The sequence below is a fragment of the Callionymus lyra genome, chromosome 5, assembly GCF_982586985.1.
Source record: "Callionymus lyra chromosome 5, fCalLyr1.hap1.1, whole genome shotgun sequence".
Taxonomy (NCBI): Eukaryota; Metazoa; Chordata; class Actinopteri; order Syngnathiformes; family Callionymidae; genus Callionymus; species Callionymus lyra.
Window position 1 is genome coordinate 3,430,583 of NC_141822.1, and position 52,380 is coordinate 3,482,962.

At 44.7% G+C, this 52,380-nt stretch overlaps 4 protein-coding genes across 15 annotated transcripts; all 4 read left to right on the forward strand.

Annotated features, from left to right (window-relative positions):
* The first annotated feature begins 5,759 nt into the window (after window positions 1-5,759).
* On the forward strand, window positions 5,760-8,046 carry LOC148079051 (tripartite motif-containing protein 16-like). Its single transcript, XM_087792339.1, has one exon. The coding sequence runs from the start codon at window positions 5,760-5,762 to the stop codon at window positions 7,398-7,400; it is 1,641 nt and encodes a 546-aa protein (XP_087648465.1). The 3' UTR covers window positions 7,401-8,046.
* An 8,282-nt stretch (window positions 8,047-16,328) lies between these two features.
* Window positions 16,329-24,969, forward strand: LOC148079052 (tripartite motif-containing protein 16-like). Of its 7 annotated transcripts, none has more exons than XM_087790492.1 (4): window positions 16,329-16,751; window positions 17,841-17,970; window positions 21,680-21,834; window positions 22,338-24,969. In XM_087790492.1, exon 4 carries the CDS (start codon window positions 22,591-22,593, stop codon window positions 24,184-24,186), a length of 1,596 nt encoding a protein of 531 aa, XP_087646618.1. In that variant the 5' UTR covers window positions 16,329-16,751; window positions 17,841-17,970; window positions 21,680-21,834; window positions 22,338-22,590; the 3' UTR covers window positions 24,187-24,969. The 7 variants fall into 7 exon arrangements, with proteins under 7 accessions (XP_087646618.1, XP_087646617.1, XP_087646622.1 ...); XM_087790491.1 differs by having other exon boundaries at window positions 21,680-21,771; XM_087790496.1 differs by lacking the exon at window positions 17,841-17,970 and having other exon boundaries at window positions 22,338-22,441; window positions 22,510-24,969.
* A 2,338-nt stretch (window positions 24,970-27,307) lies between these two features.
* Window positions 27,308-36,541, forward strand: LOC148079053 (tripartite motif-containing protein 16-like). Of its 6 annotated transcripts, XM_087790500.1 has the most exons (4): window positions 27,308-28,344; window positions 32,511-32,618; window positions 33,867-33,958; window positions 34,039-36,541. In XM_087790500.1, exon 4 carries the CDS (start codon window positions 34,120-34,122, stop codon window positions 35,743-35,745), a length of 1,626 nt encoding a protein of 541 aa, XP_087646626.1. In that variant the 5' UTR covers window positions 27,308-28,344; window positions 32,511-32,618; window positions 33,867-33,958; window positions 34,039-34,119; the 3' UTR covers window positions 35,746-36,541. The 6 variants fall into 6 exon arrangements, with proteins under 6 accessions (XP_087646626.1, XP_087646629.1, XP_087646624.1 ...); XM_087790503.1 differs by lacking the exon at window positions 32,511-32,618 and having other exon boundaries at window positions 33,867-34,207; window positions 34,269-36,541; XM_087790498.1 differs by lacking the exon at window positions 32,511-32,618.
* Window positions 36,542-48,489: 11,948 nt separating this feature from the next.
* LOC148079054 (tripartite motif-containing protein 16-like) lies at window positions 48,490-50,799 on the forward strand. Its single transcript, XM_087792341.1, has one exon. It carries the CDS (start codon window positions 48,490-48,492, stop codon window positions 50,089-50,091), a length of 1,602 nt encoding a protein of 533 aa, XP_087648467.1. The 3' UTR covers window positions 50,092-50,799.
* The last annotated feature ends 1,581 nt before the right edge of the window (window positions 50,800-52,380 follow it).

The following is a 52,380-nucleotide window of genomic DNA, read 5'->3' on the forward strand; positions in this document are numbered from 1 at the left end:
CACCAAATGACAGCGAGCAACTGACACCTGATGACAGCGAGCAACTGACACCTGATGACAGCAAGCTACTGACACCTGATGACAGCGAGCTACTGACACCTGATGACAGCGAGCAACTGACACCAAATGACAGCGAGCAACTGACACCTGATGACAGCGAGCAACTGACACCTGATGACAGCAAGCAACTGACACCTGATGACAGCAAGCAACTGACACCTGATGACAGCGAGCTACTGACACCTGATGACAGCAAGAAACTGACACCTGATGACAGCGAGCTACTGACACCTGATGACAGCAAGCAACTGACACCTGATGACAGCAAGCAACTGATACCTGATGACAGCGAGCTACTGACACCTGATGACAGCGAGCTACTGACACCTGATGACAGCAAGCAACTGACACCTGATGACAGCAAGCAACTGACACCTGATGACAGCAAGCAACTGACACCTGATGACAGCGAGCTACTGACACCTGATGACAGCAAGCAACTGACACCTGATGAAAGCGAGCAACTGACACCTGATGACAGCTAGCAACTGACACCTGATGACAGCGAGCTACTGACACCTGATGACAGCGAGCAACTGACACCAAATGACAGCGAGCGACTGACACCTGATGACAACAAGCAACTGACACCTGATGACAGCGAGCTACTGACACCTGATGACAGCAAGCAACTGACACCTGATGACAGCAAGGAACTGACACCTGATGACAGCGAGCTACTGACACCTGATGACAGCAAGCAACTGACACCTGATGACAGCGAGCAACTGACACCTGATGACAGCGAGCAACTGACACCTAATGACAGCAAGCAACTGACACCTGATGACAGCAAGCAACTGACACCTGATGACAGCGAGCTACTGACACCTGATGACAGCAAGAAACTGACACCTGATGACAGCGAGCTACTGACACCTGATGACAGCAAGCAACTGACACCTGATGACAGCAAGCAACTGACACCTGATGACAGCGAGCTACTGACACCTGATGACAGCGAGCTACTGACACCTGATGACAGCAAGCAACTGACACCTGATGACAGCAAGCAACTGACACCTGATGACAGCAAGCAACTGACACCTGATGACAGCGAGCTACTGACACCTGATGACAGCAAGCAACTGAAACCTGATGACAGCAAGCAACTGACACCTGATGACAGCGAGCAACTGACACCTGATGACAGCGAGCTACTGACACCTGATGACAGCGAGCAACTGACACCTGATGACAGCGAGCAATGGACACCTGATGACAGCGAGCAACTGACACCTGATGACAGCAAGCAACTGACACCTGATGACAGCAAGCAACTGACACCTGATGAAAGCGAGCTACTGACACCTGATGACAGCAAGGAACTGACACCTGATGACAGCGAGCAACTGACACCTGATGACAGCAAGCAACTGACACCTGATGAAAGCGAGCTACTGACACCTGATGACAGCAAGCAACTGACACCTGATGACAGCGAGCTACTGACACCTGATGACAGCGAGCAACTGACACCTGATGACAGCGAGCTACTGACACCTGATGACAGCGAGCAACTGACCCCTGATGACAGTGAGCTACTGACCACTGATGACAGCGAGCAACTGACCCCTGATGACAGCGAGCGACTGACACCTGATGACAGCAAGCAACTGACACCTGATGAAAGCGAGCTACTGAAACCTGATGACAGCAAGCAACTGACACCTGATGACAGCGAGCAACTGACACCTGATGACAGCGAGCTACTGACACCTGATGACAGCGAGCAACTGACACCTGATGACAGCGAGCTACTGACACCTGATGACAGCGAGCAACTGACACCTGATGACAGCAAGCAACTGACCCCTGATGACAGCAAGCAACTGACCCCTAATGACAGCGAGCAACTGACACCTGATGACAGCGAGCAACTGACACCTGATGACAGCGAGCAACTGACACCTGATGACAGTGAGCAACTGACACCTGATGACAGTGAGCAACTGACCCCTGATGACAGCGAGCAACTGACCCCTGATGACAGTGAGCAACTGACCCCTGATGACAGCGAGCAACTGACCCCTGATGACAGCGAGCAACTGACACCTGATGACAGCGAGCTACTGACACCTGATGACAGCGAGCAACTGACACCTGATGACAGCGAGCTACTGACACCTGATGACAGCGAGCTACTGACACCTGATGACAGCAAGCAACTGACACCTGATGACAGCGAGCTACTGACACCTGATGACAGCAAGCAACTGACACCTGATGACAGCGAGCTACTGACACCTGATGACAGCAAGCAACTGACACCTGCTGACAGCGAGCTACTGACACCTGATGACAGCGAGCAACTGACACCTGATGACAGCGAGCAACTGACCCCTGATTACAGTGAGCAACTGACACCTGATGACAGTGAGCAACTGACCCCTGATGACAGCGAGCAACTGACCCCTGATGACAGCAAGCAACTGATACCTGATGACAGCAAGCAACTGACACCTGATGAAAGCGAGCTACTGACACCTGATGACAGCAAGCAACTGACACCTGATGACAGCGAGCAACTGACACCTGATGACAGCAAGCAACTGACACCTGATGAAAGCGAGCTACTGACACCTGATGACAGCGAGCAACTGACACCTGATGAAAGCGAGCTACTGACACCTGATGACAGCAAGCAACTGACACCTGATGACAGCGAGCTACTGACACCTGATGACAGCGAGCAACTGACACCTGATGACAGCGAGCTACTGACACCTGATGACAGCGAGCAACTGACACCTGATGACAGCAAGCAACTGACACCTGATGAAAGCGAGCTACTGACACCTGATGACAGCGAGCAACTGACACCTGATGAAAGCGAGCTACTGACACCTGATGACAGCAAGCAACTGACACCTGATGACAGCGAGCTACTGACACCTGATGACAGCGAGCAACTGACACCTGATGACAGCGAGCTACTGACACCTGATGACAGGGAGCAACTGACACCTGATGACAGTGAGCAACTGACCCCTGATGACAGCGAGCAACTGACCCCTGATGACAGCGAGCAACTGATACCTGATGTCAGCGAGCAACTGACACCTGATGACAGCGAGTGACTGACACCTGATGTCAGCGAGCAACTGACATCTGACGACAGCGAGCAACTGACACTGTGTGTGCATGTGTGTGTGTCTGCATGTGTGTGTGTGTATGTGTGTGTTTGTGTGTGTGTTTGTCTGTGCGTGTGTGTGTGCATGTGTGTGTGTCTGCATGTGTGTGTGTATGTGTGTGTTTGTGTGTGTGTTTGTCTGTGCGTGTGTGTGTGCATGTGTGTGTGTCTGCATGTGTGTGTGTGTGCGTGTGTGTCTGTGTGTGTTTGTCTGTGCGTGTGTGTGCGTGTGTGTGCTTGTGTGTGTGTGTGTGTGTGTGTATGTGTGTGTGTGTCTGTGTGTGTGGGGGGGTGTGTGTGTGCGTGTGTCTGTGCATGTGTGTGTGTGTGTGTCTGTGTGTGTGTGTGTGTGTGTGTGTGCGTGTGTGTGTGTGTGACACCTGAGTGCAACAGGTGTGTGCTACTGACACCTGATGACAGCAAGCAACTGACACCTGATGAAAGCTAGCTACTGAAACCTGATGACAGCAAGCAACTGACACCTGATGACAGCGAGCAACTGACACCTGATGACAGCGAGCTACTGACACCTGATGACAGCGAGCAAGTGACACCTGATGAAAGCGAGCTACTGACACCTGATGACAGCGAGCAACTGACCCCTGATGACAGCGAGCAACTGACCCCTAATGACAGCGAGCAACTGACACCTGATGACAGCAAGCAACTGACACCTGATGACAGCGAGCTACTGACACCTGATGACAGCGAGCAACTGACACCTGATGACAGCGAGCTACTGACACCTGATGACAGCGAGCAACTGACACCTGATGACAGCGAGCAACTGACCCCTGATGACAGCGAGCAACTGACCCCTAATGACAGCGAGCAACTGACACCTGATGACAGCAAGCAACTGACACCTGATGAAAGCGAGCTACTGACACCTGATGACAGCAAGCAACTGACACCTGATGACAGCGAGCTACTGACACCTGATGACAGCGAGCAACTGACACCTGATGACAGCGGGCAACTGACACCTGATGACAGCGAGCAACTGACACCTGATGACAGTGAGCAACTGACATCTGATGACAGTGAGCAACTGACCCCTGATGACAGCGAGCAACTGACACCTGATGACAGCAAGCAACTGACACCTGATGAAAGCGAGCTACTGACACCTGATGACAGCGAGCAACTGACACCTGATGAAAGCGAGCTACTGACACCTGATGACAGCAAGCAACTGACACCTGATGACAGCGAGCAACTGACACCTGATGACAGCGAGCTACTGACACCTGATGACAGCGAGCAACTGACACCTGATGACAGCGAGCTACTGACACCTGATGACAGCGAGAAACTGACACCTGATGACAGTGAGCAACTGACCCCTGATGACAGCAAGCAACTGACACCTGATGACAGCGAGCAACTGACACCTGATGACAGCAAGCAACTGACACCTGATGACAGCGAGCAACTGACCCCTGATGACAGCAAGCAACTGACACCTGATGACAGCGAGCAACTGACACCTGATGACAGCAAGCAACTGACATCCTGATGACAGCGAGCAACTGACACCTGATGAAAGCGAGCTACTGACACCTGATGACAGCAAGCAACTGACACCTGATGACAGCGAGCAACTGACACCTGATGACAGCGAGCTACTGACACCTGATGACAGCGAGCAACTGACACCTGATGAAAGCGAGCTACTGACACCTGATGACAGCGAGAAACTGACACCTGATGACAGTGAGCAACTGACCCCTGATGACAGCAAGCAACTGACACCTGATGACAGCGAGCAACTGACACCTGATGACAGCAAGCAACTGACACCTGATGACAGCGAGCAACTGACACCTGATGACAGCGAGCTACTGACACCTGATGACAGCGAGTGACTGACACCTGATGACAGCGAGCAACTGACACCTGATGACAGCGAGCTACTGACACCTGATGACAGCGAGAAACTGACACCTGATGACAGTGAGCAACTGACCCCTGATGACAGCGAGCAACTGACCCCTGATGACAGCGAGCAACTGACACCTGATGTCAGCGAGCAACTGACACCTGATGACAGCGAGTGACTGACACCTGATGTCAGCGAGCAACTGACATCTGATGACAGCGAGCAACTGACACTGTGTGTGCATGTGTGTGTGTCTGCATGTGTGTGTGTATGTGTGTGTTTGTGTGTGTGTTTGTCTGTGCGTGTGTGTGTGCATATGTGTGTGTCTGCATGTGTGTGTGTATGTGTGTGTTTGTGTGTGTGTTTGTCTGTGCGTGTGTGTGTGCGTGTGTGTCTGTGTGTGTTTGTCTGTGCGTGTGTGTGCGTGTGTTTGTGTGTGCGTGTTTGTGCTTGTGTGTTTGTGTGTGTGTGTGTGTGTCTGTGTGTGTGGGGGGGTGTGTGTGTGCGTGTGTCTGTGCGTGTGTGTTTGTGCGTGTGTGTGTGTTAGAATCGAGGTGTGTCTTTGTCCTGAACAACAGGAAGTTTAATAATGTGGATCAACAGGTTGGAGCAGATCGTGGCAGAGACTTGTGACTGAGACTATAAAAGAGTTCACCTGTGAAGGAGTGTTTCAGTCGCAGAGACATGGAGACTAGAGTTGATCTGAGATCTTGTTGCATCTGTCTGGATCTACTGAAGGATCCTGTCACTCTTCCATGTGGACACAACTACTGTAAGACCTGTGTTGAAGGTCACTGGCAGGAGAAGAACATCTACGAGTGTCCTCAGTGCAGACGGAGCTTCAGCGAGAGACCTGTCCTCCAGAAGAACACTGTGTTGGCAGAGTTAGTGGAGGAGCTGAAGAAGACTGGAGCAGCTGAGGACCTCTGCTCTGCTGGACCTGAAGATGTGACCTGTGACGTCTGCACTGGGAGGAAGATGAAAGCCCTCAAGTCCTGTCTGGTGTGTCTGGTCTCCTACTGTCAGGAACATCTTCAGCCTCATCTAGAAGCTCCGGCCTTCAGGAGACACAAGCTGGTCCAGCCGTCCAAGCAGCTCCAGGAGATGATCTGCTCTGAACACGAGGAGGAGAAGAAGATGTTCTGTCGTTCTGATCAGCAGATCATCTGTCATCTCTGTGCTGTGGACCAACACAAAGATCATGACATCGTCTCGACCACAGCAGAGAGGAGGGAGAGAGACAAAGACCTGGATCAGAGTCAAGGAAGGATCCAGCAGAAGATCCAGAAGAGAGAGAAGGAAGTGAAGCTGCTCCAGCAGGAGCAGAAGAACATCAGAGTCTCTGCTGAGGAAGCAGTGAAGGACAGTCAGGAGACCCTTGTCCAGATGATCCAGATGATCCAGAGAAGAATGCCTGACGTGGAGCAGCAGATCAGATCTCTGCAGGAGACTGAAGACGCTCGAGTCCAAGGACTTCAGGAGCAGCTGGAGCAGGAGATCTCTGAGCTGAAGAAGAAAGAGGCTGAGCTGCAGCAGCTGTCACTCACCGACAGTCCCACCATCTTCCTGCAGAACTGGACCTCACTCTCAGAGGTCAGTGAAGACACGACCTCACTCTCAGAGGTCAGTGAAGACACGACCTCCTCCACGACCCTTGAGCAAACTCACCGTCGCTTCCAGGAAGTAACAGCAGCCGTGTCAGCCTGCAGAGACCAAGTCCAGGACCTTCTGAGAGACATGTGGACCGACATCTGTTGTCCTTCCAACAGAATGTTCCTTCCAGAGACCAGAGAGCAGTTCCTCACACACTCACAGGACATCACTCTGGATCCAAACACTCCAGACTCATATTTGATGTTGTCTGAAGGAAACAAGAAAGTGACAAACATGAGAAAAAATCAGCCTCGTCCTCATCATCCAGACAGATTCGATTCTCTTCAGGTCTTGAGTCAAGAGTCTCTGACTGGACGTTGTTACTGGGAGGTGAAGAGAACAGAAGGATATGTTAACGTATCAGTTTCATACAAGAACATCAGCAGATCAGGAAAAGAAAGTTATTTTGGATATAATGACAAATCTTGGAGTTTATGTTGTCACGACTCTGGTTGTTCATTTAAACACAACAACATCACAACTGAAGTCTCCAGTGTCGGACCCTCCACAGTGGGGGTGTACCTGGATCACTCTGCAGGTCTTCTGTCCTTCTACAGCGTCTCTGAGACCATGACTCTCCTCCACAGAGTCCAGACCAGCTTCACTCAACCTCTTCATGCTGGAGTCAGTGTTTTTTTTTATTCCTCGTGTGAGTTTGTGAAGCTGAAGTAGACGACAGTGAGATTGTGAGTCTCCAGGAGTGACATCATCACATGAAGCTTCAATGTTTGGATGAACGTCTCTGAGAACGTTTGTCGTTTGTGCCGCAGTGAAGACACAGTGACGTCATGTGACTGGATTAGAACCTCTGTGATTGGATTGTTCCTGATGATGACGAGTCTTCTTTAAATCTTCTTTAATAAACACCTTCATGATCCGGTGATGATGGCAGCAGTCGTTACTCAAGTACTCCACAGTACTACAAATATATCCTGGTTACTACAGTATCTCATTGGATGTTATGGTTGCCTCTGTATCGTGATACGTATCATCAGATTCTTGACAATACACACACTTACACAGCCAGTCGTCCACGAGGAGTCAGAAAGAAGAAGAATTGATGTACATTTGGTTTGGATTCAATATTACAGTCTGAAAGGAATTTGATTTTGTGAAAAAAAGATTTTCTCCAAAGAAGTAAAGATGAAAATGAGTTCAACACAAACTATATCTTGTATCAGAGAAACCAGATCCTTGGATTCAGTGTTATGTTGAGTTATGCTGTATTTTAAAAATGTACATATAGAAACATTGATTTTTATTCACTCAAATCTCGTCTTAAAACACACTTTTATTCTCTTTTAACACAGCATGAGACTCTGAGCTGTTTTTAGTGCTTTTGACTTGTTTTATTTTTGTGTTTTAACTGCTTTCTTAGTACTTTCATGTCATTGTACAACACTTTGTATCGACTGTTGTTTTTAAAGTGTTTTATCAATAAACTTGATTGATTGATTATTTGTTCTTATTGAAATGTTGATCTAAATCAATGAATTATCTTTTTGAATCATTTATTCTAAATATATAAATATATAGATTATATATATATTTGACACATTGAGTTCAATATTTTAATTCCAATAATTCAAAAACACATTTTCTAAATGCAATATTCTTTGGTTTATTCAATATAACATCGACATCTTTATATTTACTTTCTTAAACCTTCGTTCTAAGATCACAATCAAAACTACTTTTATTGTTGTAAACACAACCGTGGATATTATGTGGTGACAACACAAAATTACATGTTAATAATGCATAAATTAATACAAATAACACAAAAGTACATGTTAATAATGAATAAATTAATACAAATAACACAAAATTACATGTTAATAATGAATAAATTAATACAAATAACACAAAAGTACATGTTAATAATGAATAAATTAATACAAATAACACAAAAGTACATGTTAATAATGAATAAATTAATACAAATAACACAAAATTACATGTTAATAATGAATAAATTAATACAAATAACACAAAATGAGTGCAACAGTCCATACTTTCCATTTTGCACATTTTCTGCACTTTATACATAATTACATTTTATTTATGTTTAACGTTGTTTTTTTTACTGTTGGTGGAACAATTCACTAGCAATTGAAATAATAATAATTCTGGTTCTGATGTATAAACATGTTTTTGTATAGAATATAAGTCTTAATTAAGAAGATAAAATATTAGATTATTTTGTCCTTTATATATACTGTGTTTATACAAAATGTACCTTTCAATGTAAAACATATTTAATTCAAATCTTAAAAAAGCTTCATTTCAAGAATAAAATTCAAAGTGTCAACATTTGAAACATGAAAGCGTTCAATATTCTGACACTGATTGACTTCCGTCCTCAAGTTTGAACTAATGTTTCTTATTCTCTCTGTGAACGATCAACACACTGTGGTGTGTTCAGAGGATGATGTTGTGAACTTAACAATATGTTCCGTTACTATGAATCACAAACAGAAAACTATGAATAACAAATATAAAAAATAATAATAATTGGAATGAATTAAAAACAGATTATTTTTTTTTTAAATGAGACATTGCCATAAAATGTAATATAAATAAATAATGAATGATTGATATTAGTTCCATTAAAATGTGTATTATTCATATAGAATATTAAAATTTTTTTTTTGTTTTTTTCAATAATTCAAAAATGTATTTTTGAGTTCTGAGGTACTTGATCAACTTCGAAATACACCACTACTATACTATTGTACACTATTATACCTACATTTTTATATTTAATTGAAAAAAACTTTCTGAGTATATTGTGTTCATCAAAATATTGTATTCATTTTTGGAATAAAAATATCAAACTTTACACGTAAAATTTGAAAATGATTTGCTTTAAAAAAAACACACGTACTACCAAGACCTCTCACACTTACCATCAAACTTGCTCACATCTACTTTCAAACTCTTCATTAGCACTTAATAGTACGTGTATATGTACTTGATTGTACGTATACCAGTATTTTATAGTGAGTGTAAGAGATCTTGTAAATAAGTGCATGAGGACTTGATAGTAAGTGTGAGAGATCTTAGTAGTGAGTGTAAGAGAACTTGATCACACAGGATGCAATCTTGATCACACAGGATGCCGCCCCTTTTTTAAGCAACTTCAAAATAAAGTTGTTAAATCAATACTTAATCCCCGGGAGTTTAATACAAATGTTTGGATTGTCATGTTATTTTTGACATGATCACTTTATTTAATGATATAGCAGCATTAATAACACAATTATTAAACGTTTCTGCTGATGTTCATCATATCCTCCTGAAGTCCGTCTAAGCTGTCATGTTTATGTTCTTCCTGTTTTATTTTGAAGGTGGCTTTCCGTTTGTGTGTGTCCTGTGTTTTCCTTTGACAGACGCTGGCAGGTGCGCGGCTGGTGATGATTGAGTGGCAGGTTCTTCCTATTGATAAGGAGCATCTCTACCCGGAAGAACTCGCGTATTGTGTTTCCAGACCAGGTTGGTTATCCCTTCGATCTCGCTCCTCGCCTTTAAATCAGAACTTTGATGATCCTTTGGAGACTCCTGACGTTGTCAGCACTTTTATTTACTCACGTGAGTCTTTTTGTTTTAGTTGCTGTTGGGACCCCGATCTCCAGGCACGGCCCTGCCTTCGTCCTGAGTGCCTGTTTGTTTTTGTTCCTATTCATTCCTATTACGGATCGTTTTGGATTTATTAAAGACTTTCTTCTGAACTTTTCCTCCGTGGATATATTGACTCTTCTGCATCTGGGTCTCCTGCCCTGATCGGAACGTGACAGAATACTCTGGCCACCATGGACCCAGCGGAGGTTTCAGAGCTTCAGGATGCGTTGAAGATTCAAGCCGAGAGACTATGCTGTGGAGGAGGCGTCACTGGAAGAAAGCGCGACTCTCTTCCGACTCACAGCCGAGTTGGAGAGACTCACTCTTCACTCAGCCCCTCCCGCACCTGATTCTGCCCCAGGCGCTGCTGCGCACACGTCATCTGAGCCTGTTGCTGCGCTGTCTGCTCGTGAGCCTGCTATACCTTCTCCTGAGAAGTATGACGGGAGTGTGGGGACTTGTGGGCGGTTTCTCTTACAGTGTCAGTTAGTTTTTGATCAACAACCATTTTCCTACTCTACGGATCTTGCCAAGATTGCATTTTTAATTAATCTCCTCCAGGGTAGAGCAGTAGAATGGTTCACTTCTTTATGGGAGTCTAACTCGCCTATCTTGTCTTTTTATGAGAGTTTCACCACTGAGTTGCGTCGTGTTTTTGATTTGCCTTATCGTTCTTCTGTTGTGGTCACAGCAGCCTGCTGTGTTCCCCTCCCCCTGGTCTGCCACTCCTCCTGTCGCCTCACCTGACACCTGGTCCTCATCACCAATCACACTCACCTGTTCCTGATCCCCAATCAACCCCCTTCATCTACCCTTGGATTCCCCGCGGTCGGCGCCAGATCATACTCTACTCTACCGTGGTAACTATACGTGATTGGCTCAGTTTATGTGTTACCTCGTTCTCGTATTGAAGTCTCTCGTTGTTTTTTCGGACCTCAGCTAACTTTTGTTTCTCTGCCTGCAGTAACTCGGATCCCTCACTCCAGCTCGCCGATCTCGCTCTCCCTCCGGCTTCCCCTTCAACTACCTGCTTCCCCTTCGTTCAATAAACCCCTTTTGTACTCTCTGGAACTTCGCCTCTGTCTGCTCTTGGGTTCAGCATCGCAGAACATAACAGAACGATCTGGCCAAGATGGACCCAGCGGACATGGCAAAAGTCCACGGAGCTCTCGCCACTCAAGGCACTCAGATTGCTGAGCACAGCCAAGCCCTCCGGGACGCTATGGAAGCCTTCAAAAACATCGCCACCCGAGTCACTCTGATGGCCGCACAACTGGATGCATTGGTTCCCCACACACCGGAAGCCCCACTGCTTACGACTCCTCCGCCTGCCCCCACTTCCCCAGCACACCTGCCACGAGCCCGAGAACCTCTCATTCCTGCGCCCGAACGCTACGCCGGGGACATGGGTACGTGCAGGGCCTTTTTGATTCAGTGTTCCCTAGTCTTCAGTCAACAACCCCTCACCTACCCCACTGAGAAGGCTAAGATAGCTTACATTATGGGGTCACTTAAGGGGAATGCCTTAGCGTGGGCCTCAGCAGTATGGGACAGTGATTCTCCAGTCAGGGATAATTTTGATCTTTTTGTTGCGGAAATGAGGAAGGTTTTTGATCACCCCGTGGAGGGAGGGGACACCGCCAAACGCCTTATTTCCTTACGCCAGGGCTCCCGCAGTGTAGCTGAGTTCTCCGTAGAGTTTAGGACTTATGCAGCAAGATCGGGCTGGAATGATAAGTCTCTACGTGGGATTTTTCTTTCTGGTCTCAGTGAGTCCATCAAGGATGAGCTGGCTACAAGGGAGGAGGCTGAGACTCTGGACGAAATTATCTCCGTTTCTATCCGGCTGGATAACCGCCTACGTGAGCGGCGTAGGGAGAGGACAGGGAGTTCCATATCCCCAGCACTCTCTACTATCCATTCCTCACACTTCCCGAGAGCTACCCCCTCTGCCCCCGTGAGATGTGCTGTGCCCGAAGAGGAACCCATGCAGCTGGGGCGCACTCGTCTCACCGAAGCTGAGCGGTCCCGTCGTTTAAAGAATGGGGTGTGTTTGTACTGTGCACAACCCGGACATCTCATTCCACCTGTTCGTCACTGCCAAAAGACAAGGCCCAGCAGTGAGACTCGGGGCCCTGCTGAGCCACCCTCCTTCCGTCCCCGTTCCTCTCGGTTCACGCTCTCTCCTGGATGCCACTCTTCTGTTCCTCGGACGTCCCTTGCCAGTACCCGCCCTGGTGGACTCAGGAGCGGACGAAAACTTCATTGATGCCAAGTTCGCTTCTCAGGTTGGCATCACTTTCGAAAAATTACCCTCGCCCCTTAACGCTAACGCCTTAGATGGCCGCCACCTGGCCCTTATTACTCATCGTACCAAGCCCCTGGAATTAATTGTTTCTGGTAATCACCATGAGAAACTTCAGTTTCACGTTATCCAGTCTCCTCGTACCCCTCTGGTCCTGGGTTACCCCTGGCTCAAGCTGCACAACCCCCATTTCGACTGGTCGCCTGGCAAGGTGGTGAGTTGGAGCACCTTCTGTCATTCCACATGCCTTCAATCTGCACTACCTCCAGCAGAGGGAGTTGTTCCCTCGCCCCAAGTACCCCCCGACCTCTCCTTGGTTCCCCCAGCCTATCATGACCTAGGAGAGGTGTTTAGCAAGTGTCGTGCGCTCACCCTGCCCCCTCATCGCCCCTATGACTGTCCCATTGATCTCCTCCCCGGCGCCCCCTTGCCCAGTAGTCGCCTGTATAACTTGTCCCGGCCAGAGAGGGAGGCAATGGAGAAGTACATCAAAGATTCTCTTTCGGCTGGCCTCATAAGACCCTCCTCCTCCCCTGTTGGTGCTGGCTTCTTTTTCGTCTCCAAAAAGGACAAGTCTCTTCGTCCTTGTATCGACTTCAGGGGACTCAACAACATTACGATCAAGAACAAGTATGCCCTGCCCCTCATCAGTTCCGCATTCGAGCCACTGCAGGGCGCTACAGTCTTCTCAAAATTGGACCTACGCAATGCCTACCACCTGGTGCGCATCCGTGAAGGGGATGAGTGGAAGACTGCTTTTAACACCCCCCTTGGCCATTTCGAATACCTGGTCATGCCCTTCGGTCTCTCTAATGCCCCTGCAGTGTTCCAGAACCTCGTAAATGACGTCCTCCGGGACTTTCTCAACCGCTCGGTTTTTGTCTATCTGGACGACATACTTATTTTTTCACGGAACGAGGAGGAGCACTGCCAGCACGTCCGACAAGTTCTTCAGCGGCTGTTGGAGAACAAACTCTATGTTAAGGCCGAGAAGTGTGAGTTCAGTGTCACCTCGGTATCCTTCCTTGGGTTCATCGTAGCGAGCGGACAAGTGAGGACCTGCCCCGAGAAGGTCAGTGCGGTGACAGACTGGCCCATCCCCAATGCAGCCCCTCTCACTCGTCTCACCTCTCCTGCCCTCCCATTTGCCTGGTCACCCGAGGCGGAGACTGCCTTCTCTGATCTAAAGAGACTTTTCTCGTCTGCCCCCATTCTCATCCAACCTGACCCCTCCAGGCAATTCATCGTGGAGGTCGATGCGTCTGACACAGGGGTGGGGGCAGTCCTGTCCCAGCGCTCTGCCTCTGACGAGAAGATTCACCCCTGCGCGTTTTTCTCTCGGCGGCTGGCACCTGCTGAGCGCAACTATGATGTTGGTAACAGAGAGTTGTTGGCTGTGAAATTGGCGTTGGAGGAATGGCGCCACTGGCTTGAGGGGGCTGAACAACCGTTCGTGGTTTAGACGGACCACAAGAACTTGTCCTACATCCAGGCAGCGAAGCGTCTTAATTCCCGCCAAGCCCTATGGGCCCTCTTTTTTGGGCGATTTAATTTCACCCTCACTTACCGTCCGGGTTCCCGTAACGTCAAGCCTGATGCCCTCTCTCGTCAGTTCAACCCTGAGGACGCACCGGCCTCCCCTGACACGATCCTCTCCCCTTCTTGCCTCCGGATCGCTGCCGTCACCTGGGAAATTGAGTCCCTCATCCGGGAAGCCCAAGTCACAGAACCAGATCCGGGTAACGGTCCTCCTAACCGTCTCTTCGTGCCCAGTGCGGTTCGCTCCCAAGTTCTGGTGTGGGTCCACACATCACGCTTCGCCTGTCACCCTGGCGTGGTCCGCACCCTGTCCCTCCTGAAGAGGTACTTTTGGTGGCCAGCGATGGACGCCGACACTCGGGCATTCGTTCTCGCCTGCACGGTTTGTGCTCGGGCCAAGTCCTCCCATCAAGCTCCTGCTGGTCTGCTACGTCCCCTTCCCGTTCCTGGTCGGCCCTGGTCTCACATCGGCCTGGACTTTGTGACCGGTCTTCCTCACTCTAGGGGCCACACTGTGATCCTAACGGTGGTGGACAGATTTTCTAAGGCAGTTCACTTCATTGCCCTCCCCAAGCTCCCCAGTGCCACAGAGACTGCCCAGCTGCTTGTGCAGCATGTCGTCCGCCTCCACGGGATTCCCACTGACCTCGTCTCCGACCGTGGCCCTCAATTCATCTCCCAAGTTTGGAAGGCCTTCTGCCAAGCACTTGGAGCCTCTGTCAGCCTGTCTTCAGGATTCCAACCACAAACGAATGGGCAGGCTGAGAGAGCTAACCAGGACCTGGGGACTGCACTTCGTTGTGTGGCTGCGCGCAACCCCTCTGCATGGAGCGACCATCTCTCTTGGATTGAGTATGCCCACAATTCCATGTCCTGCGCTGCCACCGGCATGTCTCCATTTGAGTGTTCCCTGGGGTACCAGCCACCCTTGTTTCCCGCCGAGGAGGAGGATATCTCTGTCCCCTCGGTTCAACACCATCTCCGCCGTTGCCGCAAGATGTGGAGGGTCGCACTCTCCGCTCTGCTGCGCTCCGTCGAGCAGAACCGGCGCATTGCCGACCGCCACCGGGCTCCCGCTCCTGCCTATCGGGTGGGCCAACAGGTGTGGCTGTCCTCAAAGGATCTCCCCCTAAAGACTGGCTCCAAGAAGCTAACCCCTCGTTTTGTTGGTCCCTTCCCTATTGTGTCCATCGTCAACCCCTCAGCTGTCACACTCAAGCTGCCTCCAGCCATGCGCGTTCACCCCACCTTCCATGTCTCTCGCCTTAAGCCAGTCTCCATCAGCTCTCTCTCTCCCCCTCCCCCCCTCCCCCCTCCTCCCCGTTTGATTGACAGTCACCCAGCTTTCACAGTTCGGCGGTTGTTGGACGTTTGTCGTCGGGGCAGGGGGCATCATTACCTCGTGGATTGGGAGGGTTATGGGCCAGAGGAAAAGAGCTGGGTTTCGCGGGGTCTCATCCTCGACCCTTCCATCATCCGTGACTTCCATCAGGCTCACCCAGAGAGGCCTAGGCCGCCTAGAGTCGTCCCTTGAGGGGGGGGTACTGTTGTGGTCACAGCAGCCTGCTGTGTTCCCCTCCCCCTGGTCTGCCACTCCACCTGTCGCCTCACCTCACACCTGGTCCTCATCACCAATCACACTCACCTGTTCCTGATCCCCAATCAACCCCCTTCATCTACCCTTGGATTCCCCGCGGTCGGCGCCAGATCGTACTCTACTCTACCGTGGTAACTATACGTGACTGGCTCAGTTTATGCGTTACCTCGTTCTCGTATTGAAGTCTCTCGTTGTTTTTTCGGACCTCAGCTAACTTTTGTTTCTCTCCCTCCGGCTTCCCCTTCAACTACCTGCTTCCCTTTCGTTCAATAAACCCCTTTTGTACTCTCTGGAACTTCGCCTCTGTCTGCTCTTGGGATCAGCATCGCAGAACATAACATCTTCCTCATTATCTGGTCGTAAACTGCTTAATTTAAGACAGGGTGCCGAATCTGTGGGACAGTACTCTATAAGTTTCCGCATTTTAGCAGCTGAGAGTTGTTGGAATGAGCCTGCTCTTGTCACTGTTTTTGTTCAGGGCTTAGATGATGCTGTCAGGGATCAGTTGGCCACCAGGGAGGAACCAGAGAGTTTAGAGGCTCTTATCAGCCTTGCCATAAGGTTTAACAACAGATGGAGGGAGTGATATGGTCAGACTGGTTGCAATTTACGGGAGCGTGGAAGCCCCGCCTGTTGGTCTGTTCAAGATAGCCATGCAGGAGAATGGTTACATGTTAATAAAGAATCAAGTTTATATTAACAAACCAGATATCACGCCTCGTCTGCTTATTGAAGCTTGACCGAAGACAACACACCGAGTGCCTGTTTGTTTTTGTTCCTATTCATTCCTATTACGGATCGTTTTGGATTTATTAAAGACTTTCTTCTGAACTTTTCCTCCGTGGATATATTGACTTCCGCATCTGGGTCTCCTGCCCTGATCGGATCGTGACATAAGCGCCTGACTTTTTATAAACCAGTGGAGCCTGAAGAGTGAATTCAACGCTCGGAAGATGAGCATGTAAGTTGTTTTATTATTATCAGCTATCGTTGTGCACATCGACGTTATATTGTCTCTTTTTAATATACTATTGCAGCGATATTATTGCTTTCGCTAGGAACCTTTTTGCATGTTTCCGTAGGACCGTTACTTGTGTGACACCAGTGAAAACAGTTTAACACACTTTAAAAGTTTGTTTCTCTAGTTAATGTTACACGTTTGGATCTGAATGTGTTCGTGAAGAAGTAAGTGTCATACAGTAGCAGTTTGTGTTTGTAGAATGTTATCGAGGTTTTAATAATTAGACGAGTGTTTGTTTACGTTTGTTTCATATTTAGACGAGTGTTTGTTTACGTTTGTTTCATATTTAGACGAGTGTTTGTTTACGTTTGTTTAATATTGTAGCGAGCTTCAGTGAGCGTCAGGCAAAGAGAACAAGGGTGTCTTTTCCACACTGCCACAGACTGGGGCCTTTTATTTAACAGTGCCCGTACAGGCTTGTGTAACATGTAAAACATGGTGATAGAGACTAATTCTCCCACACCTCTCACTCATGGTGCCGAACTTGAGGACCCATAATGCATCGCTACATAGCCCCCACCTGAGGGGTCAGTCGTCCCCGACAACCCCAACATCTAGCACAAAGTCTCTAAACCTCCCAGGTCGCCGATGCTGTCGGGTAGGCCGTCTAGGTGCGACAGGTGTAGATGGAGAGTAAGGGTCCATGGGGCTCAAGGTGCCGTCTTCAGGAACATCACAACCGGCTGGGGAAGGACTCAGGGGACGGTATGGAGATAGTCTGTCCTGGTGCAGTACCACCATGCGTCTTCTGTTTAGCAGCCGCACCCGATTACACCACTTCAGACAAGCGGTCAATTACTTCACCGGGTCCTTGCCAGTGACTGCGGAGCTTAGGGGAAACTCCCTTTGTGCGGACCGGACAGTAAACCCACACCTTGTCTCCCGGCTCAAAGGCACGCCCTGGACAGCGTGTATCATAGGTCCTCTTTTGCCGGGCGCCAGCACTGTCTTGAGACTGCCGACTGTAGTCGTGTACCACCTGTAGTCGGTCCTTCAGTCTGCGTAGGTAATCCATCTCCTTTCCCCCAGGAATCTCAGGTTCTGGCGGGGCACCAAATACCAAATCCACTGGTGTCCGCAGCTCTCTCCCGAACATCAGAGCAGCAGGAGTGCATTGGCTGGATTCCTGCAGCAGATCGGTATGACCACAGAACCAGGGGTAGGTGACGATCCCAGTCCTTTTGATGTTCACTCGTCAAGATAGCAAGCTGAGTGGCAAGAGTGCGATTAAATCGCTCCACCAAACCGTCGCTCTGTGGGTGGAGCGGTGTGGTCCTTGTCTTCCTAACCCCCAGCCGTCTGCAGACCTCCTGGAACACCCGAGACTCAAAGTTTCCCCCTTGGTCACTGTGGAGCTCGTCAGGAACTCCAAACCGAGAGAACATCTCGTCCACCAACTTCTCTGCTGTTGTGATGGCACTTTGATCTGGTACTGCGTATGCCTCTGGCCACTTGGTGAAATAATCCATGGCCACCAAGACATAGCGATTGCCAGAGTCCGACACCGGAAAGGGACCAAGAATGTCCACTCCAACTCTCTCCATCGGAGCCCCCACCAAGTACTGTTGGAGTGGGACATGGGACCGCTGTGTTGGCCCCTTCTGGGCAGTGCAGGCATCACAGCAGTGGACATACAGCTCCACATCTCATCTGCATCCTGGCTCCGAAGGCGATGTAGGGTCTTTGTATTTCCATAGTGTCCTGCCCCCACCGAGCCGTGGACATGCTGAAGAACTTTGGGCCGGAGAGCCTTGGGCACCATGAGCTGCAGGAGGTCTCTTCCTCCCCCTGGTGCTTGCCACCGCTGGTACATCACACCAGCGAAGTTGCCCCATTGGGAGTGGTATGCCTTCACCTCGGGTCCTAAAGCCGACACCTCCGACCAGCTTGGACGTTGTCCGGCCTCCAACTAACCCTTCACCGACGCCAAGGTTGCGTCAGCGGCCTGTTGTTGCTTCAGCTCTGGAGGCGTAAGTTCCAACCCATCCTCTTCCCCGCTGCTGGCGCACACCGATATCACCCTTTGTGCCACATGGTCCTGTTCTTCCTGTCGGCAACAGTACCGACACTCAGCTTCAGCACAGGGGCATCAGCATTTCCATGGAGCTTTCCTGCCCGGTGCTTGATCTCAAAGTCAAAACCTTGGAGCGTTTCCAGCCATCGAGCCACTTGACCTTCAGAGTTCTTGAAACTCAAGAGCCAGGTGAGCGAAGCATGGTCAGTTCGAAGAAGGAAGTGATTACCTTGCAAGTATGGCCGGAATTGACGCAGGGCCAGGACCACGGCCAGCAGCTCACGACGGGTGACGCAGTAATTCTTCTCCACCTTGCTAAGTGCCCGGCTGAAATAGGCCACAGCTTGTTCTCCATCTTCCCCTTGCTGTGAAAGGACAGCCCCAATGCCAACATTACTGGCATCTGTGTCCACAATGAAGGGCCGCTGCCCATCAGGATATGCCAAGACGGGAGCTTCAGTGAGGGAAGTCTTGAGCAAAGGCAGCGGAACAGTCAGCATCCCAGTTGAATGTTTTGCCCTTATCTGTGAGACGATGGAGTGGGCTGGCAATGGTGGCAAAACCCTGGATGAACCGTCGGTAGTACGAAGCCAGACCCAAGAAGCTTCGCAACTGGCTGACATTTGCAGGGGTAGGCCAATCACGAACTGCAGCTATCTTTTCTGGGTTGGTGGCGACCCCACGAGTACTGACAATGTGGCCAAGGAACTCAGTCTCTCTGGTCAGCAGATGACACTTTGCAGGGTTCAACCGTAACCCAGCCTGACGTATAGCCGTGAAAACCTCACCTAGGTTAGCCAGGGCTCCGTCGAAGTCAGCGGCATGCACCAGCAGATCATCCAGGTACACCACACAGCGGTCACAGGGCACGTTAGCCAGAACTCTCTCCATCAGTCGCTCGAACGTAGCAGGTGCATTGCAGAGTCCAAAAGGCATAACCCGGAATTGCCACAGTCCTTGTCCAATGGTGAAGGCTGTCTTTGGTCTTGCCTCCGGGGCCAATTCCACCTGCCAGTATCCACTGCGGAGGTCAAGGGAGCTGAACCAACTGGACCCAGCAATGTTGTCAAGCGAATCATCAATGCGAGGAAGAGGATACGAGTCTTTCTTGGTGACTGCATTCAGGCGCCGATAGTCCACGCAGAACCTCCAAGTACCGTTCTTCTTCTTGACCAAGACAACGGGGGCTGCCCAGGGGCTATCTGATGGTTCAATTACTCCAGCATTGCACATCTCCTGGATCTTTTCAACTGCGACCTTCCGCTTGGAGAGGGCTAACCGATGGGGGCGTAGACGTATGGGTTGAGCGTTACCAGTCTCAATAGCGTGCTGGACAAGTCCAGTCTGCCTACAGTCCTCATCCCTGGCAGCAGAAATGTCTTTATACTCGTCAAGCAGACATTTCAACTGCTGGCCTTGCTGAGGTTCCATGCCGTCACTACTGCGCTGCCAAAGTTGGTGGATGGCTTCCGCAGTCTCTGCAGAGGAAGAAGCTGGTAGGGTTGGTGCTAATGCCGGTTGTGGAGCACAAGATCTTGGCATCTCTTGAACTGCTGCTGTCATCCTCCGATGATCAGGCTGTGCCTTAACTGCTGCTATCATCCTCCGATGATCAGGCTGTGCCTTCTCCTCCCTACTAGACTTGAGCTCCACTTTTTCCTTGCCCAGGATTATGGTCTTTCCTACTACGTCGACTTGAGCTTCCCAACGACTCAACAGGTCCAGCCCAATGATACACGGATCATGGATGTTGGCAAGCCAAAACTCATGCTCCAACACTTGGTCTCCCGCTCGAACTGTCACCATCTTTTTCCCTAAAATTTTAAACTTTTCTCCAGTTACTGACATCAATTGGGTGTTGGTTGGGGCCCACATTTCGGAAACTAGGCTATTGGTCTCAAGGAGGGTGCCTGGACGGACCAAGGAGATGGTGGACCCAGTGTCCACCAAGGCTTGACATGGCTGACCATCCAGTTGGCAGTACAGGTACAATCCTTGTGTATGTCCTAAACGTCCAACCAATGTCCATCTGCCTTGGAGGGAAAGTGGATTTTGGAGTGGGCGGTCCCTCATTGCGCCACTCCACTGCAGTTTCCCACCACCCTGGTAATAGGGGTCGGAGCAGGGCAATCTCTTGCGAAGTGGCCGAGCTGGTCACAACGAAGGCATCGATCTGTCGGACGGGGTCGTCATCTGGGTCGTGGCGGACAGGCGGACCTCCTCAACATCTTCATCATAGTCCAACATCCTGACCTGCGCCCATGGACCAGGAGCCCTTGGTGGTGTATGTTGAGCGGCGAAGATCCCTTGTGCTCGTTCAGCTTCCCTCAGCGCCTCGGGACACCTTAGGGACACCGGCATGGAGAGACGAACATGCTGTCGTAGTTTTTCTGGTGCCAGCCCTCGTAGAAAAGCGTGGAGTGCTAGTTCTTCTTGGGATGTAGCATTGAAATGCGGATAGCCTTGCCGGGCATACTGCTGCACGTCAGCGGCGAAGGTGCCCAAATTCTCTCCTTCTTGTAGATGGCGACTAGTCAGCTGCTCTCTGCTCTGGTCGGCATGACACGGCTGGCCAAACCGTCTCTGAAGTGCGGTGGTCAGGTTATGGAAGTCAAGGGTTTAGAAGCACTTGTGTCGCCTATCCTTCCAAAGCCAGAGCCAAATGGGTCACAGCTTCAGCATTGCTCCACCCATTATGCCGCACTGTTAGTTGCACCTGTGCCAGGTATGGCGCAAGTGGTACCAGTCCATTGTATTTGGGCAGCTTAACCGTTGGCTTGTGTGGAGGCGTACTCATCTGTATCATTGTGTCCGGGCCATCATCTGCATGTAGTCTTGTTCTTTCCGCCAACAGGTGGCCAGGTCCTCCCTACCCCCAGGGGGCAGTGCGCAGGCAGCTCCTCTTCTCCGGTCTTCTCTTCCAGTAGAGGGCGGTGTTTCCGCCAGGTCTGTCTTTCATCAGAAGCCGGGCTCCTCCAGCCACCAGGGGGCAATCAGAAGTCATCTTTGGTGTTGCTCTACAATATTTAGACGAGTGTTTGTTTAGTTTGTTTCATATTTAGACGAGTGTTTGTTTACGTTTGTTTAATATTTAGACGAGTGTTTGTTTACGTTTGTTTAATATTTAGACGAGTGTTTGTTTACGTTTGTTTCATATTTAGACGAGTGTTTGTTTATGTTTGTTTCATATTTAGACGAGTGTTTGTTTACGTTTGTTTCATATTTAGACGAGTGTTTGTTTACGTTTGTTTAATATTTAGACGAGTGTTTGTTTACGTTCGCTTCGGTGCATTAAGTCGAAGATATTTCCAAATGTATCTTTATTTCAACATCCATGTTTGTCTCTGACGTGTTTCTGATGTTTAACGTCGTCTCTCGTCCCTCGCAGTCTCATCATTTATCATGAATCTAAAATAGCATCAATAATTTTAAGTCCTAGTTTGCAAATACAGTATTAAAACGTGACTTTAACACGGAAAACTAACTTCTCATCCTTTTTTCTTTTTTTTCAGATTGATGTCATTCAAAAAGAAAGAAACCAAATCATTCATTAACTAAAGGTTGACAAATGTAGAAAGTTTCGATCAGTCCTATTTCTCCTCAGGTGAGACACATGGTAAATATTAATACTTCAGTTACTCCTCACAGTAGATGATATTAGGATCTGTTCATGTGGATCAACAGGTTGGAGCAGATCGTGGCAGAGACTTGTGACTGAGACTATAAAAGAGTTCACCTGTGAAGGAGTGTTTCAGTCGCAGAGACATGGAGACTAGAGTTGATCTGAGATCTTGTTGCATCTGTCTGGATCTACTGAAGGATCCAGTCTCTCTTCACTGTGGACACAACTACTGTAAGACCTGTGTTGAAGGTCACTGGCAGGAGAAGAACATCTACGAGTGTCCTCAGTGCAGACGGAGCTTCAGCGAGAGATCTGTCCTCCAGAAGAACACTGTGTTAGCAGAGTTAGTGGAGGAGCTGAAGAAGACTGGAGCAGCTGAGGACCTCTGCTCTGCTGGACCTGAAGATGTGACCTGTGACGTCTGCACTGGGAGGAAGATGAAAGCCCTCAAGTCCTGTCTGATGTGCCTGGTCTCCTACTGTGACCTTCACCTCCAGACTCATCTACAAGCTCCGGCCTTCAGGAGACACAAGCTGGTCCAGCCGTCCAAGCAGCTCCAGGAGATGATCTGCTCTGAGCACGAGGAGGAGAAGAAGATGTTCTGTCGTTCTGATCAGCAGCTCATCTGTCATCTCTGTGCTGTGGACCAACACAAAGATCACAACATCGTCTCGACCACAGCAGAGAGGAGGGAGAGAGAGAAAGACCTGGATCAGAGTCAAGGAAGGATCCAGCAGAAGAGAGAGAAGAGAGAGAAGGAAGTGAAGCTGCTCCAGCAGGAGCAGAAGAACATCAGAGTCTCTGCTGAGGAAGCAGTGAAGGACAGTCAGGAGACCCTCGTCCAGATGATCCAGATGATCCAAGGAAGAATGTCTGACGTGGAGCAGAAGATCAGATCTCTGCAGGAGACTGAAGACGCTCGAGTCCGAGGACTTCAGGAGCAGCTGGAGCAGGAGATCTCTGAGCTGAAGAAGAAAGAGGCTGAGCTGCAGCAGCTGTCACTCACCGACAGTCACACCATCTTCCTGCAGAACTGGACCTCACTCTCAGAGGTCAGTGAAGACACGACCTCCTCCACGACCCTTGAGCAAACTCACCGTCGCTTCCAGGAAGTAACAGCAGCCGTGTCAGCCTGCAGAGACCAAGTCCAGGACCTTCTGAGAGACATGTGCACCGACATCTCAATGATGTTCCATCAAGAGACCAGAGAGCAGTTCCTCACACACTCACAGGACATCACTCTGGATCCAAACACTGCACAGTCATGGTTGATGTTGTCTGAAGGAAACAAGAAAGTGACAAACATGAGAAAACCTCAGCCTCGTCCTGATCATCCAGACAGATTCAATAAATATTTTCAGGTCTTGAGTCAAGAGTCTCTGACTGGACGTTGTTACTGGGAGGTGAAGAGAACAGAAGGATCTGTTGATGTATCAGTTTCATACAAGAACATCAGCAGATCAGGAAATAAAAGTTTATTTGGACGTAATGACAAATCTTGGAGTTTATGGTGTCACAACTCGGGTTGTTTATTTACACACAACAACATCCCAACTGAAGTCTCCAGTGTAAGACCCTCCACAGTGGGGGTGTACCTGGATCACTCTGCAGGTCTTCTGTCCTTCTACAGCGTCTCTGAGACCATGACTCTCCTCCACAGAGTCCAGACCAGCTTCACTCAACCTCTTCATGCTGGAGTCGAGGTTCTGTCCTCGTGTGAGTTTGTGAAGCTGAAGTAGACGACAGTGAGATTGTGAGTCTCCAGGAGTGACATCATCACATGAAGCTTCAATGTTTGGATGAACGTCTCTGAGAACGTTTGTCGTTTGTGCCGCAGTGAAGACACAGTGACGTCATGTGACTGGATTAGAACCTCTGTGATTGGATTGTTCCTGATGATGACGAGTCTTCTTTAAATCTTCTTTAATAAACACCTTCATGATCCGGTGATGATGGCAGCAGTCGTTACTCAAGTACTCCACAGTACTACAAATATATCCTGGTTACTACAGTATCTCATTGGATGTTATGGTTGCCTCTGTATCGTGATACGTATCATCAGATTCTTGACAATACACACACTTACACAGCCAGTCGTCCACGAGGAGTCAGAAAGAAGAAGAATTGATGTACATTTGGTTTGGATTCAATATTACAGTCTGAAAGGAATTTGATTTTGTGAAAAAAAGATTTTCTCCAAAGAAGTAAAGATGAAAATGAGTTCAACACAAACTATATCTTGTATCAGAGAAACCAGATCCTTGGATTCAGTGTTATGTTGAGTTATGCTGTATTTTAAAAATGTACATATAGAAACATTGATTTTTATTCACTCAAATCTCCTCTTAAAACACACTTTTATTCTCTTTTAACACAGCATGAGACTCTGAGCTGTTTTTAGTGCTTTTGACTTGTTTTATTTTTGTGTTTTAACTGCTTTCTTAGTACTTTCATGTCATTGTTCAACACTTTGTATCGACTGTTGTTTTTAAAGTGTTTTATCAATAAACTTGATTGATTGATTATTTGTTCTTATTGAAATGTTGATCTAAATCAATTAATTATCTTTTTGAATCATTTATTTTAAATATATAAATATATAGATTATATATATATTTGACACATTGAGTTCAATATTTTAATTCCAATAATTCAAAAACACATTTTCTAAATGCAATATTCTTTGGTTTATTCAATATAACATCGACATCTTTATATTTACTTTCTTACACCTTCGTTCTAAGATCACAATCAAAACTACTTTTATTGTTGTAAACACAACCGTGGATATTATGTGGTGACAACACAAAATTACATGTTAATAATGAATAAATTAATACAAATAACACAAAAGTACATGTTAATAATGAATAAATTAATACAAATAACACAAAAGTACATGTTAATAATGAATAAATTAATACAAATAACACAAAATTACATGTTAATAATGAATAAATTAATACAAATAACACAAAATTAGTGCAACAGTCCATACTTTCCATTTTGAACATTTTCTGCACTTTATACATAATTACATTTTTATTTATGTTTAATGTTGTTTTTTTTACTGTTGGTGGAACAATTCACTAGCAATTGAAATAATAATAATTCTGGTTCTGATGTATAAACATGTTTTTGTATAGAATATAAGTCTTAATTAAGAAGATAAATGTATTACATTATTTTGTCCATTATATATACTGTGTTTATACAAAATGTACCTTTCAATGTAAAACATATTTAATTCAAATCTTAAAAAAGCTTCATTTCAAGAATAAAATTCAAAGTGTCAACATTTGAAACATGAAAGCGTTCAATATTCTGACACTGATTGACTTCCGTCCTCAAGTTTGAACTAATGTTTCTTATTCTCTCTGTGAACGATCAACACACTGTGGTGTGTTCAGAGGATGATGTTGTGAACTTAACAATATGTTCCGTTACTATGAATCACAAACAGAAAACTATAAACAACAAATATAAAAAATAATAATAATTGGAATGAATTAAAAACAGATTAATTTTTTTGAAAAATTAGACATTGCCATAAAATGTCATATAAATAAATAATGAATGATTGATATTAGTTCCATTAAAATGTGTATTATTCATATAGAATATTAAAAATATTTTTTTGTTTTTTTCAATAATTCAAAATTGTATTTTTGAGTTCTGAGGTACTTGATCAACTTCGAAATACACCACTATTATACTATTGTACACTATTATACCTACATTTTTATATTTAATTGAAAAAAACTTTCTGAGTATATTGTGTTCATCAAAATATTGTATTAATTTTTGGAATAAAAATATCAAACTTTACACGTAAAATTTGAAAATGATTTGCTTTAAAAAAAACACACTACCAAGACCTCTCACACTTACTATCAAACTTGCTCAAATCTACTTTCAAACTCTTCATTAGCACTTAATAGTACGTGTATATGTACTTGATTGTACGTATACGAGTATTTGATAGTGAGTGTAAGAGATCTTGTACATAAGTGCATGAGGACTTGATAGTAAGTGTGAGAGATCTTAGTAGTGAGTGTAAGAGAACTTGATCACACAGGATGCAATCTTGATCACACAGGATGCCGCCCCTTTTTTAAGCAACTTCAAAATAAAGTTGTTAAATCAATACTTAATCTCCGGGAGTTTAATACAAATGTTTGGATTGTCATGTTATTTTTGACATGATCACTTTATTTAATGATATCCCAGCATTAATAACACAATTATTAAACGTTTCTGCTGATGTTCATCATATCCTCCTGAAGTCCGTCTAAGCTGTCATGTTTATGTTCTTCCTGTTTTATTTTGAAGGTGGTTTTCCGTTTGTGTGTGTCCTGTGTTTTCCTTTGACAGACGCTGGCAGGTGCGCGGCTGGTGATGATTGAGTGGCGGGTTCTTCCTATTGATAAGGAGCATCTCTACCCGGAAGAACTCGCGTATTGTGTTTCCAGACCAGGTTGGTTATCCCTTCGATCTCGCTCCTCGCCTTTAAATCAGAACTTTGATGATCCTTTGGAGACTCCTGACGTTGTCAGCACTTTTATTTACTCATGTGAGTCTTTTTGTTTTAGTTGCTGTTGGGACCCCGATCTCCAGCCGTGCCCTGCCTTCGTCCCGAGTGCCTGTTTGTTTTTGTTCCTATTCATTCCTATTACGGATCGTTTTGGATTTATTAAAGACTTTCTTCTGAACTTTTCCTCCGTGGATATATTGACTCTTCTGCATCTGGGTCTCCTGCCCTGATCGGAACGTGACAGAATACTCTGGCCACCATGGACCCAGTGGAGGTTTCAGAGCTTCAGGATGCGCTGAAGATTCAAGCCGAGAGACTATGCTGTGGAGGAGGCGTCACTGGAAGAAAGCGCGACTCTCTTCCGACTCACAGCCGAGTTGGAGAGACTCACTCTTCACTCAGCCCCTCCCGCACCTGATTCTGCCCCAGGCGCTGCTGCGCACACGTCATCTGAGCCTGTTGCTGCGCTGTCTGCTCGTGAGCCTGCTATACCTTCTCCTGAGAAGTATGACGGGAGTGTGGGGACTTGTGGGCGGTTTCTCTTACAGTGTCAGTTCGTTTTTGATCAACAACCATTTTCCTACTCTACGGATCTTGCCAAGATTGCATTTTTAATTAATCTCCTCCAGGGTAGAGCAGTAGAATGGTTCACTTCTTTATGGGAGTCTAACTCGCCTATCTTGTCTTCTGATGAGAGTTTCACCACTGAGTTGCGTCGTGTTTTTGATTTGCCTTATCGTTCTTCCTCATTATCTGTTCGTAAACTGCTTAATTTAAGACAGGGTGCCGAATCTGTGGGACAGTACTCTATAAGTTTCCGCATTTTAGCAGCTGAGAGTTGTTGGAATGAGCCTGCTCTTGTCACTGTTTTTGTTCAGGGCTTAGATGATGCTGTCAGGGATCAGTTGGCCACCAGGGAGGAACCAGAGAGTTTAGAGGCTCTTATCAGCCTTGCCATAAGGTTTAACAACAGATGGAGGGAGTGATATGGTCAGACTGGTTGCAATCTACGGGAGCGTGGAAGCCCCGCCTGTTGGTCTGTTCAAGGTAGCCATGCAGGAGAATGGTTACATGTTAATAAAGAGTCAAGTTTATATTAACACACCAGATATCACACCTCGTCTGCTTATTGAAGCTTGACTGAAGACAACACACCGAGTGCCTGTTTGTTTTTGTTCCTATTCATTCCTATTACGGATCGTTTTGGATTTATTAAAGACTTTCTTCTGAAATTTTCCTCCATGGATATATTGACTCTTCCGCATCTGGGTCTCCTGCCCTGATCGGATCGTGACATAAGCGCCTGACTTTTTATAAACCAGTGGAGCCTGAAGAGTGAATTCAACGCTCGGAAGATGAGCATGTAAGTTGTTTTATTATTATCAGCTCTCGTTGTGCACATCGACGTTATATTGTCTCTTTTTAATATACTATTGCAGCGATATTATTGCTTTCGCTAGGAACCTTTTTGCATGTTTCCGTAGGATCGTTACTTGTGTGACACCAGTGAAAACAGTTTAACACGCTTTAAAAGTTTGTTTCTCCAGTTAATGTTACACGTTTGGATCTGAATGTGTTCGTGAAGAAGTAAGTGTCATACAGTAGCAGTGTGTGTTTGTAGAATGTTATCGAGGTTTTAATAATTAGACGAGTGTTTGTTTACGTTTGTTTCATATTTAGACGAGTGTTTGTTTACATTTGTTTAATATTTAGACGAGTGTTTGTTTCATATTTAGACGAGTGTTTGTTTACGTTTGTTTAATATTGTAGCGAGCTTCAGGCAAAGAGAACAAGGGTGTCTTTTCCACATTATTATTTAACAGTGCCTGTACAGGCTTGTGTAACATGTAAAACATGGTGATAGAGACTAATTCTCCCACACCTCTCTCTCATGGTGCCGAACTTGAGGACCCATAATGCACCAGTCGCTACATAGCCCCCACCTGAGGGGTCAGTCGTCCCCGACAACCCCAACATCTAGCACAAAGTCTCTAAACCTCCCAGGTCGCCGATGCTGTCGGGTAGGCCGTCTAGGTGCGACAGGTGTAGATGGAGAGTAAGGGTCCATGGGGCTCAAGGTGCAGTCTTCAGGAACATCACAACCGGCTGGGGAAGGACTCAGGGGACGGTATGGAGATAGTCTGTCCTGGTGCAGTACCACCATGCGTCTTCTGTTTAGCAGCCGCACCCGATTACACCACTTCAGACAAGCGGTCAATTACTTCACCAGGTCCTTGCCAGTGACTGCGGAGCTTAGGGGAAACTCCCTTTTTGCGGACCGGACAGTAAACCCACACCTTGTCTCCCGGCTCAAAGGCACGCCCTGGACAGCGTGTATTTCCATAGTGTCCTGCCCCCACCGAGCCGTGGACATGCTGAAGAACTTTGGGCCGGAGAGCTTTGGGCACCATGAGCTGCAGGAGGTCTCTTCCTCCCCCTGGTGCTTCACATCACACCAGCGAAGTTGCCCCATTGGGAGTGGTATGCCTTCACCTCGGGTCCTAAAGCCGACACCTCCGACCAGCTTGGACGTTGTCCGGCCTCCAACCAACCCTTCACCGACGCCAAGGTTGCGTCAGCGGCCTGTTGTTGCTTCAGCTCTGGAGGCGTAAGTTCCAACCCATCCTCTTCCCCGCTGCTGGCGCACACCGATATCACCCTTTGTGCCACATGGTCCCATTCTTCCTGTCGGCAACAGTACCGACACTCAGCTTCAGCACAGGTGCGACGTGAGAGGGCATCAGCATTTCCATGGAGCTTTCCTGCCCGGTGCTTGATCTCAAAGTCAAAACCTTGGAGCGTTTCCAGCCATCGAGCCACTTGACCTTCAGAGTTCTTGAAACTCAAGAGTCAGGTGAGCGAAGCATGGTCAGTTCGAAGAAGGAAGTGATTACCTTGCAAGTATGGCCGGAATTGACGCAGGGCCAGGACCACGGCCAGCAGCTCACGACGGGTGACGCAGTAATTCTTCTCCACCTTGCTAAGTGCCCGGCTGAAATAGGCCACAGCTTGTTCTCCATCTTCCCCTTGCTGTGAAAGGACAGCCCCAACGCCAACATTACTGGCATCCGTGTCCACAATGAAGGGCCGCTGCCCATCAGGATATGCCAAGACGGGAGCTTCAGTGAGGGAAGTCTTGAGCTGAGTAAAGGCAGCGGAACAGTCAGCATCCCAGTTGAATGTTTTGCCCTTATCTGTGAGACGATGGAGTGGGCTGGCAATGGTGGCAAAACCCTGGATGAACCGTCGGTAGTACGAAGCCAGACCCAAGAAGCTTCGCAACTGGCTGACATTTGCAGGGGTAGGCCAATCACGAACTGCAGCTATCTTTTCTGGGTTGGTGGCGACCCCACGAGTACTGACAATGTGGCCAAGGAACTCAGTCTCTCTGGTCAGCAGATGACACTTTGCAGGGTTCAACCGTAACCCAGCCTGACGTATAGCCGTGAAAACCTCACCTAGGTTAGCCAGGGCTCCGTCGAAGTCAGCGGCATGCACCAGCAGATCATCCAGGTACACCACACAGCGGTCACAGGGCACGTTAGCCAGAACTCTCTCCATCAGTCGCTCGAACGTAGCAGGTGCATTGCAGAGTCCAAAAGGCATAACCCGGAATTGCCACAGTCCTTGTCCAATGGTGAAGGCTGTCTTTGGTCTTGCCTCCAGGGCCAATTCCACCTGCCAGTATCCACTGCGGAGGTCAAGGGAGCTGAACCAACTGGACCCAGCAATGTTGTCAAGCGCATCATCAATGCGAGGAAGAGGATACGAGTCTTTCTTGGTGACTGCATTCAGGCGCCGATAGTCCACGCAGAACCTCCACGTACCGTTCTTCTTCTTGACCAAGACAACGGGGGCTGCCCAGGGGCTATCTGATGGTTCAATTACTCCAGCATTGCACATCTCCTGGATCTTTTCAACTGCGACCTTCCGCTTGGAGAGGGCTAACCGATGGGGGCGTAGACGTATGGGTTGAGCGTTACCAGTCTCAATAGCGTGCTGGACAAGTCCAGTCTGCCTACAGTCCTCATCCCTGGCAGCAAAAATGTCTTTATACTCGTCAAGCAGACATTTCAACTGCTGGCCTTGCTGAGGTTCCATGCCGTCACTACTGCGCTGCCAAAGTTGGTGGATGGCTTCGGCAGTCTCTGCAGAGGAAGAAGCTGATAGGGTTGGTGCTAATGCCGGTTGTGGAGCACAAGATCTTGGCATCTCTTGAACTGCTGCTGTCATCCTCCGATGATCAGGCTGTGCCTTAACTGCTGCTATCATCCTCCGATGATCAGGCTGTGCCTTCTCCTCCCTACTAGACTTGAGCTCCACTTTTTCCTTGCCCAGGATTATGGTCATTCCTACTACGTCGACTTGAGCTTCCCAACGACTCAATAGGTCCAGCCCAATGATACACGGATCATGGATGTTGGCAAGCCAAAACTCATGCTCCAACACTTGGTCTCCCGCTCGAACTGTCACCATCTTTTTCCCTAAAATTTTAAACTTTTCTCCAGTTACTGACATCAATTGGGTGTTGGTTGGGGCCCACATTTCGGAAACTAGGCTATTGGTCTCAAGGAGGGTGCCTGGACGGACCAAGGAGATGGTGGACCCAGTGTCCACCAAGGCTTGACATGGCTGACCATCCAGTTGGCAGTACAGGTACAATCCTTGTGTATGTCCTAAACGTCCAACCAATGTCCATCTGCCTTGGAGGGAAAGTGGATTTTGGAGTGGGCGGTCCCTCATTGCGCCACTCCACTGCAGTTTCCCACCACCCTGGTAATAGGGGTCGGAGCAGGGCAATCTCTTGCGAAGTGGCCGAGCTGGTCACACCGAAGGCATCGATCTGTCGGACGGGGTCGTCGTCTGGGTCGTGGTGGCACTGAGGACAGGCAGACCTCCTCAACATCTTCATCATAGTCCAACATCCTGACCTGCGCCCATGGACCAGGAGCCCTTGGTGGTGTATGTTGAGCGGCAAAGATCCCTTGTGCTCGTTCAGCTTCCCTCAGCGCCTCGGGACACCTTAGGGACACCGGCATGGAGAGACGAACATGCTGTCGTAGTTTTTCTGGTGCCAGCCCTCGTAGAAAAGCGTGGAGTGCTAGTTCTTCTTGGGATGTAGCATTGAAATGCGGATAGCCTTGCCGGGCATACTGCTGCACGTCAGCGGCGAAGGTGCCCAAATTCTCTCCTTCTTGTAGATGGCGACTAGTCAGCTGCTCTCTGCTCTGGTCGGCATGACACGGCTGGCCAAACCGTCTCTGAAGTGCAGTGGTCAGGTTATGGAAGTCAAGGGTTTAGAAGCACTGTCGCCTATCCTTCCAAAGCCAGAGCCAAATGGGTCACAGCTTCAGCATTGCTCCACCCATTATGCCGCACTGTTAGTTGCACCTGTGCCAGGTATGGCGCAAGTGGTACCAGTCCATTGTATTTGGGCAGCTTAACCGTTGGCTTGTGTGGAGGCGTACTCATCTGTATCATTGTGTCCGGGCCATCATCTGCATGTAGTCTTGTTCTTTCCGCCAACAGGTGGCCAGGTCCTCCCTACCCCCAGGGGGCAGTGCGCAGGCAGCTCCTCTTCTGTGGTCTTCTCTTCCAGTAGAGGGCGGTGTTTCCATATGGCACTTGCTCCATCAGGTCTGTCTTTCATCAGAAGCCGGGCTCCTCCAGCCACCAGGGGGCGATCAGAAGTCATCTTTGGCGTTGCTCTCTTCTCCACCAGTGGAGGGCGGTGTTGGCGCTTGAGCCCAAGATTTAGCTCAATTGCTCGCTCAAGTTCATAGACTTCTCTGTCCATTGTTCAAGAGAAATCCCACTTTTGACACCAATGTAGCGCCAGTGACCTTGTGTAACATGGAAAACATGGTGAGAGAAGCTAATTCTCCCACACCTCTCACTCATGGTGCCGAACTTGAGGACCCATAATGCACCAGTCGCTACAATATTTAGAGGAGTGTTTGTTTACGTTTGTTTCATATTTAGACGAGTGTTTGTTTACGTTTGTTTCATATTTAGACGAGTGTTTGTTTACGTTTGTTTCATATTTAGACGAGTGTTTGTTTACGTTTGTTTAATATTTAGACGAGTGTTTGTTTACGTTTGTTTAATATTTAGACGAGTGTTTGTTTACGTTTGTTTAATATTTAGACGAGTGTTTGTTTACGTTTGTTTCATATTTAGACGAGTGTTTGTTTACGTTTGTTTAATATTTAGACGAGTGTTTGTTTATGTTTGTTTCATATTTAGACGAGTGTTTGTTTACGTTTGTTTCATATTTAGACGAGTGTTTGTTTACGTTTGTTTCATATTTAGACGAGTGTTTGTTTACGTTTGTTTCATATTTAGACGAGTGTTTGTTTACGTTTGTTTCATATTTAGACGAGTGTTTGTTTACGTTTGTTTCATATTTAGACGAGTGTTTGTTTACGTTTGTTTCATATTTAGACGAGTGTTTGTTTATGTTTGTTTCATATTTAGACGAGTGTTTGTTTACGTTTGTTTCATATTTAGACGAGTGTTTGTTTACGTTTGTTTCATATTTAGACGAGTGTTTGTTTACGTTTGTTTAATATTTAGACGAGTGTTTGTTTACGTTTGTTTCATATTTAGACGAGTGTTTGTTTACGTTTGTTTCATATTTAGACGAGTGTTTGTTTACGTTTGTTTAATATTTAGACGAGTGTTTGTTTACGTTTGTTTAATATTTAGACGAGTGTTTGTTTACGTTTGTTTCATATTTAGACGAGTGTTTGTTTACGTTTGTTTCATATTTAGACGAGTGTTTGTTTACGTTTGTTTAATATTTAGACGAGTGTTTGTTTACGTTTGTTTAATATTTAGACGAGTGTTAGACTAACTTCTCATCCTTTTTTCTTTTTTTTTCAGATTGATGTCATTCGAAAAGAAAGAAACCAAATCATTCATTAACTAAAGGTTGACAAATGTAGAAAGTTTGGATCAGTCCTATTTCTCCTCAGGTGAGACACATGGTAAATATTAATACTTCAGTTACTCCTCACAGTAGATGATATTAGGATCTGTTCATGTGGATCAACAGGTTGGAGCAGATCGTGGCAGAGACTTGTGACTGAGACTATAAAAGAGTTCACCTGTGAAGGAGTGTTTCAGTCGCAGAGACATGGAGACTAGAGTTGATCTGAGATCTTGTTGCATCTGTATGGATCTACTGAAGGATCCAGTCACTCTTCCATGTGGACACAACTACTGTAAGACCTGTGTTGAAGGTCACTGGCAGGACAAGAACATCTACGAGTGTCCTCTGTGCAGACGGAGCTTCAGCGAGAGACCTGTCCTCCAGAAGAACACTGTGTTAGCAGAGTTAGTGGAGGAGCTGAAGAAGACTGGAGCAGCTGAGGACCTCTGCTCTGCTGGACCTGAAGATGTGACCTGTGACGTCTGCACTGGGAGGAAGATGAAAGCCCTCAAGTCCTGTCTGGTGTGTCTGGTCTCCTACTGTCAGGAACATCTTCAGCCTCATCGAGAAGCTCCGGCCTTCAGGAGACACAAGCTGGTCCAGCCGTCCAAGCAGCTCCAGCAGATGATCTGCTCTGAACACGAGGAGGAGAGGAAGATGTTCTGTCGTTCTGATCAGCAGCTCATCTGTCATCTCTGTGCTGTGGACCAACACAAAGATCATGACATCGTCTCGACCACAGCAGAGAGGAGGGAGAGAGAGAAAGACCTGGATCAGAGTCAAGGAAGGATCCAGCAGAAGATCCAGAAGAGAGAGAAGGAAGTGAAGCTGCTCCAGCAGGAGCAGAAGAACATCAGAGTCTCTGCTGAGGAAGCAGTGAAGGACAGTCAGGAGACCCTCGTCCAGATGATCCAGATGATCCAGAGAAGAATGCCTGACGTGGAGCAGAAGATCAGATCTCTGCAGGAGACTGAAGACGCTCGAGTCCGAGGACTTCAGGAGCAGCTGGAGCAGGAGATCTCTGAGCTGAAGAAGAAAGAGGCTGAGCTGCAGCAGCTGTCACTCACCGACAGTCACACCATCTTCCTGCAGAACTGGACCTCACTCTCAGAGGTCAGTGAAGACACGACCTCACTCTCAGAGGTCAGTGAAGACACAACCTCCTCCACGACCCTTGAGCAAACTCACCGTCGCTTCCAGGAAGTAACAGCAGCCGTGTCAGCCTGCAGAGACCAAGTCCAGGACCTTCTGAGAGACATGTGGACCGACATCTCAATGATGTTCCATCAAGAGACCAGAGAGCAGTTCCTCACACACTCACAGGACATCACTCTGGATCCAAACACTGCACACTCATGGTTGATGTTGTCCGAAGGAAACAAGAAAGTGACAAACATGTGGAAACATCATCCTCGTCCTGATCATCCAGACAGATTCAATAAATATTTTCAGGTCTTGAGTCAAGAGTCTCTGACTGGACGTTGTTACTGGGAGGTGAAGAGAAGAGAAGGATCTGTTGATGTATCAGTTTCATACAAGAACATCAGCAGATCAGGAGATGAAAGTTATTTTGGATATAATGACAAATCTTGGAGTTTATGGTGTCACGACTCTGGTTGTTTATTTACACACAACAACATCCAAACTAAAGTCTCCAGTGTCGGACCCTCCACAGTGGGGGTGAACCTGGATCACTCTGCAGGTCTTCTGTCCTTCTACAGCGTCTCTGAGACCATGACTCTCCTCCACAGAGTCCAGACCAGCTTCACTCAACCTCTTCATGCTGGAGTCAGTGTTCCATCCTCGTGTGAGTTTGTGAAGCTGAAGTAGACGACAGTGAGATTGTGAGTCTCCAGGAGTGACATCATCACATGAAGCTTCAATGTTTGGATGAACGTCTCTGAGAACGTTTGTCGTTTGTGCCGCAGTGAAGACACAGTGACGTCATGTGACTGGATTAGAACCTCTGTGATTGGATTGTTCCTGATGATGACGAGTCTTCTTTAAATCTTCTTTAATAAACACCTTCATGATCCGGTGATGATGGCAGCAGTCGTTACTCAAGTACTCCACAGTACTACAAATATATCCTGGTTACTACAGTATCTCATTGGATGTTATGGTTGCCTCTGTATCGTGATACGTATCATCAGATTCTTGACAATACACACACTTACACAGCCAGTCGTCCACGAGGAGTCAGAAAGAAGAAGAATTGATGTACATTTGGTTTGGATTCAATATTACAGTCTGAAAGGAATTTGATTTTGTGAAAAAAAGATTTTCTCCAAAGAAGTAAAGATGAAAATGAGTTCAACACAAACTATATCTTGTATCAGAGAAACCAGATCCTTGGATTCAGTGTTATGTTGAGTTATGCTGTATTTTAAAAATGTACATATAGAAACATTGATTTTTATTCACTCAAATCTCCTCTTAAAACACACTTTTATTCTCTTTTAACACAGCATGAGACTCTGAGCTGTTTTTAGTGCTTTTGACTTGTTTTATTTGACATTGTTTTATTTTTGTGTTTTAACTGCTTTCTTAGTACTTTCATGTCATTGTTCAACACTTTGTATCGACTGTTGTTTTTAAAGTGTTTTATCAATAAACTTGATTGATTATTTGTTCTTATTGAAATGTTAATCTAAATCAATGAATTATCTTTTTGAATCATTTATTTTAAATATATAAATATATAGATTATACAGTGGGGCAAAAAAAGTATTTAGTCAGCCACCAACTGTAATTTTCATCATAGGTTCACTTCAACTGTGAGACAGAATGTGAAAAAAAAAATCCAGGAATTCACATTGTAGGATTTTTAAAGAATTTATTTGTAAATTATGGTGGAAAATAAGTATTTGGTCAATAACAAAAATTCAACTCAATACTTGTAATATAACCTTTGTTGGCAATAACAGGTCAAACGATTACTATTGGTCTTTACCAGGTTTGCACACACAGTAGCTGGTATTTTGGTCCATTCCTCCATGCAGATCTTCTCGAGAGCAGTGATGTTTTGTCGCCGAGCAACACAGACTTTCAACTCCCTCCACAGATTTTCTATGGGGTTGAGGTCTGGAGACTGGCTAGGCCACTCCAGGACTTTCAAATGCTTCTTACAGAGCCACTCCTTCGCTGCCCGGGCGTTGTGTTTGGGATCATTGTCATGCTGGAAGACCCACGTTTCATCTTCAAAGCTCTCACTGATGGAAGGAGGTTTTGGCTCAAAATCTCACGATACATGACCCATTCATTCTTTCCTGAACACGGATCAGTCGTCTTGTCCCCTTAGCAGAAAAACAGCCCCAAAGCATGATGTTTCCACCCCATGCTTCACAGTAGGTCTGGTGTTCTTGGGATGCAACTCAGTATTCTTCATCCTCCAAACACGACGAGTTGAGTTTATACCAAAAAGTTCTACTTTGGTTTCATCTGACCACATGACCTTCTCCCAATCCTCTGCTGTATCATCCATGTGTCCTCTGGCAGACTTCAGACCTGGACATGCACTGGCTTCAGCAGGGGGACACGTCTGCAGGATTTGATTCCCTGTCGTTGTAGTTACTGATGGTAACCTTTGTTACTTTGGTCCCAGCTCTCTGCAGGTCATTCACCAGGTCCCCCCGTGGGGTTCTGGGATTTTTGCTCACTGTTCTCATGATCATTTTGACCCCACGGGATGAGATCTTGCGTGGAGCCCCAGATCGAGGGAGATGATCAGTTGTCTTGTATGTCTTCCATTTTCTGATAATTGCTCCCACGGTTGATTTTTTCACACAAAGCTGCTGGCCTATTGTAGACTCACTCTTCCCAGTCTGGTGCAGGTCTACAAAAAACAGCTCTTTGGTCTTGGCCATAGTGGAGTTTGGAGTGTGACTGTTTGAGGCTGTGGACAGGTGTCTTTTATACAGATAACCACTTCAAACAGGTGCCATTAATACAGGTAAGGAGTGGAGGACAGAAGAGCTTCTTAAAGAAGAAGTTACAGGTCTGTGAGAGCCAGAGATCTTCCTTGTTTGAAGCGACCAAATACTTATTTTCCACCATAATTTACAAATCAATTCTTTAAAAATCCTACAATGTGGATTCCTGGATTTTTTTCACATTCTGTCTCTCACAGTTACAGTGAACCTATGATGAAAATTACAGACCTCTGTCATCATTTTAAGTGGGAGAACTTGCACAATCGGTGGCTGAATAAATACCTTTTTGCCCCACTGTATATATATATATATTTGACACATTGAGTTCAATATTCTAATTCCAATAATTAAAAAACACATCAAAACTACTACTAAGATCACAATCAAAACTACTTTTATTGTTGTAAACACAACCATGGATATTATGTGGTGACAACACAAAATTACATGTTAATAATGAATAAATGAATACAAATAACACAAAATTACATGTTAATAATGAATAAATTAATACAAATAACACAAAATTAGTGCAACAGTCCATACTTTCCATTTTGAACATTTTCTGCACTTTATACATAATTACATTTTTATTTATATTTAATGTTGTTTTTTTTTACTGTTGGTGGAACAATTCACTAGCAATTGAAATAATAATAATTCTGGTTCTGATGTATAAACATGTTTTTGTATAGAATATAAGTCTTAATTAAGAAGATAATATATTAGATTATTTTGTCCTTTATATATACTGTGTTTATACAAAATGTACCTTTCAACGTAAAACATATTTAATTCAAATCTTAAAAAAGCTTCATTTCAAGAATAAAATTCAAAGTGTCAACATTTGAAACATGAAAGCGTTCAATATTCTGACACTGATTGACTTCCGTCCTCAAGTTTGAACTAATGTTTCTTATTCTCTCTGTGAACGATCAACACACTGTGGTGTGTTCAGAGGATGATGTTGTGAACTTAACAATATGTTCCGTTACTATGAATCACAAACAGAAAACTATGAATAACAAATACAAAAAATAATAATAATTGGAATGAAATAAAAACAGATTTTTCTTTTTTTAAATGAGACATTGCCATAAAATGTCATACAAATAAATAATGAATGAGTGATATTAGTTCCATTAAAATGTGTATTATTCATATAGAATATTAAAAATTGTTTTTTGTTTTTTTTAAATAATTCAAAAATGTATTTTGAAATTCAATTTTATTTTTACAGCATTTTAAATTCAATATAAAATGTTGGTGTAATAGGATATCAAAAGAGATCTGAGGAACTTGATCAACTTCGATTATACCACTATTATACTATTGTACACTATTATACCTACATTTTTATATTGAATTAAAAAAAACTTACAAGTTAGAAAAAATATTGAGTTCATGAAAATATTGTATTAATTTTTGGAATAAAATATCAAACTTTAGGTGTAAAATTTGAAAATTATTCAATTAAAAAAATATATATATATACATATATATATATTGTAGTGATATGTAGTCACAAATAAACAAGCGTGGAATATCCGTGTAGGAGTTTTATTAACACACGTCTTTAGCCGTAGCTTCGGACCAAGAACAACACGTCACTCCCGATGTATCCATGCGCCGTGCGCTATAGAAAACATAGTCCCTTAACACCACATCTCCCTTCCTTTGAGTCTGTTGAGACACAGTGTTACCAGAACCTAATAAACATTTTCTTCAGAACAAATCAATAGAGATTTGTGCAAACAATATTTCAAGCATGTTTCTCGTAACATTTCTAATATCCCAGATATCACTCCTTTAACATCTAACTAGGGTATTCTCTCCGAACATTTATTGACACAAACTCCTTCAATCTTTCTGGAGGTTTTATTTCCACTTCTTCTCAACACTTTAGGACTCTCCGGTTTGACAGGAGAAGAATCTTCTTCTGTGGCTTCCGTTTGTTCACATTTTCCTTCTCAGTCTCGAGCCTTCAGTTGGTTGTTCAGGTGTTTAAACCGTTGTCTGAGATGATCTGTTTGGTCTCACTTCACCTTCGTCAGTCTGGACTATAGATGACCTTGGTGGATCAAAGCGTTTAACAACAGTCGCAGGTTTGATCCTTTTCCTGCTCTAGTTTTACACTAAAGTTCCGGATTGCAGCTCCGGCAAGGGTTTAGGATTGTACCTTGTGTTAAAGTTTCGACTGTACCTTTCCTTTCCTTCTGCATCTTTTTGCCTCACCTGCATCAGATCAGGCCATGCAGGCTGCGATCTAAGCTTCAATGGTTGGAAGAGTTGTGCGGATTTGTCTTCCCAACATCAACTGAGCTGGACTCACTCCAGTCACTTGTAAAGGTGTTGCTCTGTAGGACAAGAGTGCTAGTGATGGATCACTCTGTCTCAGGATCTGTTTTGCAGTTTGCACTGCCCTCTCTGCCTCACCATTAGCCTGTGCATTATTCTAGTTATATGATCAAAATCATAAGCTCTTGAAAAAGGCTGCAAACTCTTGACCTGAAAACTGTGGTCCTCTGTCAGTTATGAGTTTGTTTGGACAACCCCATCTTGCAAAGATGTTCTTCAGGCTGAAAACTGTACTGTCAGTGGTCAATTTTGAAAGGTGCAAAATTTCAATATACCGGGAAAAATAATCAACCACCACTAAATCGTTTTTTCCCTCAAAGTGACAAATGTCCGCCGAGATTCTCTCCCACGGACGACCTGGTAGCGGTGAACAGATAAGAGGCTCTTTCCTGTGAGATGGTTTCATCTCCTGACATTCTCTACACCACAGGTGTCAAACCGCTCCAGAAAAGGTTCAGGGGTCAATTTCTCTCAATTCTACATTCAAATGATAGAATATTTTGTGGAATAGTCACATCTTCAAGAAGAGATCAATGTCAGTCCATGATTGTTACCCATGGAAAGTATTTATTTATCTTCAATGTTCCATTTAAATGATCTAAAACAGGGGTGTCACACTTTTTCGGTTGGCGAGCTACTTTTCTAAAGATCAAGTTCAAAAGATCTACGATCATCAAATTTGCTTAACAGAAGTAAGAACATACTTCACTCACATGACTTGAAGTGAATGATAGTCATGATGGAAGGATGTGTGGATTTAATCATCTTCATAGAAATACTGACTTACATAAATAACTAGAGTCAGTCAGTGAGGAGCATATTTCCTCATAAGAAGATACTTTTCCTCTGAGAGTAACTTCCAAAGATGTCCATGAGACCTGGTCTTAAGCTCAGTGTCAGCATGTGCGTGACACGAATTGGAGCCTTTTTCCATGTCGAAATCAACAAACAATTCAGACGGGTTCATCCCTTTCCATGCCTCCATTTCAATATGTCCATCATGTTTAAATGAAGCACAAGAATTAAATTGATCCATTTCTGTGATCATGAAAAACCAAAACTAATGAAAAGATGAATTTAAACTAACAGTTTATATTTGTTAATTTTAAACATGTCTGGCATGAATCACACTATTGTAAATGAGTTCAGATGTGCTTTGGTGTAAATGTTTATATTTTACACACACGCTTATTAACAAGAATACTGCATTAACAGAGGCGAGCAGTGGATTATTTACATTTTAATAAAACACGCATTATTTTGTTTGATATATTATTAAAAAAAACAAAGCTTATAATTCAATATCGTTTTTCTGAACTGCATAAAATGACTGTCGCACGTTTTGCTCTTTTTATTCTCGATTCATATGAACTTTGCCGTGCGTTCACTGGAAGAGGCGGGAGCTCTGATTGGCTGCTGTTCATGTCAATCAAATTGACAACCAATCGGCACAATAATTTCCCCTTTCCTTTTCCTCTTGTGCATTGACTGGACTATGAAGCAAGCTACCCACAATACAAATACTGGCATCCAGTGGAGTCTGACAGAACAGCTAGAGGACCTCGACTTATGGTACTCTCACATAGCCACCGCAGATGAAAGAGAAATCCCAACTGCTAGAAACAACAGCAGCAGGACTGGGGCTAAAAAGAACGGAGGAAAAAACTAAATAATGCAGATAAACAACAAAAACATGAGTCCTATAAACATCGGGGACCAGACACTGGAAGAGGTCGTCAAATTGACATACCTGGGAAGTGTGATAGCAGTGGACAGTGGGACAGAGGAAGATGTGAAGTCAAGAATAGGGAAAGCAAGAACAACATTCAACATATTAAATAAGATCTGGAAAACTAAGAACATCTCACTCAATACAAAGCTCAAAATCTTCAACTCCAACGTCAGATCCGTACTGTTGTATGGATCAGAAACTTGGAGGACCACCAATGCCATCACCAACAAACTACAGACTTTCATCAACCACTGCCTTAGACGTATCCTCAGAATCTTCTGGACAAACCGTATCAGTAACATCAACCTGTGGGAACGCACCAATCAAGAGCCAATAGAGATACAGCTGATAAGGAGAAAGTGGAGCTGGATAGGTCACACACTAAGAAAAAGCAAAACGGCAATAACCAAACAGGCACTAACATGGAACCCACAAGGCAAGGAGCAGAGGGAGGCCCAAAAACACCTGGAGGAGGAGCACAGAGCTAGATGTGCAAAAGAAGGGACTGACGTGGAAACAGCTGGAGAGGATGGAACAAGACAGACGGTTGTGGAAACTATTCATCAATGGCCTATGTTCCGAAAGGAATACAAAGGCCTAAGTAAGTAAGTAAGTGGATGTCGAGAGAGTGTATCTGCCACGACTAACAGTTTCTGGTACAAACTCTGCCACAGGATTGTATCTCATCCTGCGGATCAGCAGTCTCTGGCCCCTCATAGGCACACAGTCCAGATCTTTGCTGTTAATTGTGGTACAAGTGGTTTGTGGTCAGTCTGAAGTCTGAAAGAATCTAGACCGTACAGATATCTGCTCAACTTTCCACATGTCCACACTGCAGAAGGCACTCTTTCTCAATTTGAAGCGCTTCTCGGCATCAGTTAATGTTCTAGAACAATAAGCTACCGGTCTCAGCTGCCCATCATGTTCCTGCATTAAGACGCCTCCAAGCCCAGAGCTGCTTGAATCAGCACCTATCACTGTGGTTTTGTTCACATCCTAATAAGCTAACACAGGAGCTTCAACCTGTGCAGGGCCCCATGTCCATGTTCCATCAGTCTTTAACAAGTCATTCAGGGGTTTGGTAATATCAGACAGGTGAGGAAGATACCTGCCCAAATAATGAACCATCCCCAGAATCCTTCTGAGGTCCATTGTTTGGTTCAACTGCATGATGGCTTGAACTTTCACATCATCTGGACGTATTCCGTTCTCATCAATGGAGTGTCCCAAGTAGTTAAGTTTCCGCTGTCGCAGTGAGACCTTCTCATTGTTCAGCTTCAGGCCTGCTCTCCTCAAGGTGTCAAGAGTCTTTTGAAGGATCTCCTCCTGTTGCTCCTCTGACTCTGAATAAACAAGAATGTCATCCATGTATACAGCGACTCCATCAAGGTCTTTCAGCAGTTCTGTCATCTCACGCTGGAAGATTTCTGGGGCACTTGTTGACTGCTCTGTTGAGGTTCTTCAAGTCAACACATATCCTCAGCTGTTCCTTGTTCTTCCTTACTACTGGTACCATTGGAGCGACCACTCTGTTGGTTCCTTGATTTCTGTTATTACTCCAGCATCAACCATACGTTTCAATTCCTCCTTCACTCTCTGAAGCATAGGTATTGACAATCTTCTTGCTGTTGTCAGACTGTATGGTTGGACATCATCTATAAGTCTTTTATTGGAGTTACGTTCAATGTTCCATTTTCATTTGAACTTTGGATCTTTTCCTTCTGTGAAGCTTCCACCTCTCCGATCCGTTTCACTAACCATCGCTGTTGCTACATTTCTTCCGAGCAGATGACTTTCACTACCACAGAGGACGTGAACTTTGAACTTGTAATGTCTCTGTTTACTCCTAGTAGTCGCTGTGAAATAACCCAAACACTCAAGGCGACCTCCTGGGCTGTCCAGTGGTACTTGGACCTTCTTTAATGCAGGTTTTCCACTCATCAACTTGAATGTATTTTCTGATATAACAGTGGTATCAGCGTCAGTGTCAATTTTAAAGTTCATCAGAACGTCAAGAATTCTGAGTTTCACTTTCCAGGCGTCATTAGAGTCGTTTACTTCTGTGACCTCTGAGGAAATGATGGTCGTCTGTCCTCACATTGACCTCATTGACTGTGAACGACACACAATAGTAAAATGTTGCATCTTTTTACATGTGTGGCTCTCAGAGTTTCTTGCAGGACATCATCTCTTAAATGAGCTTTTCCACATCTGTAGCACTTCTTTCTTCCTTTGGATGCATGTGCTTGATTTCCTCTTCGTCCATGTCTCTGCATCTGACCAGCATCCTTCTTAGTTCTCCACTTTGATACTTCATTCAGGTTAGTTCTTGTCTCTGCGTGAGCTCCTTGTTCATGTGACATTTAACTTGTTCTGATTGACGCACTAACTCGACCGCTTTGTCCGGAGTTAAGTCCGGGTTAACTGTAGCTTCTCTGACAGTTCCCTATCCAAGATGCCCACGACCAGTCTGTCAGGAATATTTTCATTTCTTTACTTCTTTAAAGGCACATGTGTCTGCGAGCTCGTGCAGGGCGCGGATGTATAAAGATATTTATTTACATTTATATATTTATAACAGGGGTGTAAAACTGTTTATGTAGCATTTTACGATAAAATAAAAATGGCTGCACTCAGCCTTGCATGTGGTACTAAATACATTGCTACACATAAAAATAAGTCAAAACTTACAGCTCAAGACTAACAAGTTGCAACTGACATAAGTCTGACAAGCAACTTTTCCTGTTGATGCACATGTATCATCACACTTGTCATCTCAAGCAGAGAAAAAATAAATCAATTGCAGGAAAATCAGATTGGTGAGTCTTTATATGTCCCAACAAGAAAGAAAGTCTCAGTTCACAACCAGTTATTGGTCACGTTTTTAGGTTCCCCAGCTTATATATTGGCTGTCAATTCTTGTGGATGAGTAGATGCCTGAACACACAAGTGGATCCTCTCCACCACCCATTGGTCATGTTCTGAAAATAATAAGTAAATGTGACATACTTAGCTCCGTGTTTGGTGTCAAAATGCCGGCGTAGTTTGTACTCTTTGACAACCGAAACTGCCTCATAACACAAAAGACATACAGGTCTTTCTCCTTGAAGCACAAACATGTATTCTTCACACCTTTCTTGAAATATCCTTCCCTCCGCATCAATTTTCTCTTCTTGGACATTTTGCGAGGATGTATTTGTATTTCTCAATTCCACCTGTTGGCATGGATTTGGAGACGCTGCAGCAGTGATGCGTCAATCGTGGGAAACATAATACCGGTAGGCATGCATTGTGGGTAAATGTAGTTTTCTTTACAAGCCAGCAGCCAGCAACTTGTGGAACACTTTTTCCTGCTGAAATCGGTCATGTGACAGGGAGTGATTGACAGGCCAGGCCAGGGAGCGTGCTGCTCACATCAAAGGCTCGCGGCCGGTTTTCCCAAAGCAGCGGCGCTAATGCAAACACGCAGCGTGGATGACAATCTCGGGTGGGCTGATGTTGTTGATTCGAGCCAGACAGACAGACTGACCGACAGACAGACAGACAGACAGACAGACAGACAGACAGACAGACAGACAGACAGACAGACAGACAGACAGACAGACTGTATGGCCCATCGCCCCCCGCTTTCATTACAACAGGCTGGGCAATGAGAACCCGACCCTGCAGTGACCGCCACAGCGCTGCTGCGCCATGGATTGCGTGCCTGCGCTTGTGAAAACCTGACCGAGTCAGAGTCAGAAAAGGGAACGCAAGCAGCGCGAATAAAAGAAGGAAAACCATTTTGTCTGTTATGGGATTGGTTTGTCGGACAAGTTTTTTTGTTTTTTTTTTGCTCGTTGGTCAAGGTAGGGCAGGCGGGCCACATAAAATCACATGGCGGGCCATATTTGACTTTGACACATATGATTTATAATATAACATGTATCCTCCGTGCTCTCACTGGGCTGCTGTACACGCTGGTGAAAACGTGCTCGTTCGTGTATGACGTTAACTTTTGGCACAAAATAATCGTCCAGTTTGCCCAACATGGTTTCATCGTCATCTTCATCTTCTTCTTGAACAAAGACGAACGTTTTGAACACTTGCTCGGACTCTTTTCCAAGCGAATAGAGCAGCTACACACCTGCACCTCTTCCTACTCCTTGTTTAGCTTCGTTGCTAAAGTTGGGGGCGAGAAAAGTCCAAAATTTCTGGTGGGAAGAATTTCTCCATGATCCTTCAACTTCTGACACCATGTAGTGATATGTAGTCACAAATAAACAAGCGTGGAATATCCGTGTAGGAGCTTGATTAGGATTCCGACTCTCAGTTTGAGCCCTACCACTCGGCCCTAACACTACGTTTGCGCGTGAGTTGTAGTGGATTCCCGATTCTACTTTCCACGTAGAGGTAGTGTTCAATGTAGTGCCAGGTCTCCCTACTAGAGGTAGTGATGTCGGAGGCACACTTCGAAACCGAGTGCTGACGGAGAGGGAACAATGGCGAGGAATTCAGAACACAAATGTGAGTATTCTCGCTTTAAAACTAGTGTGTCTTCATAAATTTCATGTGAAAGCATTGTTTTTGCTGATATTCCATGTTGATTAAATATAAACACACGGTGAAGATGCTACCGTTAGCTTGTTTGTTCGTAAACTCTTGAGTATGCATTATTTTGACGATATTTCATGCTAATAAACTTTTAAGTTGTTAACTTTTAACAGTGAAGACGTTAGTTGTTTGTGTATTTACTGTGAAAAGCATTATTTCTTGCATATAAAAAACTATGTGTAATTCGACCCTAATTAAGCATTATTTTCAACGATATTTCATGTTAATACACTTTTAAGAGAAACAGTGAAGATGCTATTTGTGTATTTCATTAAAGCATTATTTTAAAGCAGTATTTTATGTAAATCATGTGTATTTGTGAAGACAACACTTAACAGTTCACCACACATCACTCATGAAAGCAACACAATTGATCATTTCCACATGATTTGAATGTCTGGATTATAATGTTATTGTTGCCATGTTCTCCAGGATGATGCAGAATTCCCAGAACCGGGTCCAGCAGGTCCGGATTCTGTCACCGGTCTCCCAGCTTCAAGCCCTGCAACACCCTTACGGTACTTGGAGGAGGCAGCAAAGGAGGCATGAAGAGCAACAAAAAATGTTTGTTCTTCTATATATTTAAGCATTATTTTCTTTAAGCACTATTGTTGTTTGGTTGTTGCACTTTATTTTGGTTCTGCATGTTAAGTGTGTCGGATTGTTTGGTCAAATACAAGATTTGTTTTTACAAGTTCTAGTGTTGTCATTCCTAAATACACATTTACATTCATACTGGTACAATAAATACAAATGTTAAATTATAAACATTTTAATACAACAAACACTTCCTGCTGTAGCTCAGTCTCCACGTTGAACCATAACCGTAGTAAGTTGAAGTTGGTTCTGCAGTTCACTGAGAGAGAACCAGTCTGAGGAGGAAAATTCACACACTATTGGAAATGAGCATCAAAAAGAATAGTTTGAGTAAAAGCTACTCAAAATATGTTCAAATACCTTCAGGTTTATGGAAGCGGTAAACTTATTAACGATTGATAAACAGCTACAATACGCTCTAAACATAGTTTACAACTGTTTTAATTCTTTTAGAAAAACAAACAGGTAAATAGAGGCTTATATTGACCATTGTTAGCTTGTAAATGCAGTCTTAAAAATACATACACATTAACTTACATCACAATAAGCTCCAAACTTTCTCTACCGTTTGCATCGTTGTAGAAAACAACAACAAAGAAACATGTAAATAGATCGCTTGTATTGAGCATTGCTAGCACGTTTAGCATCCGCTTACAATTGTGGTCGTAAAAAGTTCATAAACCTCAAAATACATCAAACAATACAAACACAATAAGCTCCAAATGTAGTTTAATATCGTTTGCACACTTTAAAAAACAAAACAAAGAAACACATACAGCTGGTAGCGTTAGCGTCTACAAAACTAATTTTCAAGCAAAAACCTACCGTGAAATTTTCTAACAGCACTTGATGTTTCGATGAAATCTTCTTCTCCTGATAGGTCGGCGACTTGTATCTAGAAATGATTACATTTAGTTATTTAAAGTTTTATCACTTGATAAGTACAATTCAATATTGTTAGGTGTGTGTGCCTTTGTGTGTGCGTGTGTGTGTGTGTGTGTGTGTGTTCGTGTGTCTGTGTGTGTGTGTGTGTTTGCATGTGTGTGTGTGTGTGCGCGCATGTGTGTGTGTGTGTGTGTTCGTCTGTGTGTGTGTGCATGTGTGTGTGTGTGTGTTTGCGTGTGTGTACATGTGTGTGTCTGTGTCTGTGTCTGTGTCTGCGTGTCTGTGTCTGTGTGTGTGTGTGTGTGTGTGTGTTTGTGTGTGTCTGTGTGTGTGCATGTATGTGGGGGTGTGTGTGTCTGTGTGTGTTAGAATCAAGGTGTGTCGAGGACTTTGTCCTGAACAGCAGATCGTGGCAGCGACATGTGACTGAGACTATAAAAGAGTTCACCTGTGAAGGAGTGTTTCAGTCGCAGAGACATGGAGACTAGAGTTGATCTGTTGTCTTGTTCCATCTGTATGGATCTACTGAAGGATCCAGTCACTCTTCCATGTGGACACAACTACTGTAAGACCTGTGTTGAAGGTCACTGGCAGGAGAAGAACATCTACGAGTGTCCTCAGTGCAGACATTGCTTCAGCGAGAGACCTGTCCTCCAGAAGAACACTGTGTTAGCAGAGTTAGTGGAGGAGCTGAAGAAGACTGGAGAAGCTGAGGACCTCTGCTCTGCTGGACCTGAAGATGTGACCTGTGACGTCTGCACTGGGAGGAAGATGAAAGCCCTCAAGTCCTGTCTGGTGTGTCTGGTCTCCTACTGTCAGGAACATCTTCAGCCTCATCTAGAAGCTCCGGCCTACAGGAGACACAAGCTGGTCCAGCCGTCCAAGCAGCTCCAGGAGATGATCTGCTCTGAACACGAGGAGGAGAAGAAGATGTTCTGTCGTTCTGATCAGCAGATCATCTGTTCTCTCTGTGCTGTGGACCAACACAAGGATCATGACATCGTCTCGACCACAGCAGAGAGGAGGGAGAGAGACAAAGACCTGGATCAGAGTCAAGGAAGGATCCAGCAGAAGATCCAGAAGAGAGAGAAGGAAGTGAAGCTGCTCCAGCAGGAGCAGAAGAACATCAGAGTCTCTGCTGAGGAAGCAGTGAAGGACAGTCAGGAGACCCTCGTCCAGATGATCCAGATGATCCAGAGAAGAATGCCTGACGTGGAGCAGCAGATCAGATCTCTGCAGGAGACTGAAGACGCTCGAGTCCAAGGACTTCAGGAGCAGCTGGAGCAGGAGATCTCTGAGCTGAAGAAGAAAGAGGCTGAGCTGCAGCAGCTGTCACTCACCGACAGTCACACCATCTTCCTGCAGAACTGGACCTCACTCTCAGAGGTCAGTGAAGACACGACCTCCTCCACGACCCTTGAGCAAACTCACCGTCGCTTCGAGGAAGTAACAGCAGCCGTGTCAGCCTGCAGAGACCAAGTCCAGGACCTTCTGAGAGACATGTGGACCGACATCTCAATGATGTTCCTTCCAGAGACCAGAGAGCAGTTCCTCACACACTCACAGGACATCACTCTGGATCCAAACACTGCAGACTCATGTTTGATGTTGTCTGAAGGAAACAAGAAAGTGACAATCATGAGAAAACATCAGCCTCGTCCTGATCATCCAGACAGATTCAATTCTCTTCAGGTCTTGAGTCAAGAGTCTCTGACTGGACGTTGTTACTGGGAGGTGAAGAGAACAGATGGAGATGTTGATGTATCAGTTTCATACAAGAACATCAGCAGATCAGGAGATGAAGGTATATTTGGATATAATGACAAATCTTGGAGTTTATATTGTGACGACTCTGGTTGTTCATTTACACACAACAACATCGAAAATGAAGTCTCCAGAGTCAGACCCTCCACAGTGGGGGTGTACCTGGATCACTCTGCAGGTCTTCTGTCCTTCTACAGCGTCTCTGAGACCATGACTCTCCTCCACAGAGTCCAGACCAGCTTCACTCAACCTCTTCATGCTGGAGTCAGGGTTAATTATTTTTCATCCTCGTGTGAGTTTGTGAAGCTGAAGTAGACGACAGTGAGATTGTGAGTCTCCAGGAGTGACATCATCACATGAAGCTTCAATGTTTGGATGAACGTCTCTGAGAACGTTTGTCGTTTGTGCCGCAGTGAAGACACAGTGACGTCATGTGACTGGATTAGAACCTCTGTGATTGGATTGTTCCTGATGATGACGAGTCTTCTTTAAATCTTCTTTAATAAACACCTTCATGATCCGGTGATGATGGCAGCAGTCGTTACTCAAGTACTCCACAGTACTACAAATATATCCTGGTTACTACAGTATCTCATTGGATGTTATGGTTGCCTCTGTATCGTGATACGTATCATCAGATTCTTGACAATACACACACTTACACAGCCAGTCGTCCACGAGGAGTCAGAAAGAAGAAGAATTGATGTACATTTGGTTTGGATTCAATATTACAGTCTGAAAGGAATTTGATTTTGTGAAAAAAAGATTTTCTCCAAAGAAGTAAAGATGAAAATGAGTTCAACACAAACTATATCTTGTATCAGAGAAACCAGATCCTTGGATTCAGTGTTATGTTGAGTTATGCTGTATTTTAAAAATGTACATATAGAAACATTGATTTTTATTCACTCAAATCTCGTCTTAAAACACACTTTTATTCTCTTTTAACACAGCATGAGACTCTGAGCTGTTTTTAGTGCTTTTGACTTGTTTTATTTGACATTGTTTTATTTTTGTGTTTAAACTGCTTTCTTAGTACTTTCATGTCATTGTTCAACACTTTGTATCGACTGTTGTTTTTAAAGTGTTTTATCAATAAACTTGATTGATTGATTATTTGTTCTTATTGAAATGTTAATCTAAATCAATGAATTATCTTTTTGAATCATTTATTCTAAATATATAAATATATAGATTATATATATATTTGACACATTGAGTTCAATATTTTAATTCCAATAATTCAAAAACACATTTTCTAAATGCAATATTCTTTGGTTTATTCAATATAACATCGACATCTTTATATTTACTTTCTTACACCTTCGTTCTAAGATCACAATCAAAACTACTTTTATTGTTGTAAACACAACCGTGGATATTATGTGGTGACAACACAAAAGTACATGTTAATAATAAATAAATTAATACAAATAACACAAAATTACATGTTAATAATGAATAAATTAATACAAATAACACAAAAGTACATGTTAATAATGAATAAATTAATACAAATAACACAAAAGTACATGTTAATAATGAATAAATTAATACAAATAACACAAAATTACATGTTAATAATGAATACATTAATACAAATAACACAAAATTAGTGCAACAGTCCATACTTTCCATTTTGAACATTTTCTGCACTTTATACATAATTACATTTTTATTTATGTTTAATGTTGTTTTTTTTACTGTTGGTGGAACAATTCACTAGCAATTGAAATAATAATAATTCTGGTTCTGATGTATAAACATGTTTTTGTATAGAATATAAGTCTTAATTAAGAAGATAAAATATTAGATTATTTTGTCCATTATATATACTGTGTATGTACAAAATGTACCTTTCAATGTAAAACATATTTAATTCAAATCTTAAAAAAGCTTCATTTCAAGAATAAAATTCAAAGTGTCAACATTTGAAACATGAAAGCGTTCAATATTCTGACACTGATTGACTTCCGTCCTCAAGTTTGAACTAATGTTTCTTATTCTCTCTGTGAACGATCAACACACTGTGGTGTGTTCAGAGGATGATGTTGTGAACTTAACAATATGTTCCGTTACTATGAATCACAAACAGAAAACTATAAACAACAAATATAAAAAATAATAATAATTGGAATGAATTAAAAACAGATTAATTTTTTTGAAAAATGAGACATTGCCATAAAATGTCATATAAATAAATAATGAATGATTGATATTAGTTCCATTAAAATGTGTATTATTCATATAGAATATTAAAAATATTTTTTTGTTTTTTTCAATAATTCAAAATTGTATTTTTGAGTTCTGAGGTACTTGATCAACTTCGAAATACACCACTATTATACTATTGTACACTATTATACCTACATTTTTATATTTAATTGAAAAAAACTTTCTGAGTATATTGTGTTCATCAAAATATTGTATTCATTTTTGGAATAAAAATATCAAACTTTACACGTAAAATTTGAAAATGATTTGCTTTAAAAAAAACACGCGTACTACCAAGACCTCTCACACTTACCATCAAACTTGCTCACATCTACTTTCAAACTCTTCATTAGCACTTAATAGTACGTGTATATGTACTTGATTGTACGT

Bases quoted from the DNA above. Each gene is read 5' to 3' on its own strand.
- LOC148079052 (XM_087790492.1), top strand. From the start codon at position 22,591: ATGGAGACTAGAGTTGATCTGAGATCTTGTTGCATCTGTCTGGATCTA.
- LOC148079053 (XM_087790500.1), top strand. From the start codon at position 34,120: ATGGAGACTAGAGTTGATCTGAGATCTTGTTGCATCTGTATGGATCTA.
- LOC148079054 (XM_087792341.1), top strand. From the start codon at position 48,490: ATGGAGACTAGAGTTGATCTGTTGTCTTGTTCCATCTGTATGGATCTA.
- LOC148079051 (XM_087792339.1), top strand. From the start codon at position 5,760: ATGGAGACTAGAGTTGATCTGAGATCTTGTTGCATCTGTCTGGATCTA.